The sequence below is a fragment of the Aulonocara sp. 'chitande type north' Nkhata Bay genome, linkage group LG2 (assembly GCF_057382095.1).
Source record: "Aulonocara sp. 'chitande type north' Nkhata Bay isolate Kocher_YH1m ecotype deep benthic linkage group LG2, A_spYH_male_GT1.1, whole genome shotgun sequence".
Classification (NCBI taxonomy): Eukaryota; Metazoa; Chordata; class Actinopteri; order Cichliformes; family Cichlidae; genus Aulonocara; species Aulonocara sp. 'chitande type north' Nkhata Bay.
This window is the reverse complement of record NC_141345.1, coordinates 30,959,248-31,031,336: the sequence shown is the minus strand read 5'-3', so window position 1 is coordinate 31,031,336 and position 72,089 is coordinate 30,959,248. Positions and strand designations below refer to the sequence as shown.

The 72,089-nt window shown below is 38.7% G+C and overlaps 1 protein-coding gene across 1 annotated transcript; it reads right to left on the bottom strand.

The window, feature by feature from the left end:
* Window positions 1-52,982: 52,982 nt before the first annotated feature.
* On the bottom strand, window positions 52,983-56,278 carry LOC147338181 (uncharacterized). Its single transcript, XM_086264148.1, has 6 exons — window positions 56,188-56,278; window positions 55,696-55,797; window positions 54,835-55,578; window positions 54,596-54,738; window positions 54,095-54,210; window positions 52,983-53,741 (listed from the first exon to the last, which is right to left on the bottom strand). The coding sequence occupies exons 1-6, from the start codon at window positions 56,246-56,248 to the stop codon at window positions 53,615-53,617; spliced, it is 1,293 nt and encodes a 430-aa protein (XP_086120274.1). The 5' UTR covers window positions 56,249-56,278; the 3' UTR covers window positions 52,983-53,614.
* Window positions 56,279-72,089: the final 15,811 nt, after the last annotated feature.

Genomic DNA, 72,089 nt, shown 5'->3' with positions numbered 1-72,089 from the left:
AGCAGCAACTGTAACTTGAAAGTGCAATATGAACAGGGTTCTAATGCCTTGAGAAAAACACAAATAATCTACAACATTCACAAGCTGTTCACCTATTTTCTTTCTATCTGTCTCTGTATTCCTCTTCTCTCCCTTTCTGAGCGTGCTCTAGCGATCCTCCAATGCATTTCAGGGAAGATTGCTCTGTCAACCTCTTTAAAGGTGGCGATTCACAGCGTGCCACTTCCTTCCCCTTCACAACCAATATGCAATTATTGCCTAAAGTGGGCTCTATGCTGTAGCAGGTGCTGGAAATAGTGTTTTGCAGGAATGCTATCCAGTCAGACATTAACTTTTTTCCTCTTGCTATTATGGACCCTTTATGTAAATGCAGCATAATATCTATGCAGATATGATGATTGACACAGATTTAAAAGCTTGTGAATTGACATTGTTGATGACCTAAGGAAAATGAACACAAAAAGAGAGCATAGCCTTTCTTCCTCCAATGCCGGTGCAGGGGAAATAATGAATGGGAAAGAAGCAGAAAACTCACTGTTAACTCTGTTTTGGTGCAACACGGGCCCACAACCACCTACACCCAGCATTAATTCAAAGAGAAGATTTTTTTTTTTTTTACATCCAAGTAACACCCCAAAAAGTTTCTGTTCAGAAAAGAAAATTTGTCATTCCTTTAGTTTCTCTCCAAAGTGACGTTTTTCTTTTCTGACTGTGATGCTGAGCTGAATTTGATCTTATCATAACACTTTCTAATAAGAAAACTAGCCATATTAATTTATAACAAAAAAAATCACTATTCCTTCTTCTTCTTATTTTTTATTATTATATTTTCTTAATTGCATTTGTTGCAAAATGGCTGCACTAAATTAAACAAATTTACTAACTAGTAGAGAGAATTAACACTATACAAGAGAAGTTTTTGCATTGTAATAATCAATAAATATCAATTCACATGCATTTAAATCTGTGTCATTCGTCATAAAAGTAATTTTAAACACAGTGATACTGTGCAGCTGGGCTTGCGTAAGCCAGACTTTGAGACGTGCCCTTCATGTTTTTTTGAAACTAAATAGAGTTTATTTCAGTTTGTGAAGCTAGCTTGAGCAAATTAAAAATTGCAAAACAAATGTAAACGTGCTGAGGATGCTGTGCTCTCACAATCAACCGTCCTGGTGTGCAGTGAATTCACTATTCTACTACAACTATGTCTCTCCTGCTCGTCTCTTGCTTTGCCTCTGCAATTTAAGACACACAGATATATATTTTTTCATCTTTATAACTGCTACATACCTCTATACCTGCTACAGTCTGCTGCCTACTCTGTGAGAAAACTTTACATCTGTGCCTGCATACTGCCTACTTTGAACTCTAAGAATAAACAACATCGCAATCATTACAGTTTAGAAAATCTTACATCATTTGAGAAAAAAACTGAACAAGATTACAGACTTGCAGTCCTGAAATATAACAAACATATAAATACAAAAAATACAACAAAACTGAAACTTGAGGAACTGGCTTTAAATAACTTAAAAAAAAAAAAAAATCCTAAACTGGCCTTTAGTGCAGCTTTGCAGTAAACCCACTCACTGAAACAGATTATTTCAGCTCTTCTCCCTCTGAGCTGGTTTCTAATTGGCTGCCTCTTGCAAACAAAATGTTCAAGCTAGAAGTTTAGCGAAATCTGAAGTCTGAACTTTGGGCTAACAGGGATTACTTGGATGACTTCATTATTTGAAATGTAGGAAAGGTTTAATACAAGAATCCATCGTTGTAACACCATATGGCAGAGAATGAGGAAAAGCAGGATAGGTTTGTTTTAAGGAAACGGTACCCTATTTACACACACAGCAGACACAAAGCACATTGACATTTGTCAGCTATAGTATTTGTGTCCAGCTGTATTTATCTCCTTTGAGCTTTGTTCTTACTCTGTGATTTCCAAAAAATGTGGCTCTTCAGCAGCTATTTTTTTTGCTGTGTTCATTAGGTTGTCACCAGGTTTTTCATGTCTGAGGCTCAGTGCTGAGCACGCAGTGGGGTTAATCAGCTTGTTTGCTGAACATAGCTGTATGCTGCAGCTGGAAGCTGAGCGAAGAGACTGACCCCTGCAGTGACTATGGCTTAAAACCAAAACAAACTATGAGATGAAAGTTAATGAAAATTCTTTGTGGGTTTCTCGCCTAAAGTGAGCTCTTTTACAACACACAGCATATTTTCATTACCATTCAGTATTAAAAAGGGATTTAACCTCAGGCCATCTGTGTATGTTCATACACATCTGAATCTCAGACTCGGGATTCTTGCACTTCCATGCGTGCAGGACAGAAAAAAAGAGAAAAAGTGTTTTCAGGGTGCAAGTGATATTTTACTTCAGTAAGTACAATATATTCCTAAGAATCATGTTGAATGTGTACCACGATTGTAGTCCAACGTACAGTACCATCATTTACATGTACCCATCTGGCTGTGCTACAATACGTTTCCTTTGTATACAGTTTAAATGAACAATGCTGTGTTCAGAGATGCAGAGCGTCTGCAGGGGCTTTTCTATCACATGTTTATCTTCTCTTGGACAGTGGCACCAGCCACCGACACTGGCGTTTTGTGTTGTGCATACACAGTGGCTTTGAGACACAACTTATATAAAGATTGCTTCTTGTTAAATTGTGAAAAGCTGCTTCTTGTTAGAGGAGAGAAAAGCTTCCCTCAAGCTGAATTGTAGAGAGCTCACGGAGTGCCCAGATGGCAGAGCCTGTGTGAATGTTGAGCAGTGGAAGTGCTGAAAAATTGCCAAGCAAGCTATGAATTTGAATGATAGATGTTGTTCATCATCAGTTCAACCAGAATACAGACTAAATATCTTCGGTGCAAAAGGAAAACCGCTAATGTCTCAAAAGGACATTCAGGTTTTCATTTGATCCTTTGATAGGAACCGGCACAATAAACATAATTTGAGGCTGGACTTTCAAAAGCTGGCAACATTTAATAAACTTACATAAGTATAAAAAAAATAAAAACTTAATTAGTGTTAGGCCATGATAAACAGATAGCTGATTCATTCCTGTGCCCATCAATGCATATTAAAGCACAGTTTTTTGTTTGTTGACACCAATGGTGCCGTTGAGCAGTGTTGCAATACTGCAATGCTTTTTATTTATTTTTTTCCTTTCTATATTTATATGGAAATATAACATTTCAGTCTACTGTGAATATACTGTACTTTTACACAGTTCTTATAAATACAATGTTTTCATATACATAGCATAACATAAAAATGCTAAACCCACTCTTTTCCCCACTTTAATTTTGATTTCCAGCTCAAATGCTTAAAAAAACCCTCTTATAGTAGCAGGAACACCAGAGAGGTTGTCCATGCATACAAACATGTGATATAAGTAATACAGTACACATTGCTGGAAATGCAGAGGGCAGCTTAAAAATGGATCCTGAGCAGTAAATGGAAGCAGAGTGAGCGAAAGAGCAGATTCCCACAATGATTTTGTTGAATTCCATCTTACATCACACAAATATTCAAGTCTTTCTTTCTTTCTTTCTTTCTTTCTTTCTTTCTTTCTTTCTTTCTTTCTTTAATGTATTTCTTGAAGATATATAGATATTTTAGACCTTTTGCTTAATATAAACAGGCTCATATGAATCCAATGCATCGTCCAATTTTTCTTGAGCTTGTGCAGGTTTTCTTACAGCATAAAAAGCAGCAAAGTGTCTAAAAATTGAAGATACTCAACCAAATAATGTGATCTAAACAGTTCAGAATTTCTTTTAATCTGTTAAATTATTTAATTAGACAAACACAACAGCAGCTGCACTCCGCTGTGACATTATTTCTGAGTAGTGTGCAAATTTTCTTTCCTGGTGTTTTCTCGCTCTTTGCAGATGCAAATGACATTTCCAAGATGAACAATCTAAACAAAGTAATGTGTGTTTTCCAGTTAACACATTCATTTATAAATTTAATTGTGATGTTTATCTCCTTCACATTCAACCTCATTTATATTTGGTTCCCAAAGAATTTTGTGTAATTACCAGGCAACCATCCTTTCTTCCTAGTCTTGAAAAGATTGCCTATTTTAATTGTCGTGGGATTGAGCCATTACATTATATCTATTGTCACTGTGTAAAAGAAATGCACAATATATTTTTGTACAACATATAAAATATTGTATGTCCAAAGTAACCATTAATCTGCCATTGTAGAACTTGAGTGCAAATTTCTTACATTTTACTTTTAGATAAATATTTTAAGTATATTTCCATAATGTTTTCTTTGTTATTAATCTTCCCTCTTCCATTTCACCCTTTCATTTGAATCTGCTATTATGAAATAGCTCACAAATGTGCTAGAAAACATGGAAGTCAGAGTGAGTGAGCAGTCTGCGGAGTGAAAATCCATCGTGTTCCTCAGCACCATCTGGTGAAGTATTCTGGAGACCTGTGGGTGATATGTATGCATGCGTGCATGCGTGCGAGTGTGTGAGTGAATTGTGTGTGTGTCGTACATGTCAAGTGTGAGTCTGTGTGTTTGTGCAGGAAGCGAAACCAGGACATATGGCCTGTGAACCTTATATCAGAACAGGGAAAGCAGGAGGGAGAGAGGATGTGAGCAGTGATGGTGAAGCTGTTAAACCCCCCACATCTAAAAAGTAGGTCTCCATGAGCAATGGAACAACAAGGTGTTCCTCAAATCACACCCTTAATTTCTTCTTTAGATTGGATTAATATGACCTTATAAAGGCCTATTTATCTTTTGAACAAATTGAACAAGTAAATCAAAGCAAGCCCAAATACCATGAATCAAAGCAAACCACAAGCAAGCTGAACATCAAATTCTGTAAGTACAAAAGAAATTTTTCACTGAAAGAAAACTTTATCCATCTTGGACCATCTACATTTGAGAATGATTCATGCATTGAAGGAACTGCACTGAGCTCTCATTCTCTGCCACATAACACCTTCATACTTGGGAATGGCTGCAAGGTCAAAATCAAAGTTTTTATATTCTTCTGTTATGTACAGTGATTTCATCGCAATTTCATCAAGGCATGGCATTTGGGGCTGTGAATCTAAGTTCCCTCTTGGTATCATATATAAGTCAACTAACCTGCTGCCATTGAATGAAATACTGCAACTCCCTGTATATTGCTGCACTCTTTGGCGACTGCAAATACTTCAAAACATAGCCATTAAATTCTACTCCTTTCCTCAAGATTTATTAGCTAACAGTGTAATATAGAGTAGATTTTAAACAACTAATATTCGTTTTTAAACTTCCAGGCATTCACTCACTCCACATCATATCAATTTTATCATCGATGTTCATGTGATACAAAAAGGTTTCCACAGGACTATATGCAGTTCTATGAAAAAGTACACACTTCCATAGGAATTAAGCATGTAACTCAGGTGCTGCTAACGAATTGCACTTGATATATATGTTATAAAAGCAGAGGTTTTGGCAGTTTGATGGTATATGTTAACACAATGGTGCAATTTTCCCATGAGTGAGCATCCCAGCAAATTCCCCTTACTGTGCAAGGATGTGCAATGCTTAAAGAAACTAAAAAACCCCAAACCTACATCTCAGACTCCTCAGTTCTCATGTTACCATGTTAATGACAAAACAGGTTAGTTAAAACTAAACTCAACATATCAGCACAAATACTTCATACTAACTGTTAAGCATGGTGGTGGAGGGGAGCTGATTTGGACCTGGGTGCCTTGCAGTCAATGAATTGACTATGATCGCCTTTGTATATCAGATTAGAGACTGATGAAGTCATAGGAAAAATGACTTCTTCAAGTTATTGCAGCCAAATTTGCTTCTACAAGCTACTGAAGCTACTGGTCTGTGCTTAGTTTTTCACATAGAGTCATGTGTAAGCTCTTTTTCACATGACTATAATAAATGATATTTTGCCTGCAGATCACTGAGGTCATTCTCCCAATAATTCACATCAGTTCCCCCAATAACTGAGAAACCGTTCTCTGTTAATGTGCACAGGCTCTGGAAGAGTCTGCCATCCCACATAAAGTCCCCTCCAACAGTTGACCATTCAGAAGAATATAATTAATCATGTGCTCCTTACTATGTGTTCTAACAAAGCAAAAAGACAACGGCTATAACACTGTTAAACCTAATCTCTGTGTACAGAGTGGAATCTGTGTGCGATGTGAAAGATATGCGACTCAGGTCTGCATTTTGAGGCCAGTCTCTCAAACAGAACCAGAAATCAACTAAGCAAATGTGTTACGTGTCATGTGGAGCACAAAGCCCACAAAGGTGCATTTAATTTGAACCAACGCGCCAGGCAACAAGCAACAACTACTACTAGCAACAAACAAGAATGAGACACGGGGCAGACTGCTCTCTCTAAATCACAGCCCTTTTAAGCCAGCTGCTGTAATTAGCGCTGGAGCCTGACTGGAACACCAGTCCAATCTGCGATGGTGGAAAGCTGAACAAAGTCGAAGGATCCATGATGGAAATCAAAATGTGGAACATACTAATCAGCATACAAAACAGACAGGGTTAAAAGCACAAAAAGGCAAAGGAGCTCTGCCACAGCAAGTGCCATAATACATTATATTTTTACTGCGTATCTGTTCCAGTTTTATGTCAATTTTCTTTTTTTTCTTTTTTCCCCTTTCAGCTGTTTTCCTTTTTAGGTTTTGTATACATTTGGAAAGTGCTCTGGGTCAGCCCCTGTTGTTTTTAAATGTGTATAAGTAAAAACGATTGGACCTGATGTGACTTATTATGAGAATATCAAATTACCATGCCATTGTGTCAGTGTCACTGTTGCCTCTGAGATATGCACCCAGTGTCCTTTAGCTTCTTTGACATTTAGAAGTGTTTCTTGTTTATGTCCAGTAGGGGTGGTAGAGGAATAGGTCACAGCTGGTACTGGTGCCCAGGCTGCTTGGTTTCCAACCCTTTAGTTTCATTTTGCTTTACTTAGTTTTAGGGATCAAAATTAATCGGTTTGCTTTAGGAAAACTTGGATGAAAACACAAACTGCCATAATAATAATAATAATAATAATAATACATTTTATTTATGAGCGCCTTTCAAGTCACCCAAGGACACTTTACAATAGGATAAAACACTTAGTAAAATAATGGCAGAATAAGAACAATAAAACAAAAGCACAAGATAGAGAACCATTGTTTCTTATTTCTGGGGGCAGAGAGTTCCACAGCCTGGGAGCAGATCAGCTGAAAGCTCTGCTTCCCATGGTGGTGAGGCAGAAGGAAGGCACAGCAAGCTGGATAGAAGAAGAAGATCGAAGTGAACGGGCAGAACAGGTAGTGGTTAACAGGTCAGAAAGGTAAGGAGGAGCGAGGTTATGAATGGCCTTGAAGGTGAGCAGAAGAAGTTTGAAAATTATCCGGAATTTCACAGGGAGCCAGTGAAGTTCCTGAAGAACAGGGGTGATGTGCTGGTAGGAGGGGGTTCTGGTGATAATGCGAGCAGCAGAGTTCTGAACCAGTTGAAGCTTATGGAGGGATTTATGGGGGAGACCATGGAGAAGAGAATTGCAGTAGTCAATACGGGAGGTAACAAGACTGTGGACAACAATGGACGTAGACTGGGTGGAAAGAGAAGGAAGCAATCTGTTAATGTTGCGTAGATGGGAGTAGGCAGAACGGGTGAGATTATTGATGTGAGATTTATAGGAAAGTGAACTGTCTAGGATGACACCAAGGCTCTTAACCTGAGGAGAAGGGAAAACTGTGGAGTTATCGAGTAAGAAATGGTTCGCCTTCAGAAGGTTGGATTTGGTGCCAATAAGGAGGATCTCAGTTTTATCCTCATTGAGCTTTAGAAAATTAGAGGTAAACCAGGATTTTAACTCGGATAGACATTTTGAAAGGGAGGAAGGTGGGAGGGAGGAATCAGGTTTGCAAGAGAGATATAACTGGGTGTCATCAGCAAAACAGCGAAACTGAAGATCAAATTTGCAGAAAATGGTACCTAGAGGGAGGATGTATATTATGAAGAGAAGAGGGCCTAAAACTGAGCCTTGAGGTACACCAGAGGTGACGGTGAATAGACGAGAGCGGAATGATCTTAGTTGAATAAACTGGGAACGGTCGAGGAGATATGATTGAAACCAGGCGAGGGGTGTGTCAGAGATGCCGAGAAAGGAAAGTCTGCTTAGAAGTACAGAGTGAGAAATGGTGTCGAAGGCTGAACTCAGATCTAAAAGGACGAGAATGGTGAGAAGACCAGAGTCAGCTCCGATCAGAAGATCGTTAGTGACTTTAAGTAAAGCAGTTTCTGTACTGTGACATGAGCGAAAACCAGATTGAAATTTCTCATAGATATTATTATTAACCAGGTGTAAATGAAGTTGAGCTGCAACCACTTTTTCGAGTATCTTAGAAATGAAGGGTAAATTGGAAATCGGATGGAGGTTGTTAAAGTTGTTAGGATCTAAAGAAGGTTTTTTCAGTATAGGAGAGACTAGATCAGTCTTGAATAAGGAGGGAACGATACCGGTGGTGAGAGAAGAGTGAATGATAGCAGAGATGAGTGGGAGTAAAGAAGAGAGGCAGGATTTCACAAGCCCCGTGGGCATGGGGTCAAGATGACATGTGGCAGGCTTTGATTTACATATGAACTCGGAAATATCGGATAAATCAGGAAGATGAAAAGTGGAAAACGTCTCAAAAAGGAGAAAAGGTTCTGTAGAAGGCATACATACAACATTTGATCTGAGTTGCTGGTGGAAGTTATTGATTTTCGTAGTCCAGAACAGCATCAAGGAGTTGCAGGTTTCAGAGGAATAGAAGTGCGGTGGTAAAGCATTGGGGGGTTGAATTAGTTTGTTGAGAACTGAAAACAGAGTCCTTGCATTACCCTCATAAGAACTGATAATACCAGAGGAGAAGCTTTGTTTGGCCTTGTTGATGGAGTCTTTATACTGAAGTACGTGGTATTTATAGATTTCTGAATCAACAGTTGCCATAACATCACAGTGCAACTAAATAAAGGGAAACCGTGACAAAAAAGGCTTTTAATTCATGCTCATATTGCTGCTAGAAAAGGTCTGTTCACATTTCTTGTTTCATTTGCAAAAATGAAATGTCACTTAATTCAAAATGTCATCAACAAAAGCCCACATTAAAATTACTTGCATTAAATTGACAACTCAAAATAAATCAGCAAAACAGATTCAATGAAAATATCCTTGTTGCATTGTTGCTCTAATGCACCACTTAACTCATGTGAACAGCTGTTTTCAGTAACATTTTAATAAAATTTATCCTAATACATTTGCTTACGAGTAATGTGTTTTATATTGTATAATGGAACTATAATACCAATGAATGGCATTCGTACTTGGATTCATGCTTTTGTCTGTCTGATGACACTTTGTCACATGAGTGCAGAGTGAGAGGTCATCTGAATGTAGGAGTCCTCCGTCACAAGTATTAAAATGGTGATACATAAGAAATGAAGCCAGCATTTTGCCAGCACTCCACCACATCCTAGTGGTATGTGAAGTATGTGGGCTGATTTATAATGCCTCTATTATATGACTGCATCGCAAGAGGCATGAGACGTCAGTGTGACAGTACGAGCAATCGCCATCCTACAATCCGTAACTCAGCAGACTGTGAACAAAAAGGAAAAGATAACAACATAATGACTTTATGACTGAGAAACTGCAGAAAACAAAGCTGGTAAAAGCCTTAAAGGGGAATCTGACAACTAGTTTCAGTTACATCGCACAAATTATGTCAATAAGAGAATGAAAACATTAAAAAAAAAATACACAAATATGCAATTTTCATTACATTTTAGAACCTTGGTGCACATTTGTTTAGCCACATGGCACCAATAGAAAAATATTTTCTTTTTCTTTTTTTTTTTCTAGAGACATTAAATAACCAAAAATATCACTGGATGACATAACCATCATATTTCACATGGCAGTCTGTTTGCTGTGGGCTGCCATTAATCAGTCTACCCTCCATAATTCGAAGAAGGAAGGTCTGTCTGAGAATGTCAAGTATTTCGGTGGGAGAACAGACTCATTGGCAGATAAGACCAGCTGAGGAATGTTTAACTGGCTAATGTAAAGCGACAAAAAGGGGAAAAGGAACGCATGAAACACCATCTTTTTATAAATCAGACCCACCTACACACATGCACAGGCATGCACAGGCATACACAGACACACACACGCACACATGCGATGAAACATGACTTATGGAGCTCTCTGCTGTCACAACAAACAGAGCAGCGGGTGACCCGTGGAGTCAGGAGGCGTTTCTGGAATCAGCTGTCTTAGTGTAAAAACAGTCTCCTGCTGTTTGTACAATTGGGTCATTCCCAAACTCGGCAGGCTGAATGGAAAGACATGCAGAGAGCTGGGAATTTCCAGATGACCATCTCCACCCTCTTTTGAATTTTTTTTAACTTCTAATGGCGAATAATATTATCTATCCAGAATTAATGTGCTACACTTACACATTCCTGATGCACAGACAATTTCTGTACCCAAGCAGATGCTTCCTGCTGCCCTGAGCGGAGCGAGGAGCTGGCAAGAGACACAAATCAATATTTTTTTCTAAAAAATGTATTTAACGGTGCACTTAACAAAAGGACAAATTCTTGTTTATAGAAATGACCTGTCCAAGTAGCTGCAGGCAGGCAGAGAGCTGATAGAAAACACAGCCCGCTGAGCTGCTGGACATTGAGCTGCTTCACTGGAGCAGTTAGTGGGAAATGGTTTGCTCAAGGGCTGCTGGACTTACGTGATCTGATTTTCTTCAGGGAATACAAACCAATGCTTTTAAACCTCTACTGAGTGTTCAGATGATAAATGTAGATGTATATGACCCGTGATAATCATTTATTAATGGAAAAATACATTAATTACAACCATCTGCTACTGCTAATACCAACAACAAATCGAACTAATTTTACAGCCGTCTAGACTGTTGAAATCATCTTTCTGCTCTTGAAATTTTGCCACAGTTTTATATATAGTGCCAATTCACAACAAAATCTATCTCAAAGTGCTTTGTATGATTAGGTGAACAATTTCGTGGAGAGAATGATAACAATCAGGCGATCCTCTGCGAGAAAGCACTTGGAGACTGTGGGAGGCAAGAACTCCCTTTTTAAGAGGAAGAAGTCTCCAGCAGAGTGGCAAGAAAGGTACACTGTTAAATATTGTAGGAACAACAATTAAACCAGTAGTCTGAGAGCAAAGTGCTCTGTTGGGGTGATACTATGAGGTAAGGAGTGACCCCCTTCACATTACCTAATAATATTTTCCACTGTATAAAGATATCACTGTAGCTTTAAGAGATCTTGTTGCTGTGTGATAGTTGGCAGTGTAAACCAGGTCATAGCAACAGTTTTAATGCACCAAACAGGATCATTATGGCTGGTAAAGAGCCTTCCCCTCAGCTCCCCTGCCCTCCCGTAGACATCAAGTCAACTGTGTCATTGGCCTGCTAATGGGAGGGATCACGCTTGGCTGTATAACAAGAGCAGGACAAGCTGTCAGTGGTCCTCTGACAGGTGCAGCTTTCCCAGAATGCCCTGCGGCCATGCCGCAGAGCGCCACCGAAGCCCCTAAATCTCCGGCTGCTCTCTGCTGACGAGCCAAACGCGTCCATCTCCCACAGACAGAAGTAATTAGGTTTTCACCCGAGCCTTACGCAGCAAACTGGGAGAATACTCTGCTGCTGTCTCACTCTCTCTTCCTCGCTCCCACTCTTCCTTTCTTTCACTGCCAATCAAACTAACTCCAGCTTTCTCAATTAACGACATTTTTGTGCATGTTTGTGTTCGTGAAACACAACGAGGAACAGACAGAAAGCCTGAGAAAATGAACGATGCTCAAAACTCCCACAGCTATTAATGATTTGTTATAATAACCACCAAACCATCTCATCCAGTAAACAAGTGTGGGTGTGGAGGCCTTGTCATTCATACAAGCCCGCTGAGCAAACACGTCATCTCACCAACAGCTATTTATTTACATAATACAGTTATATAAGGAATACAAATGCCTAATGCAGGACTGCAAGGGCTAATCAGACCACATGCAATACTCTGGAGTTTCAGTGTGACTGATATCACCACCTTTGCTCCTTGTCAACTAAGTATGTATGTTTTTAAATCCAAAGTATGCTGCAGTTATCTTCTGAGTTATTTTTAAGCACTATTGTGTCTCCTAGAAACTATGTTTATTCATCAGAAGTAAATTTAGCAATCAGTTTTGCTTCCTGAATGTGTGTGTGTGTGTGTGTGTGTGTGTGTGTGTGTGTGTGTGTGTGTGTGTGTATATATATATATATATATATATATATATATATATATATATATATATTAGGGGTGCAACGATATTCGTATCGATATTGAACCGTTCGATACAGTGCTTTCGGTTCGGTATGCATATGTATCGAACAATACAACATTTGTAATTTATTTTATCAACTTTCCTTCTGACGATGCTGTCTGTGTGGAGCGCTCAGTGAATCTGCGTTCGACTACTCCGCCTAGGCTGCACTGTCGAGCGCAGATCCATTGACCGCTCAACACAGACAGCATAGACAGAAGGAAGAGCGCAGGGCACCTCCCCCACCCTCATTCAGATCTGGCGTTTGGAATTATTTTGGTTTTCATGTGACGTATGACCCTGAAGGTAAGCGAGTCATGGACTAAAGTAAAACAGTATGTTGGATGTGCCATGTAATGCTCAATTACATGGGTGGGAACTAGTGTGTTAGCGCAGTTAGCTCGTTAACGTGTTGGCCGTCTAGCCCCATGCACGGAGCGATCGGCGGTAGCTCGTTAACGGAGATTTGCCGTGTTGTGGTGTTAAGGTCATTTCAACGAGATTAACCTGAAAGCACTAGTGGGAACACAACGAATATGACTGCACATTTACGCCGACATCATCCTAGTGCAAAGACAAAAACAACAAGCATGCTACTAACTTTAGCCGAGTCATTTAGACAGCTGTTTAATATGCTGCTGAGAATATAGCCCAGAAGAAGCGGATAGTATAGCTTTTATTTTGGAAAGAGCCATTTCTCTGTAATAAACTCTCTTTTCCAAAGATGAGTGATTCCTCAATCAGATACAGGGCTTGCAATATCGCTAGCCCGACATCCTGGGGCTAGCGATTTTTTTCAGTCGGGCTACCAAAATCTATCTCTTCCCTGCCCGTCGGGCTATTGTAGGAAGAAAAATATATGTCAATGCTTTTGCATTCTTTCAGAAATGTAGCTGGGTAATTATGTCATTGGCATCGGTGAGCCACTGTCAATATGTGACATATTGAAATCGCGTTTGAATTTGCGCTTGTTTTTTTGCTTTCACTTTGCAATCGTGCGAACTGTGTATAGAGAGCGACAGCACTGATCTGTGAGTGATGAAAATTTGTGCACCAATTCCTCTGACATCGTCTTATTAATTGTTAGCTTACTATGCAAACATGACAAGTGAAATCTCCTGCAGCAAGCTTAAACATGTGAGAGGTTGATCGCGCAGAGAATCGCTGAGCTTATGTGAGTGCGTGTGTAAAAGCAGCAGGATATATATTTGACTACGATGACCTGGATGACTGAGAACCTTCACAGACAGATATATATTTTAGTTCTGCTGAGCCAAATAAGACAGGTCAGGGTGAAGAAGTGACAGCCAAAGAAAAGCTTACCACAAAACGGAGAAGTTATGACAAATCAGACTATAAGGCAAAAAGAAAGTGCAGCTTTATGGTTTCATGGACAAAAGAATTTCTGTGGCTGCAATATGATGAGCTAAATAACCAGGGCTGCACATAAGTGGTCCGCAGGTGCGCATTCGCTGTCAAAATAAAAAACACGCACAAAGGTTAGGGTTAAATTTAAAAACTGTACTTTTGAGTTAAAATATATATTTATAATTTTAATAAATGACAAATTAAAAAGGCATGAACATTTTTTTGTATCAAAAAAATATCGAACCGTGACACCAAAGTATCGAACCGAACCGAACCGTGAATTTTGTGTATCGTTGCACCCCTAATATATATATATATATATATATATATATATATATATATATATATATATATATATATATATTAGGGGTGCAACGATATTCGTATCGGTACGCATATGTATCGAACAATACAACATTTGTAATTTCTTTTATCAACTTTCCTTCTGACGATGCTGTCTGTGTTGAGCGCTCAGTGAATCTGCGTTCGACTCCTCCGCCTAGGCTGCACTGTCGAGCGCAGATCCACTGAGCGCTCAACACAGACAGCATAGTCAGGAGGAAGAGCGCAGGGCAAGCTAGCGAGACAGAAGTTAAGCTCTCCTTGCAAGATGGACCTCCCCCACCCTCATTCAGATCTGGCGTTTGGAATTATTTTGGTTTTCATGTGACGTATGACCCTGAAGGTAAGCGAGTCATGGACTAAAGTAAAACAGTATGTTGGATGTGCCATGCAATGCTTAATTACATTGGTGTGAACTAGTGTGTTAGCGCAGTTAGCTCGTTAACGTGTTGGCCGTCTAGCCCCATGCACGGGGCGATCGGCGGTAGCTCGTTAACGGAGATTTGCCGTGTTGTGGCGTTAAGGTCATTTCAACGAGATTAACCTGAAAGCACTAGTGGGAACACAACGAATATGACTGCACATTTACGCCGACATCATCCTAGTGCAAAGACAAAAACAACAAGCATGCTACTAACTTTAGCCGAGTCATTTAGACAGCTGTTAGCACGTGATTCTCCTTATGCTGCTGAGAATATAGCCCAGAAGAAGTGGATAGTATAGCTTTTATTTTGGAAAGAGCCATTTCTCTGTAATAAACTCTCTTTTCCAAAGATGAGTGATTCCTCAATCAGATACAGGGCTTGCAAAATCGCTAGCCCGACGTCCCGGAGCTAGCGATCTTTCCAGTCGGGCTACAAAAATCTCTGCCCTGCCCGTCGGGCTATTGTAGGAAAAATATATGTCAATGCTTTTGCATTCTTTCAGAAATGTAGCTGGGTAATTATGTCATTGGCATCGGTGAGCCACTGTCAATATGTGACATATTGAAATCGCGTTTGAATTTGCGCTTGTTTTTTTGCTTTCACTTTGCAATCATGCGAACTGTGTATAGAGAGCGACAGTACTGATCTGTGAGTGATGATAATTTGTGCACCAATTCCTCTGACATCGTCTTATTAATTGTTAGCTTACTATGCAAACATGACAAGTGAAATCTCCCGCAGCAAGCTTAAACATGTGAGAGGTTGATCGCGCAGAGAATCGCTCAGCTTATGTGAGTCCGTGTGTAAAAGTAGCAGGATATATATTTTAGTTCTGCTGAGCCAAATAAGACAGGTCAGGGTGAAGAAGTGACAGCCAAAGAAAAGCTTACCACAAAACGGAAAAGTTATGACAAATCAGACTATAAGGCAAAAAGAAAGTGCAGCTTTATGGTTTCATGGACAAAAGAATTTCTGTGGCTGCAATATGACGAGCTAAATAACCAGGGCTGCACATAAGTGGTCCGCAGGTGCGCATTCGCTGTCAAAATAAAAAACACGCACAAGGGTTAGGGTTAAATTTAAAAACTGTACTTTTGAGTTAAAATATATATTTATAATTTTAATAAATGACAAATTAAAAAGGCATGAACATTTTTTTGTATCGAAAAAATATCGAACCGTGACACCAAAGTATCGAACCGAACCGAATCGTGAATTTTGTGTATCGTTGCACCCCTAATATATATATATACATATGTGTGTGTGTGTGTGTGTGTGTATAAACAAAAGGTCAAAATCACTTTGATAATTACGCTAAGTTGTATGGAAAACACAGGGAGAATGTGAGGACTTCATATGCAGATTCAAAAACAAAAATACTAAAACAAAACAAAAACTGCTGCCTTAAGTTATACAAATTATACCAAATTATCGGGTCTTATGCTTCACTTCACTCTTGACTAATTTATCCAAGCCTTATGTGTTAAAATTAATTATGCTGTAGCTTCTGTTAACTCGCACTGAATTGCACTTTACCAATGCTCTCTTGAAAAATGTGTCTTTTTCAATTATGTTGATAGCAAATAGTCATAATGGTGACATTATGTCCTTGTCAAAAACTATCTGTTGTTATAAATCAGAAGCATGAGTGGAATAAATGTTAAATGGTTATAGTGCACAAAATTATGTTTATAGCCTTTTTTTTTTTTTGCATGAAATTGGGACAACACATGAGAAACATAACTCACTTATCATAGTTTGTGGATTACCTTGAGTGACAGTCTTCATCTGAGAAGGGAAATGCATCATAATGCTTAAAAAAATTAAAATAATAGAGCCTGCAGTGTCTAAAAAGTGAAGCAAATGTAAAGTCCCTGAAATCTGCATTATTTCTGCTGGGCAGCAAGGGGCAATTCCTCTGTCCAGTGGTATAGAAGTCTTTTAGAAAACAAAACTACATTTTATTTCATTAATAACCCCAGTAAACATTTTCCTAATAGGTTCAACTGTTTTAAGTCTAATTTGACACAGTACTGATACAGCATAATGTTCTCTTTGTGGATTATGGTCCCATTTAGGCTAAAAGAGGCAATAAAGCAGGGCACTGTGTGATAGACGAGTCACTACCGACCTTACCTCGGAACAAAAAGTAACCTCCATCCTCAAATAAAGTGAAAACATAATAGAAAATGTCCTGGTGATTCTATACTTTCACAGTTTCATGATTGACTTGTTTTTGTTGCTTTTTGAGGATAGCGGGTGGAGTTGAGGGGATTGTATACAGGTGTTTGTCTTCATAAGTTATGTCTAATCAATCAATCAATCAATCAATCAATCAATCAATCAATCAATCAGTTTTCCACAGATGGCCTGCAATGTTCTTGAGACACTCAAGCAATAAAGCAGAAATACAATCTGGAAACTCCATGGGCCCACCCACTTCAGTTTTTTATTTGCAAAGTTAAAAATGTGTTAAGTTTGATATTGTTGCCTGCAGACTGCAAATCAATTGTCTTTCTGAATCCACTGCTAAAGTGACATTAAGCCTCCCTAAAATGAAATGAAATCAAGTCTAGCCAGTCATTTCCCATTGTACAAAGACATTTCCTGAGTATAAGTTGAGTATCCTTTGCACTCACATCCTCTAAACATAAAACAGCAGCTTTGTGCATAGCAACTAAAAACAAATTAATTGCTGAAAAGTGACCTCAGAAATATTTCATGTTGATTTTTTTGGACTGCTTCTCTTGACTTTGGTTCATCAAGCACAAAGTTTTGTGCATGGTTTTATTATGGATTAGGGAGAGTCTTTTTGTTGGATACAAGTTTGTGTTTATGTTTCATTTCCTCTTTCTGTTTGTGTGCTTTTATATTTACAGCTTATCTTTGTTTTGCAAATCCATGAACCCACTAGGCTGATGCTACAAAGGAAAGTGTGCTGAGGATGGTCAAGACAGTTCCTGCAAAACAGTTTACGTTCTGACATACTTTCCTAAACACTGGAGAGAGAAAACAAGTGTTCTGTCCCTTTGCTTTTCAGGACCACTCGACATAAGTAGGGCAACGGGAAGTGATACGACATTTTTCAAAAGGATATTTGGAACACACGCACTTATAGGCCAAAAGTAATTCTTTTGGTTCTGCTGCTGAAAAATCTGAAATGATGTATCTAGCTATGTGTATTTTCTAGGCTGGGACTGCACACCAGATTCACAGCGAGTCTGCCACAAAGTGGGAACAAATTTATCTTGGCATTCACTTCCTGGCTACAGCAGAACAAGTCTTCAGTGCATCTTCTATAGCTGTCTGGGCGTTTCTCCATGATGACAAAAACTGATTTTATCTATTCTTAGTCTGTTTTGTGTGTGAGTGTGTCACATATATATAAATATATATTGGTGTAGAGTAAAGAAGAAAACTGTCAGTTGGCTGAGGTGGTTGTCCTTCCAAACTTGTGAAGAAACTTGTTTTTCCTGTCTTAAAACGTTTTATTCACTCAATATTGATGTAATAAGATATTCTGCACACATGGTGTCAGTGGCCAGTGAAAACTTCAGGAAACTTCTCAGGAAGAAAAACATCTTATTTAGATCCATAAACCTAGGAGTTTATCTGGTGGGTTCTGAAAGGTTGTCAAGAGTCCAAGGACAGCAGGAGTTTGTGAAACTGTGCCATGAGCATCTGAGAGAGTGGAGTTAAAAAAGTACCAGAAAAAAACAAAACCAAACATGATGCAAGTACGTTTGGTTTAGTAATATAATAATGATAAATGAACAACATTAAACACACAAAGTAAATGTTGTGGGAAAGCCTGAACATTTGCATAAATGTCTTAGTGCTAAAAAAATCTCCAACCATATAATATTTTGATGTTAACCATTTCTAAATTTAGTCAAATGAACATTATTGTTAATTGCTGGCCATAAATTAGTGCTCACTGGCTTTACTGGGGTAGCGACTAAACACAAGACATGAACACCTTCATTAGGTAAACCTGCTCAATTGTTCATTAATCCAAAATCTAATTAGCCAATCACATGGCTGTAACTTGAAATAACCATCAGGTCGGGGAAGAAAGGTGATTTAACTAAATTGGGCATGGTCTGCTGGACAAGTTGCTCTGAGTGTTTGAAAACTACTTCAGTTTTCAGGAAGGAATCCAGGTATGCAGCAACTGGCTGTTCTCTTAGTGAAAATACCTTGTTGATGCCAGCAATCAGAGGAGAATCCTCAGACTACTTCAAGGTGACAGTAACTCAAATAACCACTTGTTACAACCAAGGTATGCAGGAGAGCATCTCTGAATGCACAATACATTTAACACTGAAGCAGATTGGCTACAGCAGCTTAAGGCCAGGGCATTGGTAAATTGCATTTGTATCAAACAAATCTGCAGCAGCTGTGTGATGCTATCATGTCTATAATCTAAAATCAGAGACTAAAATCTCTGAGGAATGTTTCCAGCACCTTGTTGAATCTATGCCATGAAGAATTACGGGATCTCTGTAGGGAAAAGGGAGCCAAACCTAGTCCTATCAAGGTGCACTTAATAAAGTAGTCAACGCAAGGTTAATTTATTGAGCTAATGACTCAATCAGCTGATTGAAAAAGCAATTACTTTGTTGTTTGTGATTTAAAAAAATAAATTAAAGAAAAATAGCTTTTCAGATTGAATAGCGACAACGTAAACAGCATTTCAGTATTTTTCAATTTTGCATAGAAATGAACCATTGCCTGCACTTCAGGATCATAAATCTTCTTCTATTTTTTTTCTTTTGTAGATAAAAAAATAGATAGTTATTCAAATCTGATGTTAGGAATATCTGATCTGACCATAATCTTACACAAAAATGCCACAGACTTTTTCTCTAACCTTGAAAGGCTGTTGTAGAGGAGAACGATTTCTTCTTTTTTTTTACCGGAGCAGTCATAGAGATGTAAATAATGTGTGGAAAGAAGGTGTGGTTTGCTAGGAACAGGCCAGATCTGCCAGCTGACAGCCTCCATTATAGAGACGGGGCTGCAGACTGGGGTTAACTCATGCAGATCAAGCTGATGTGACGCACCAGCAGCTGCTTTTTCATTCACTGACTGCTCAGTGCAGCAGGGTTTAACCTCAATCTGTGCAGTGCTGAGGCTCAGCATGTATAAAAAGCAGCTATTGGGATTACTGTTTTTGTTGTCATTTTTTTAAACATATGTAAATATATATATTATGTCTTTACAAACTGAGCAGGTATTGATCATTTCTTTGTCCATTATTGGGGCTCATTCACAAATCTATACTGTAAAAGTCTATGCAAATATTTTAAACAAAACTCCAGAAGTCAGCAACGCTTTCTTTATTTGAATTTATTAGTAAATTACTAATACATTTGCAGTTGAAAGTTGAAACCATGGTGTATTAACATTTCTTAAAAGCTTATAATTTCTAAAAGCTTAACATACAAAAAACCCTGGTTTAATATCCCAATTTTTAATGTCTGTTCAGCAACTGAAGTGACTCTCATCTTGGGCTAACGTAGGTTACATTTGTTTTTCTCCTGGTCTGTTATTCTCTTCTGGCCTGGTCTCTGGGGACATGATATTCACCATCTTGGCAATTTTAGCCAACAACATTATTATACCATCATCACTTTCAAGAAATCTCCTCAGAATGTGCTCCTTTCCTGTCTTCCACCTCAGACACTATTCATCTGCTTTGTCCACGATACACCTTTAGGCATATGTATTTCCTTTTTTAGTGGAATTGGAGCATGGCAGCAGGCTGATGGCAAATGGAGGATGATTTTGATCCACTAACACACAGAGAGTGGTGAGAAGAAAATTGGCCTGTGTGCACATTTCATATACTGATGGCGATTTTGCATGCACTTTTAATTTGAGTGCAATGTAAGTATAGCCCAGTTTACCAAAAAGTTGGGACACATGTAAATGATTTTCAGCCTATATTTATTTTGGAAAAACACTTTTCTTTTCTTTTTTAATTTTAATATAAGCTATTTTTGAATTTGATACCAGAAACACTTCACAAAAGTTGTGTCATGGTCCCTGTGCCCCGCTGGTCGATCCTCTATTGGGCAATATGTTTGTGGTTTGTTTGCTCTCTCTCATTCTCTCTCTCGCTGCGGCGACGCTCATTGCGGGCTCCCGCTGCTGGCCCACACACCTGCTCATCACCGCACCGGCCGCTGATCCCAGCTGATTACTGCACTACTTAGATGGCGAGTCTGCACTAGTCTTCGCTGGATCGTGAGCTATCAGCGTCAGTTAAACTTGTGTATCTGCCAACCTGTATTTTGAGAATCTTTTGTAATTATCCCGCTAACCCGATATTTTGTGTTTAGATCGTTTTTTTGGAACCCGATTCTGAGAGGAGTGATTGAGGAGGAACATTTGTACAGAAAGTGTGGAGCACCCTTCTCCCAACCCTGTTTCCCACGGACCCTGGCGACCCGGACCCGTTTCCCCTGCACGGTGTATATAGCCACTTGGTGAATGTGTTCACTGTAAATAAACGCACTGTTCTTCGCTTAAAGGAATACCCTGGCCTGCGCCTGAGTCTCTTTCGGAAACCTTATCAAGTTGTGTGTATCAAAGACTGCGTAGACAAATATTCCAGCAACATATTAGTAATGTTTCTTGGTGCAAAGATCCAAAGACTTTGAGGTTTTCTACAGTACATACAGAAATATTAATACAAAAACTGACATAAATAAATAACATAAGACCAAGAAGCAAAACACACATGAGAAAGGGACAAACCAACAACCTGACAAACTACAAAGGGAGACTGTGATATACAGGATACATAGAAGAGTAGTTAGGGCAGGGTGGAAATAGCTGGGGAAAGTGCAATCATCTCAAGATTGCTGGGAGACACAACTTTGTCTTCTTGTCCTTTTGTTTTCTTGTCCTTCTAGTGAACCTGTTACTAACAATGACCAGTCACAATTATGGAAAAGTGTATCGACTGTAGAGCAGATGAATTTTACAATGGGAGGTGAAACTGTACTATAGAGGAAATATGAAGAGGTTAAACACACAATACAGACAGAAAGCACTATGTACAAAATCCAATGGAAGGGAGTTTCAGTGAATCCAAGTCCCCGATCCTTCCCAAGTCTCCCGAACAGAATCTCTCGGAACACCACTTTCCTAGGCACAGGATGAGGCACATTAGAAACCTTCATAGAGTTAACAGAAACAGACTTACAGAGAGGCGAGGTGAAGACTGCCGCGGTTAGACAATACTCAGGCTGGCTGGAACAACGGGCTAGGGTTTCAGCCGGGAGACATGGAAGACATTATGGATGCAAATATTCCACAACCGTTTTAGATGAACAGAAACCGGGTTGATAAGGGAGTCGATTTCAAAAGGTCCAATGAAGCTTGGAGAGACTTTTAAGCCAGCTGCTTGTTCTGCTCTTTAGTGCATGGCTGATATCCCAAGGATGATTCACAAGGTGAGAGACCAGTAGCTGATGAGGTGTGAGAATTGTGAGCATATTTAGCCCAGCTCTTTACAGCTCTTGGTTCATCTCTCACGAAACATTTGGTTAGTGATGAGTTGGGCTGTCTCCAAGGCAGACAGAAGCTTGGGAAGAGCCATGAATTGAGGTGCTTTGGAGAAGCAGTCAACAATGGTTAGAATGATGGTATTATCTGCAGACTGTGGGAGGCCAGTGATGAAGTCCAAGGAGATATGCTACCAGGGATGAAAGGGCCCCAAAGCTGGAATTTGAAGCATCCACCTCCACAACAAACTGTTGGGTAGTGTCAGGCTGGTACAGTGGTGAGCTGGTCCTTAAGAGTGTTGAAAGCTTTCTGGGCAGCTTCGTTCCACAAGAATGGTACCTTGGAAGAAGTCAAAGTAATGAGTGGAAGAGCAACTTTGCCATAACTTTGAATCCAAAAAATTGGCAAACCCCAGGAAGTGGTGAAAGTGCCTCCTGGAGGTCGGTGTGGGCCAGTCCAAAACCACCTCTTTCCTGGGTCTGCCGTGATGTGTCCTTTCTCCACTATGTGACCTACCAAGGAGATGGCGTTGGTGTGGAATACAAAAAGAGCTTATTTTCTAGGCGACGTGGGAGAACCATTCCGTCGTGTGACTCGTGGTTATAATAAAAATACCATTTTTATTTTGTATTTTTGATATGAGTCAGAATTTTGAGTTCATCATTTTGGCTTGACGTCAGTATTTTTATTTTTTTGTCACAGACAGCTTTTTCTTGTGACTCATGTGAACCCTGCAGCATGGTAATGCACTGTGATGGTGACAAAGGCCTTTTGAATCACCTGGGACGATGTGGGTACAGACAGTCCTAACAACCCCACAGCTTTTAGACTGTGCTGAGTGGAGTGGAGGCAGGTTGACAGGATAGGATAACTTGCTGGTTGTAGCAGAAAAACAAAAGAAATAAATGCAATGTCAATATTTATGTTAAAAAAAGCACTCTTATCCTCATCTATGCTGCGTCAGTTCTTCTGTTTACTCCAAATAAACAACTATTTCTGATTGTGGAGCAGCTGCATTTCAAGTAAAATCAGTCCATGCAAGAGGCTTTTGCCAAAGTTGGGTGTTAGACAGTAAAATACTCTTGAATTAAGACTAAGCTTTGGTAGGCTAATGAGCGTGGTGTGGGTGAGTCATTACTCTTTCATGTCTATTTATGCAGATTGCAATTGGTCTCACCCATCTCTGTGATCCATATTTCAATGCCTTAGATAGTATAATTGCAGGCTATGCTGTTTCTATTTCTGAGGCCTCTTTGGACTGTGAATGCCCAAAGAGAATACAGGAAACTGTGTTTGAACTGCAGGACCTGAGTGAATGGAGAATACAGCTGAACGCAGATCTATGCAAAGCAATGTAAACATGCAGTACATTAAAACCACAGGTGGTAATCAACAACTAAGAGATATGAGCACGAAACTCTGTCTGAGTTTTAACTCCTCAGCATGCAGCAGCACAATTATTTTAAGCCGTACCACCTTGGAATCATTTTCTGCAGCTTTAAGTGTTATATGAGCACATGTGGTGGAGATGGACTCCCACACAGTGGAGTGAACAGACCTCTGTCTTCATACTAAATACAGCTCTGATGGAGAAACAGTATAAACAGTACAGTTTATACAGTAGAGCTCAGCAATTTGTCTGTTGGACATCCATCAGAAATTGTTTCCCTGACTAAACTAATGGTGGTGCAGCCAGGGCTGGTTTCAGCCTGAATTATTAAGGCCAGCTTGTAGAGAGAGAAAAAACCTAGCGAATTTAGAGACATAGCACAATCTCTGGTTCGAGGCCAGAGAAATCTCTGGTCTCTGAGAATCATACACAAGAAAAATAAGTGTACTTCACCATTGTTTCATTACTTACATAATATACACAAGGTTTTTGGATGTTTTTTTTTTTTGTCTTTTCGCAAGCACTGGGTCAGTGTTTGCAGCGTTAGCAATCATTCTGTGCCAGACCTGGAGTGCCTGGGAGAAGATGACGACCAAAGAGGTTATCTCCCTGTTGCTCCGACACTAGCACCTTCACCTCTCCGGGGCAGCGAGCCTCTCCTCGCCTGATCTGTACAGAGGCAGCTACTTCCATAGGCTTTTCTCCTTTTCCTGATTATGCCTCCACATCTCCTCTGCCCTCCGTCCTCCTGCCCGTGATGTGGAAATGAATTTTAGTATGGCATGTTGAGGAATGTATCAGTTCCTAAAATGCATCTAGAGGAGAGGAGAGGCTTAAAATCGGGTCGTATCTTTTCCAGAAGCATTTTTACCTTCAACATATAAAAGTGAGATGACACAATGATGACATGAGGACGGCGCTTGAAACAAGCCATTCTTTTAATTCATAAGTTGATGTCCAACATTTCTGGCCTTCAGCGTTTCTCTGTGTTTGATTTAAAAAAGTTAAAATATCTTGTCACACTGACTGCGAATCAAGGTTGTCATACTTTGTCAAATTCCTACACTTCTCCCTCCTTGTGTTCTTTCTTTGTATCACACGCACACTTTCTTTTCCTCTCCACATTCCGATCAAACACTTGTTTGATAGCACAAGAGGAGAGACAATCACACATCTAGATATTCTTTTTAAACAGCCTGACAAAATAATAGATGCCACAAACGTAGAAGCTTGAAGTCAGATTAAAAAAAAACAACCCACAGCCACGAGATAACCGGAGCTGCTGCAACATGCAACCAATCTCGCTGCACCACCTTTTCATACACCAATTCAAGGCAATGTTGTGACACGCCACAAGCAGATGGTTCTTTTAAGAGGACGATGTGATGGAACAGTAGTCTGTGTGGTGATTAGATCACTTGGATTTCACCTCTGTGTGTTTGTTTTGTCTCCTGCACATGAGATTACATCTGTGAGGAGACACAGTTCTTTATTGTGCAGCCCCAGAGAGAAAGTCTGGGGCCACATGTGAAAGAGCAAAGTACTGTTTAGTTGTAGTAACAAGTGATAAAAGTAGCTGTGCATTATCAACTGTGCAGATCTCGAAACACCTGGCTGCTTGTTACCTGTCGAAGAATCTCTTCTCATAAAAGCATAAAACCCAAAGTGTTTATGAGTCGTTACTAACACCGTGCATTATACCTGAAAGAAACAACAGAAGAAATAAACACATTACACCGTCAAAGCTGAGCCGTGTTTGTGGTGGAAGTTGTAAATGTATTAGCAGTGGATAAAACTGCTTCCATTGCTTATCTGAAGTTTTGCTAAATCAATCTTTTGTCAGCTTTTACATTATTTTAGTGATTCAGTTCATAACATGGTGTCTTGCAAGCAATATAAACTTTGCTCACAAAGTCATCACATGGAACTGCCAACACATGGCTTTGAAAGCTCTGTGTAAAAACTGGTAAATGGGTTTTAAACAGGAGTACAGCATTTTGTGAAAATAGATGCACTGAAATAGTTTCAAAAAGTACTCCTTAAGGCTGGAGCCCAGCCCAGCTGTCATAGAGTGAGAGGCAGGGTAGATCCTGGACAGGTCACCAAACCATTCACACTGTGGCCAAGTTAGAATCACCTAATTAGAATGTCTTTTGATTGCACTGCCAAACTGGAGGACAGAGTTAGAGCGGGTCATCTACTAATTGGAAGGTTGGTGGTTCGATCCCTGCTCCATTCTGCATGCCAAAGATCCCTGAGCAAGCTACTAACTTCAGCCTGTGTGAATGTAAGACAGAAACACATTTAAGTATAGAGAATGAGCGTGTTGTATAAAGCTCTTGGAGTGCTCAGGTAGAGTGGAAAAAGTGCTATGTAAGAACCAGTCTATTTACCATACAGACACAGGACTCCACACAAAAAGCCTCCAACCTGAATCAAAACCCAGGACTTTTTCTGAGCTGGTATTACTAGCTACTTGCATCTAAAATCACTATATAGAATTTAAAAGTACAGTGTTCACAGTCAGTTTGACAGTAACTTTGAAGCTTAAACATAAGTAGCCTGAGGGATGGCTACTATGAGGAAGCCTGGAAGCTTTACCAGCAGGACACATCATCAGTTGTGTGCCTCAGCTTTGCAGGATGTTTCGGCCTTTTATCATAAATTATTCTGCCAATTTTATTTTTCTAAATTCTTGGAATCTAGTCCGTGAAATTTCATCACAGGTTTTATGTGAGACAGATCTTTCAATTTGAACAGGAGCCATTTGAAGAGGCTTTCTGCAACTGCGATCTGTATAATTTGTCTTTAAAAAAAAACCAATCAGCTGTGTGTTTTTAATCTGTAAGAAAACAGCTAACACTTTAGCATGAGAACCAATTTACAGTTAAATTTAGCAAAAAGCATCAATTTAGTCGGCTGGTCCTTTAGTTTGTTTCTAATTTTTCTTCATATACCCACATTAATCCTTTTTACTGCAAACATATCTAGGTTCAAGGTTGTGCGGGGACATTGGGAACAGGTTGCCAGATCATCAAATTGCTAATACAGAGAAAGGGAATTCATGCTCATACCACCCTCTATCTCTAAATGCTTCAGACAGTGGTCCTCCATGTGTCTTTGGTGGAGACACACAAAGAACACACAATCTACACCCAAGAGGTGCAAACCTAGAACCTTGTTATTGTTGTGCTAACCACTGTACCACCATAACAACCCCAAAGCACTCCCTGCCAAGGATGGGTAGTGAACTTTTAGTGGGTACTGACTGATTTACATCTGCACTACTAAGTACCAATTTACACTAAATCTATTGTTGCTAAACTTTGGTACTAGAACATAAGCAAGAAAACAAGGGACATCAACACATCTGATCTGAAAGTTCATTACAACACTTACCGACCTGAAGATTGTACTGTTTTTGAGTGGCTGTAACCCAAATTCCCCTCAAGACCTGCAGTTAGCACACCTGCATATGAACCAAAGGATGGACCAAAGGATGATTACGTTTTTAAAATCCTTAGTGAAACATTGCTAGCTTCCTCAACGTTTTCTTCAGGTAATTAATTAAACGTATTTTTACAGTGGCTTCTCTGAAATTTGAGACAATATGTCCACAATGTTAATACATAACCATAACCGAGAATGACATTACTATTTAGTACTGTAGTATACCAAAACTGACAGTAATGTCAGTTTCACAGACTTTTCCAGACAGCGACAAAAGCTGCTGGTGTGGTGTAGAAAATGTTGTAAATACATAAAAAGTTTTAGTATTGATTCAAATGCGAAATGCACTCAACCCTACTTTGGACCAATCAGACTGTCCATCTGTAATTTTAAGGGCAACAAGCAGTCAAAAGAATGGTGGAGCTTTTAATACAATTTGTGTATATATATATATCTACTTTGAAATTTATTCAGACTGTCAGTGAAACACGTGAAACCCATTTAGGGGGCCAGAGAGGTCAGCAGTTAATTGCAGGTGCAAACAGTTATTAACTCCACTAAATTGACCTGCAAATGAAGTCACAGTGTGTTTTCATTCATGTGGGAGTTATTCCATAAATCCGATACCATCAGCTAGGCTGTCAGACACAGGGAAATTGACATTCAAGCACTTATCCTGTTATTGTCTCCATTCACTGGCACTTTTTGTATTTTGCATTGTGGTCACTCAGCCCCACCCATCCATTAAAGGTTAAAACAAAAGAACGGACCATTATTTACACAAGCGTGGTAATTCAGGCTGAACTCCTACTTTTATATTAGAGCATATTTTTTGAGGACTCTTTGTTCACTGCAGGAAATAAGTCTCTTCTCCTTTTCTGTGTTTAATTCACAATTATACCCAAGACTTTATTCATGCTGACCTTAAGAGTCACTTCTAAAAAAAAAGGGAAAAAGAAAATTTAAAATGTCTCTATTTTAAGAGTCTGCTCCTTGATACATTATAGCCCAATAATTCATTCCCACTAACTAAAATGGCCTTACAGTTGCTGCTTAAGGCAGAATGCACCCAGGTGAGTTTTAGCTATATCCAAGGGGTTGCTCAGCCAGTGGAAAAAGTAGCACATAAAACTTCTCGAGCAGATGTTTGTCACAGAGTTTAATATATTTTTTTATTCCTTCCTTTATGAAAGGACCACATGACCCCCTCAGCAACCAAAAATAATCTCCATATCCATTGAGAGGATTATAATGATATATCTACCAGAATGTGAGACATCTAATGAAGACTGAAAATTTTGTTTAGGTAATACTGACCCTACTCACTGATTATTTTCATCTTGCTTTTGCTGCAGCTGCTGTCAGGACGTTGATTAGTAGTATTTGTAATAAGTATGTTGAGACACGCCCACACAATGCTGGACAGCTTTTCTTGTGGGGGTTTGAAGAGAGCCTGTCTGAGCGTGTATTAACTGTTTTGATGTTTTATGTTTCAGTCCCACTCGAATAAAAATAGCACAGTAACCTTGTTGTATCCAAAAAGAAAAGAAAAAAATGCAGTTACATCATGATTACCATGATGTGTAAACCAATTACAAATAGTTGCCATGACAAATATTTCCAAAAGCAAGGCAAGTGTATAGGTCACCTTCTGGGAGGCAACCTGTCTCCAAACAATTGCGATCCAAGTTGGACTGCAGTCACTTTCTGACAGGAAGAGGTTTGCAAATAATTGTGATCTAATTTACAAATGCAGACACAGTGTCAGTCAATCTGAGCACAACTTTTCTTTGATGCAGCTCTTTGCAATATGGGAATCAGCTGATTGCTGACTGGTTTTATTCTAGTTAAATTTCTAAAATCAATTTGTAGTTCATTCACTGTCTTACAGCAGGACACTGATTTGTGGATTCATTTTTTAATGTATGTTTTAAATCTATGAGGTCCTGGCTGAACTCTGAATGTAAGCAGTTAACGAGAATTTCTGTGTACGTAAACACAACTGATTTGTGATTTTTGCTGATTTATTTATTTATAATCACAGTTAATTGTTGTTTTAAATTGCAAACTGATAGCAGAATCACTCTTGTCTTTTTGCCATATTATTGTCATCTTGATGAACTAAAGTCTGTCTGAAGATGCCAGGTGACTGCACGTCATCACAGACCTGTTTGCCGTTTCTGAACAAGATTGGAAATTCATATCACACTCTCACAATAATATTGGTTTCCAGCCACTGTTTTCCAAAGTGTGACTGTAGCATTGGAGAGTAAGTGTGAACTGCCAAATACCACATCCAACATCTTAATCACACACAGAGCAACACATTCAGCTAAGGTAGGTGAGAGTTCACTCAATTACAACCACGCATGCACTGACCGCATCCCATCAGGCATGCAATCTTCAGCCGTCAGTCACATTCTGTATGCTTAATGACACAAAGCTTCAGAGTAAATCAGCTTAAATGGACCCCGGACAGTTAGGCCAGAAGTAAACGTCTAAACCTAAATTCTCTGTCCAAACAGGGATCCTTTAACAAAGCATGACCACAAACACAATGAACCTTTTCATGGAAGACTCTCTGGCCTGTCATAGCAAGAAAAAGCAGAGGTGGAACTAATAACATTATGTGTCACAGACAGGCAGTGTGAACTGTACCAACACTCTGCAATGACACATAAAGCAGTAGCCAATAATATTGTTAATAAATGCTTTATGATTTTTATTCCTGCTGCATGTTTAAAAGGGCAGTCGTTGGTGAATGGATGTTGTAAAGGTCATAAACACTAACCTCTCCATTTTTAATTATTAGAATATATTTCATACCAAACTTATTTGTGTTAAAGTATTCATTTTTCAAAGTAAAGACTTTTAGCCAAAGGTTAGGGTAACATATATTGGCTAGCTCAGGGTCACCCTTGTTTTTTTCAGACAAAAGCAGGAACCTCCAATCATTCGAGGTTCTGTCTGTTACCTGCTCAAAAGCAAATTTAGCTTTAGTTTTTTTGAACAAAATAGTTTTTTCATGTTTTCTTGATCCTTGTCATCTATTGTTACTTTTTATAAAAACAGCAAAATAACAATAACAATTATATATAAAAATGTAAAAAGTGTACCCTTTATCAAGCAAATATTGTATTCCATAAATTCAGTCAGTATCCCAAAATGGCTTTCCGGTGGACCTACATGAATTTCTTCAGGCCAGTCAGTGGAAATCAGGCTAGTCATAAACACTGACTTCAAAGTATCTGACTAGTCATCAGTGGCCTGGAGCATTTAACACTTTAGTGGTCTTTCATAATTTGTAAAGTACACAGTGCTCCCATACCCAGTTTATGACAACAAAACTATCAATGGTGAATACATGAAACTTTTCATGTATTCACTTGAATTATATTGCCTATTAAAGGGGGGGGGGGGCTTGTTTAAGATTTCTAGAGATAATGTGGTAAAAGTTGAAGATTTACTCATTCAACTACTTTACTCAAGTAAAAATGAAGAAGTTCTGACTGAAAGTATAAAAGTACAAAGTAATCCTTTGGAGGACATTTCTAACAGCTATTTGTGCAAAGCTAACTGGGCCTTGTGGTGGATTAATTTAATATTAATAGATGAGAATATAAACTTTATTTCAAGTTTCAAAATTTGGTGTGACTTTGCATCCACACTAAAACTGAAAAATGAGTACAGTCAGGGGCTAAAGTGGGATTTGGCAACTCGAGGGAACTAAGATGAGTTGTAGTGGTGCACCATGGGGAAAAGATAGTTGAAAAGTTAATTTACTTCAATTTGTTTTGCAGGATGTTTCAAAATTTGAAAAGCATCACATCCTCTCTTTAAAATAAACACTAAGATAATATAAAATGTTACTAAAGACTTACAGGAGCCAGGTGTTCAGGGGTTTAGTTGGACCTAACTTTCGATGGATCTCAGCATATCCAGGCAGCACGATCACCTCTGCTGATGATTCTGTGTGGTTTAAATGTCACTGTTCTTTGTCCCTGTTTACACCAGCTGCCAGACCTGCAAGTACTTCAGCAGAAAGGGGAAGATCTTGATACCAAACAAGGTTTAATGCTGAGCACAACTCTTTCATCAAATGGAATGATGCCGTTGCCTAGGAAACGGGACTGGATTCATGTGTGATATTTGCCAAATGTGCTAGTATGAGTACCTGAAAGGAATGCTCCTATAAATAAATGCCTGCATATATGGCACATTTTTAAAGTCACATGCACAAGTTACAAGATTTTTTTTTTAAAAAAAAAGTCTTGTGATACCTTCCAATAAAACTCTGTTTAAGAACTTTGAAGAAAATTTGGAAAAATAACCAAAAAAAAAAAAAGTTAATATCCTCCCTAACGATACACTGAATGAATGAAGTAACAGTCTTTTTATCTGAGGCTATTATATAACTTGTGTTTACATTCAATATTTTATTTATGAGTCTCTTTGAAATAGCCACAGGATATAATCTGTATTACCACCGTAGCAATAAACATTGTCTTCTGCCTCTGGCAAAACAGAGTTTTTATTTACTGTTATTTGTACTGATTGCCACAAGACATTGCTTCTTTTTTTAAAATTTTGTTTTATCTTTTATATATTACCGAGCCAGTCCTTCTGGAATAACAACACTATATCTTTGAGTGTGCACTATTTTCTTTCAGTGACACAAAACAGGAGCCTCCACCTCCACAGAGTGTGGCTGGAGGGCTTTGTAACCCATTTCCACTTAAAGCTACTTGATTTTGAGCAGCACTTAATGTAGCGAACCCTCCACATGAACACACAAACAGAATGAGTGATGGTATGGGGCATGGATTGGAACTGGGGTAACTCAGCTGCCACATTATTCTGATAGTAAATAGCATCAAAAAAAGATGACAGCACCCATCCCCTTTGGGGTCGCGTCAGGAAGGGCATCTCATATTTAAATATGCAGAGCGATCCACTATGGCGACCCCTTGTGGCAAGGGAGCAGCTGATGGAAGCTTCTTTTTATTTGAGAGTGCTATGAAGGGGTGATCAGTTACTCTTTCGATGCTTTGAATAACGTGTTTTAACAGGGCAGTGGATTAGAGATTCATATGTGTGCATTAAAGCTGAGCAAGCGTTGGGAGAGCTGCATAATATTTATCCCAGTGGGATCGATAGGAGAGTTCATCTAGCATGCTTCATGTGGTAAGGGAAACTGAAGATCATGCAGGAAACCTATGCAAGCTTGGGGGCGACAACACACAAATTCTCATAAGTAGATCTGAACCCTGATTCCTATTGCTGCCAGGAAATTCGGCATGAAGACTGGAAGCAAAATGTAATAATATCTCCAAAGCTCACTGATTATCATGTATTGCTTGAGTTTACCAAAAGCTCAAAGCAATCATCATCAGTTCAGAGAGGGGCGTCACTAAACAAGATTCAAAATGCAGTCTGTTGAGTATTAGAGACGCTCGTACTGGTGAATCTTTTATGGAAATGAGAGTGGAATTAATCTTCTTTTAAATTTCTGAGACAAAACTGGACCTTTAATTAGAACTTCATGCTTCATTATTAAACTTTTCTTAGTCTGACCAGCACTAGCCACTACTTTAGAAATTAAAATTAATTAATGATGTGAGTATTTTTAAATTTTAATTACCACACAGAGGTTTTTCCACCTGACAAGCAAATATCTGCGATAAAAGAGTTCTAATGGGTGTTTTCAGGTGTAAGAAGGTGACAGACAGCAAAAGAGCTAACATCCAATTATCCTAGTAATGACAGATACGTTTTTGAAACCAACACTTCACATGTTTGCTGTCAGTTAATCAGTCAGCAAATATTAACAAACTAATAATGTTAAGAATATGTAGGAAAGTACAGTTTTCCTTCCAAGATCTCTGAAATCCATTTATTATTATAAGCAAATTCAAAACTATGTGCTTCAGCAGACAGACTTGTTCACTTCCCATGATTCACTCTTCACCAACTGATTAAACTGGACAGGTACTTAAGCATTAGACATGAAGCAGAGAATATACATTTTCCACAGCGCAGTTATCTCAGACAGGACCTGCCTGCTGCAAATCAGCAGACTGAATGGACTCGGGCAGTTTTAACTGAGTTGTTTAGTGTCTTCAGACCAGCGATTTAATCCTGGTGTTGGTTTCAAAGGCTTCGGTGGATGCCGAGCACGCTGATTCCACCTTCCACTTTCAGAAAAGGAGAAACTCAAGTGAGCTTTAATTACAAGTGATTATCATTCATAGACTGGTGAGTCCCTGGAGATCAGGGTTATTGAATCTGTACTCCAAAGCAAAGGTGAATTTTAAATGGACTGCATTAGTTCTAAATAAAGAAAAAAACATAATCAGTGGCTGGAATCCAAGTAGATTGTACTGTTGGATTTTTGTGTTTAAGTTGAGTTTTAAAATGAAAATACATTTTTTATTTGTGTTTTCTGTTCACATATCATAATTTGTCTGATCAGAGAGAAACCATCATTTTCTTATAATGAATAACTCAATCCAAGACAAATAATCCTGTGTAGGTTGGGAAATAACACATTTGAGACTGTCGCACTTTTGTTTTTCTTTTGACTCTTATGTTATTTCAGTAGTTCATTATTTCTGCATTGAGAGATGGAGAAAAATGTGCATTTTATTATCTTTATTATTGGGATGTGCTGAGATGACAGAGCTGCATTTAAGAATGAGAAAAGCGTTTAAACACTCACTCATTTATGCTCATTTATGTTGAGGAGAAATCAGCTCCACAAAGCCATCATCTTATTTTGAATCTTTCTTTCTTCTCGGTAGTCACGCAGAAAAGCCATTTATTGCATAAAACACTATCTGAAATAACCTTTTAATTGACAATTTTCTGAGATAAGCATCACAATCTGGTTTCACACATTTGGAGAATTAAGAAGCGAATATGATTGTGTCAATAAAACGTGGATTTTACACTGAACGTCAACAGTTGTTTGCTGGTTTTGCATTGCAAAACTGTGACACTGATCAACATCAGGAGATAATCAGCGGTAACCACAAGCTACTGGAGTACAGATAACAGACACTGAGTGCCAGTCACATCATACTGGAAAAAGACCAGGACAGAGTGGTCAGCAGCACCTGGACTTTTTGTGCCAGATGAAAAGAGCTCACCTCATTGGGATTCCACTTTCTCACAGCAGTACATTGCGCAAGAGTGCTGCCTGACCATACAAATTACATCATACATGACCCCTTCCACCCTCACCCTGCTGGTGAGATCTGCAGCATCCACAGCAAAACAGCCAAAATATGCAACAGCTTCTAAAATATACTAAATCTAAAATACTGAAGGATTTTTTTATGTTGGCACGATGCATGTCTGAGTGAACGCATTGTGATGTCTAATTTTGAGGTCTATTTTTTCTTTTTAATTAATTAATTAATTTATTTATTTTATTTTATTTTATGGGATAAATCTAACTGATCTGCAAATGAAAATCACAGGCATAAGTGTAAAAGTATCAGCTCTGCAGGACTCAAACTGCTGTCTCTTATGTAAGCAAAAAGCACCTGATTCCTAGTGTTGACGTACACTCACAAGCCATTTTATTGGATGCACCTGTAATGTTCATTAACATGGTTATCTAATCAGCCAATCACCCGCCAGCAATTCAGTGCATTTAGACCTGCAGACAAGGTTGGGACAGCCTGCCAAAGTTCAAACCAAGAAAGAAGTGCATTCAAATGGCTTCCAGTGTGGTTTGGATAATAAACTACAAATACTGACAAACTAATAAATTAAAAATACAATTGTTTCTTAATGTCTAGTTTTGTCTATTATGTCTGTGTCTATTTTTGCTTCAACGTAAAACATTTTCACCCTGATGGCAGGCTTTTTCTTTCAGGTAAGTATCAGTTCCTGTCCCAAGAGAGTGAGACGAGCAGATAAAACAGCTCACACATGTAAAATCAGCACCTCACATCCATAACGAAACAACCTGTGTTCAGTAAAACCAACGCACGAAGCATACAGAGTACGAGGCAGAGACAGCTTATGAATAAATTATTCAGCTAGCTTTTTTTTTTCACTTCAGTCCTACTGACAACCACCCTTTGATGTAGCTTTACATCTGCTTTAGCTATATGATTTGATATAAGGCTTTTGAAGTAGGTTTAAATTTGTGTTTTTCCTATGACTGATGGTCAGCCAACCTGCATCTGTATTTTGAGTGACAGCCTAATGGATATTTACAATGTACAGATAATATTTTTAAGCTGTACTTTCCATGGTTACACCACTAATTACACTCTTGGAAGGAACACACATACCCATAATTGAGCTTGACATGAACAAGGTGCTCTCAGGCTTTAATAATGTAGCAGTATTGCACCTGAATAATGGGGCCGTTAATTTGAAGCACAGTGATCCTTCAGTCTCTCCAACATTCCCTTTGGTTCTCCATCTCTGGATGCTTAAAGCCTTTGGGGTGTTAGTGTTCTTAATAATGGTTCAATGGTGTAGCTGAGCATTGATCCAGCTGACACATCTGTCAACAGTTGACAACTTCCCACTATGTTTCCTGTTATTTATTTATTTTGGGGAGTAAGATGCGATATGCTCTATATGTGTCTGACTCTGTGAGCGGCTTCATTCACACTGCATCTAAAAATGTCTCCTTCAAATGACGCAGATGTGCGCTCTATAATCAGTGTATATGAACCAAATCCCAGCTGTTGAGAAAGTGTGTTTCACGCAGATGGGTGACAAATTAAAAGAAATGTTAATGCTCTGCTTTAAGTCTGCATTTTGACAGCTTGGCAACACATTGATATTCTTCGAGGGTAAAGTGTTGGCCCAACATCTGAGTTGGACTTGATGTGTTAATTTTTGGTTTGTTGTCACCTGTCTATATATTTGAATTCCTCCATCAGACTCAGAATGATGGACGAGTTTTATCACAATCATTTGATGCAGTGGGTTAAACAGTTGAATACTTCCAATGAAATTAATATTCTTGCTTGAAATGCCTGTCCCACAAAACCATTCAGAAAGTTTAATCATGTTTGTTATTGCAATAATCCAGGAATGAAATATGCAATCAGTGAAATCAACATTTTCCAATTTTGGAGATGTGACAAAAAACTTTCCCTGTTATGTTAATGAAAACTGCATTTACTTTTTCAAAATCATTTTTATTTCTACACAATGGACGTTTCTTTTGGGTCTTTAATTTGTTGTTTTTCCACAGAAAAAGAAGTCTCTTAGTTCTCAGCCATTCTCAGTCCACCATTATTATTGTTCCAAATTAAAAAGACGAGGTATGCGGTACGTATCCAGTCCTTTTATTACTCTCTCTTCTCTCTCTCGTCTTTCTGTTATAGACACCTAATTGGTCGTGGTGTCAGGTTTGCTCACCCTCCTCCATGATACCTGCCTGGTGGGCATACTTCTGGATTAACAGCAGACGGAGGTCAGCACATAATCACCCTGATGAATATGGAGGAGGGCCTTTGAGGGTTTACATGGGAGGACTGCCAAAAATGATAACGACCCCTCCTAAAGTATCTCCTCAGGGACCCATACGCTCTCATCTCAAGGTTGTAACTAAAACAGAGGAAGTGCCTATGGGGGAGGGTGGCTCGGGAGTTCTTTGCTTCTTCGGTTGTGAGCTAAAGTGATTTACACAAATAGTCTCGTGTAGTCTGATGTATGTGACATCATCTACAAATGAAATCTTAAATGAATTTTGGGAGGGAACTGAAATGTCATGCACAGAACGTTTTTGCAGACACAAATTCTAGTCATGTTGAATTCTGATATCTTTGGTACTTTAATGGAGGCTTAACACCACTTTGTGTGTTTTCCTCTTGCAGCAGCAGCAACCTGTTTCACCCATCACAACTCTGAAGGTTAATTGATGCAATTTTTATTATTATTCCGTTCTTTCCGCTTTGTCAATATTAAAAGGAACAAATCACAAGAGCAGACATGTTGAAGTAATCTAATAGTTTTCTGAAGCAGTCAGTCACAGCTTTTGGCTTTAAAAGTGATATTGCAAAACATTTATTTGCAGGTTGCCTCTTCTATGCTTGGAAAAATCTGTCAAAATCCATTTTCATTCATTTCTGTCTTCATCTTGCAATCCTTTTCTTTGTTCACTGTGATTGTGTCATTTCCCCTTTCAGACTTAAGACTGTACAACCTAAAGTCAGGTCATTCCCTCTTTTAAATATAGCACAAACCCTTCTAACATCCAGTTGTTGTAATGAAACTGGGTACAGTTGCTGCAGTCTTGATACCTAGAGAGCACCTATAATATGAGTTCTTACTAATGTGGCCAGCCCAAAGAGTAGCAATTTGACATATTTGTCTTATTCCATATCAGGTTTTTCCATTTATTTCTCTGCGAAAAATTTTATTTTATTATTTATTATCTCTTTCAGTAACCACCCATGCTTGTAGCTACACTGAAACTGTCATATTTCTAGTCACACAGATGTGATGCACTTTAATCACCGTGAAAAGTAAAAGGCTGTACTCTGTCATGTCGAGAAAAAACGGGCATCTGAACTCCTCCAAACTAAATTGGTCCAAGTTTTGATGAAATGTGCAACATTGCTGCAGTTTTGGAAACAGAATGTTGGCAGCGAATCTGAATCCGCAAACAGGCGGAGGAAAAAAAATGACTTTCCTATTTTCCTGTTTTCAATTTCAAATTTTTTTTATTGATTTATTTATTGGCATTTGTACAGCCAAACACCCCCTATAAACCTAGAAATTAAAATTAGTTGCAGTCTCGATTTATTTTTTGCATTTCTGGCAGGAAGACCAACAAACGTTGGAATGGCTGTTTGAGTCTCGATTTTTAGATATTAAAGTTTAAAAACTTTCTAAAGTTTGCAAAAGTTTTGATTTTCTGTTTATGAATTTTGTCTCGGATACATAAAGCCACAATAAGTCACTGGCCACTTTATTAGGCACACTTGCTGGTACCAGGTTGCACCCACTTTTTAGTTCAAAACTGCCAGAAATCTTTGTGGTTTTAATTCAACAAGATGCTGGACACAATCCTCTGAGATTTTGGTCCATATTGAGACGATCACATCACAATAACAATGCAGATTTTTTTAGCTGCTCATCCATGTTGCAAATCTCCCATTCTGCCACGTCCCAAAGATGCTCTACTGGATTGAGATCTGGTGATTGTGAAGGCCATATGAGTACAGTGACCTCACTGTCATGTCGGGACAGGTTTGAGATGATGCGAGCTGTGTGATATGGTGTGTTGTCCTGCTATAAGCAGCAATTAAAAGACGTGTACACTGTGTTATAAAGGAATGGATTCGGTCAGTAGCATTTGCAAGGAAGGCTGAGTTGGTACAGATGGGCCACACCATTACATCATCCCCAGCCTGACCTGTAGATAGAAAGTCAAATAGACCTTGTTGTTAATTGTAGTCTCAGTTTCTTGTTCTTTGCTGACAGATTAGCATTTGGTGTGGTCTTCTGCACATCTGCTTCAAGGCTCAACATGTTTGGATACTCTTCTGCATACCTCTGTTGTAACGAGTGATTATTTGAGTTGATGCTGCCAGCAGCACGACATCATTCTGCGTCACAGTGCTGGGTCTTTAGCAGTAATGTCCAAATTTATCGATTTTCTAGTGGGTTTATGTTTTCTATTTGATTCTTAGCTTGTTAACTGATCACTTTTTCATATTTATCTGTTTAGTTGTTGATTCTCATTTCCTGTTTTATCTTTGGTAATTCTGCATGTTATCTCATATTGTGTCCTGTGTGTTAGTTTTACTTCCTCCCCTGACCAATTGGATTGGTTGTCTATGCTTGTGCTTGTCTGCCCCAGCTCCCTCCACTTGGTACCTTGTTGTATATGCAGTTTTTTGTTTCATCATACTCTTTCTCTGTTTGTTTCCTGAACTACTGACTTTGTTACTCTTTATTTTGGGAGGGTTTGTGTTTGGTTTGGGTTTGTGTTTTGGGATTTTAATCAGTCACATAAATAGCTTACCTTCTGTTATTGAACTGTTTTTTGTTTCCTGTTCTCATGCTGTCCTACCATGGAAGCACAGCGTAGAGGTCTCTTTTTTTCCTCTTGTACTTTCCCATTGTTGTGTATATTTCAGTGTTTTTATGTAATGCTACCGATCTCCAACTTGTATCCCCATGTAATGTCTGTGTTGTGTCTGTAAGGTCGGGGGGGGGGTCTCATTTCACTGCAGGGCAACCTGCATGTGGCGAATAAAGCTTTGATTGCTTGATTGAACTCTGCCTCTTAATTTTTCTGCTTTTGAGCCCTCACTTCAACACTCACTCTTTGTTGCCCATTAAGACAGTCTGATGCTTGATTTGAACTTCAGCAGGTGTCTTGACCATGTCCGCATCCCTAAAGCAACTGGATAGTGTAGTGGTAATACTACACACCTTTGGAGTAGGAGTTGCAAGTTTAATTACCGTCTGGTATCTAGTAAGGGTCTTGGCTAGACCCCCCCCCCCCCGCTAAAAAACCAAGCCATGGAATGGTGCGGCTACATCTGCAGCCTGTCTGCAGCTCGGACACAAGCATTTCACTACAAGTTGTACTCTGTGTGATTGTGTACGTGACAAATAAATCTTGTTTGATGTTAAAGACATGTAGCTAGGTGAGTAGCTCAGTTGCTGACCAGGTATACCTAATGAACTGGCCAGTAAGTATATTTAGTATGCTACTTTCTTTCTCTAATTTCAATCTGCCCTAAAAGTTTTCAACTTTTTCATCCATTTTTTGTGTCTGGAAAATCACACTTTTATGTTCACTATTCTATGTTATTAAAACTCCTTATCTGTTGTTACCCACAATAAATGCTACGCGGGTTCGGTTTAACAAGCCAAGCTTTTCTATGTAAATCTGGATCTCAATTAGTGTGAGCTTTCTTTCAGTGAGGCACAGTTTACAATATTCTGTGTCCTGTCCCAGGCACATTAAGTCATAGGTTTGTCATTCATTAATGATAATGATCATGTAAGCGCTGATTAGTGTGTTACACTGCAAACTATCAGAGCTATGTCATGGAAACGGCAAGAGCAGCTGTTGTTAACTAAACTGGAATCAAAACTAAACAATAAATAACAAACCACTGTAACAAACTCATGAATATGGTTACTAACTTCATAATCACGATAATGGCAATCATGATACATTGATGACTGTTTTGTTTTTGCATTGAGGCGTGCATTCGTTTGTCTTTTCTCCTGGTGATTCATAAGCAATCAATGCAGAAAATAAATGGTTCTTCATTAATGAATTCATGCTGGTTCATGTACACTGACTGTAAAATGTACACTTATTGATGAAAAGTGCTTCACTCAACTCATTAAAACACTAGAGATAGTTAAGTTAAAATCCTTCTCCATATTTATTACCCAGCTCAGTAAAGGCAAATGTTAGAGAGTCACAGAGGAATAATGTTTCACAATCAATGGGCTCAAGGCTGCTGTTGACATCATTAAAATTTAACAGTGCGTTTTGCATTCATCCCAAGAAGCATTTCTTTTCTTATGAGTAAAAGTATAAATCTTGCTAATCTTAGTTCATCATATTTATAGCATTGACATTATGCCGCAAAAAGTCATGAGCCATCAACCTGCAATACTACACAGTAAAGCTGTTCCTTTTGCCAAAATCATCTGCATTAATATGGATTTCTCATAAAACATCAAACTAAAGGCCACTACACCAGCTTTTTCCTTCATTTCCTTACTTTCACTTAAAAAGAAGGATTAAATTATAGATGGCAGCAGAACTGAGTATAATAAAATATTTATAGTTAAATATGTGAATACACCGCGCAGTTGAGCGAGATTCCTCCGACTGTCTTCTAGGTGGTCCTGGCCTATGCTTACAGACAACTGGCTGGCATGGGAGCACCATCAGCTATAATAGCTCTAACCTCTATAATCTGACTCACTCTTGTCACTTTTTATCAACTGTCTTTAGTGTTTGTCTTTACTGTCTTGTGTGTACTCTCTCTTTGTCACATACCTTGAGTCAGTATGCAATAAATGGGTGGGATTTGCTTAAATTAAAGATAAGAAAGCTAGCAAGTGAACACCTGGACCAGTTTATAGCTTGTAAAGCCCAGGTGAGGGGCATCAGCCAGCATCTCTCCCATATCATGCAATTATCAGCAAGCGCAGGCAAGGGCCGCTTCCAACACAGCACGAGGGGCATCGCAGATGGCTGAAAGTAATAAAAAAATAAGAAGCAAAAATGAAAACAAGTTATGCTTTGGGGAAATTAGACCTGTAGCATACGTGGTTTCTAAATGCACTATTTTCAAGAGCCCTGACATCACTCTAGTTTTATTTGGCTCTATATAAATAATTAAATTTTATCATAATACAGCAAAATTGGACTGAAAAGTTGTGCTCCATCTGCTTGTAAGAAGCATCAAAGCCCCGCCATCTAAAATTCTGTTAAATACTTGATACTGATAGAATAAAGGAACACTTTGGTCTATTTTAAGAGTTAGTTCATCCCCCTTTTTCCCCAGTAGCAGCTCCAGCAGCACCAGCACCACCCAATCCCTGGCCATCAAGCTGTCCCTTCAGTCTCTGATTGAAGTTTGTGCCCATGTATCTTTAAGAAAAAAAAATCATCAACCATGAAAATGTAAATACTTTTAGGTTTCACAGCATGAACTCATGCCCAGTTCCCCTACCTCACTGTGTTGTATGAACAACCAGACAAATATTAACTGGGGAATACTGCACAGTTTGCAGACTAGATAGCTAATTAGTTGCTCGGCTGAAGCACATTAAACAGCATGTAAACACAGATACAAATGTCACTTGAGTCCAGTTTGTCTCTCATTCTCTGCTGTGTAGGCACTGTGGCAGCCTGCCAGCTGCTGTCCATCAAAGACAGGCAGGCACACCTGTATAACCCACTGAAATGAAGAGACATTTCAGATTTTTTCAAACCCCCGTTCTTTCTTTCTGCGATTATAAAAAAAAAGCAATACATTTTAAAGACACTTAGAAAGAACCTTTGATTGTTAAAAGGGATAAATGTGATTCAAGTTTAAGTTTAAGAAAGAAACTTTTACAAATAGATAAGGATCGACAGCCCATCATATCATCGAGGCAAATCATTGTGTTATCGTACACAGATAGCAGAAGAAGAGATGTCAAAAAGTCCTCTCCTCTCTTTTCTGAAGTGTCTGCTTCTCATTAGCTCATGAATTATAGAGCCTAATTAATATGGGCAGTGTAGGGTGTGACAGGCTGAAGGACGGCGTCTCTCAGCCGCAGTCATTTCCCCTTATCTCCATCAGACACTCAGCAGCTTCACTCTCCTCTTTCACAGCCTCTTTTTAGTTTCGATGGGAGATGCATATGACAGCATGATAACGGTCACTGGGGTCGCAACTTGCTGCATTAAAAAAAATTAAAAAACATAATCAGCTCTCGGTGTGATGCCATTTGCCGTTACTTTCCATCATGTGAGTGTGTTTTTATTTTTGTGATATTACTAACAAGATAGCGTTCATTATTCATTCAGGAGTTGAGGAGATTAGGAAATTCAGTCCAGCTGCTAAAAATAGACCCGTGTTTTCTGTCAGTTGAATTCTGATCTCTTTCCTGAGTGTATGAGTTCAGTTACAGTCTGAGATTCTCCAAGTTGTCAAGAGACATATTGGAGCATGACAGATCAAGGAAGCAGATAAAAAATAAAAATAAAAAAGGCAGTAGGGGAGGTTAAATGCCTTGTTAACTAGTCATGTGTCCACCCTCAGATAAAACCAATTCCCAGATCAGCGCTTTGTTGTGTTGAGGCTCTCATCTCTTTAACATGTTGCAGTGCTGTGTCCCCTGTTTTTGATCAGATCAGCAATGAAACAAGTGATTAAATTGCTGTTTTAATGCTCTGAAACATTTTATTCCTACTAGTATTACTACTTTAAGCTAAGAAACATCAATAGTACACATTATTGAGTCTTGTTTTATACACGGTATATTTACTTATCTGTAAATCTGTCCATAATTATAACATCTGTATAACTATGTTTTTAATTACATGATCAACACTTTAGTTGAAACAGTCTTCCATTTTCACTCCACTGTTTTAGCCCATCAACAACTCTACAAAACAAAACAACAGAAATTTTTCAATTCAATTCAATTCAATTCAATTTTATTTATATAGCGCCAAATCACAACAAAAGTCGCCTCAAGGCGCTTCATAGATACAGAGAAAAACCCAACAATCATATGACCCCCTATGAGCAAGCACTTTGGCGACAGTGGGAAGGAAAAACTCCCTTTTAACAGGAAGAAACCTCCGGCAGAACCAGGCTCAGGGAGGGGCGGCCATCTGCTGCGACCGGTTGGGGTGAGAGAAGGAAGACAGGATAAAGACATGCTGTGGAAGAGAGACAGAGGTTAATAACAGATATGATTCAATGCAGAGAGGTCTATTAATACATAGTGAGTGAGAAAGGTGACTGGAAAGGAAAAACTCAATGCATCATGGGAATCCCCCGGCAGCCTACATCTATTGCAGCATAACAAAGGGAGGATTCAGGGTCACCTGGTCCAGCCCTAACTATATGCTTTAGAAAAAAGGAAAGTTTTAAGCCTAATCTTAAAAGTAGAGATAGTGTCTGTCTCCCGAATCCAAACTGGAAGCTGGTTCCACAGAAGAGGGGCCTGAAAACTGAAGGCTCTCCCTCCCATTCTACTTTTAAATACTCTAGGAACAACAAGTAGGCCTGCAGAGCGAGAGCGGAGCGCTCTAATAGGGTGATATGGCACTACAAGGTCATTAAGATAAGATGGGGCCTGATTATTTAAGACCTTGTATGTGAGGAGCAGGATTTTGAATTCAATTCTGGGGGCAGTGTGGTGTCAAACTGGGTTAATGGCTTTACAATAGAGAAGTGGTTAAAATTTGGAGAAAGTCTATGAAAATACTTCTCCTTTTTAGCATTTGTCAGCAATAGGTTACACAGTCAATTAAACGAATGGTTATAAAAAAAAAAAAAAAAAAAGTTACTGCAAGCAGATCCGAGTTATAAAGATTATAAAAGAAGAATATGGTGAGCTTAGTTTTGGCCATTGGCCTGTTGGCTGCTGCCAGTTTGGGGCTTTTTTAATTACCTTATATGAATGAAAGGGTGGAGTGCTAATTTACTAGCTAATGCTAGTTATCTTGGGCAACGAGCTACATCATAAGCTTTGCAGGGACAACACAAGACACATAGCAGCTAATTTATGGTTAGTAATGGATAAGTAATGGATACTGAAACACTAGAATTTCACTCACTGAAGCCGACGCAGTTCTTGGATTGTCTGTACTACACAGCAACCCACAGTATTAGTCAGATGAGCTGTTAGAAATACTCCAAAAGGAACATGCATAAACAAACTGACATCCAGTGTTATGATTCACAGCAGTGCAGGTAAGGCCCTGCAGACACTGACAGGCTACTACTGTTTGTGTCCAGACACCAGGTGGATGAGTTATGAAAAAAAATCACCACATTCAGTGTTGTTATGAAGAGGAGATATTCTTCTTAGCATCAAACTGGTTTTAGTAGCAGGCTGTAAATATTTCTGTTTTTGCTGTTGAAGTTAGACACTGGAGTTTACTGTTTTTTCGATAGAATAAAACCCACCTTTAACAGTACTGTTGTCCTTTTCTATCTTTTGACTGCTTCGCTCTATTAAGGATTTAATCACACTTTATGTGTCCAGTATTAAAGCTGCCTAAGTGATTAAAATCACAGTTTCCACCATTACAACTCTCCCGTAGTTTGTCATGTTACTGTTTATTCACTGTTTATGAATGTTAAAAACATATTGAAATCAACTGAAAAAAACAATCATCTTCTCAGTGTCTTCATTTGTGCACATAACTGTGAGCTGAATCACAATTATTATTATCTTCAATAGTAATTTTACTATAATCCCTTTCGCACTCATTTTAACAACAAGCAACAGCGGGATGAATAGCATCAGTAACAGATAACAGTCTTACAGATTATACCACTGTTTAGTAACATGAGCTAATCTTTACACAATCAAGATGACCGAACTCTAAATTCATCTTAGGGCCATCATGTAGATGATGGATTTGTATTTTTGCTTGCACATATTACACTCTATACTTGATGCTATGATATGTGGCATTTTCGCTCCTCTGATTTTTACTGCTGCACTGCTTTTTTCATGTGTTTAAAATGTCACACTTTTTTTTTCTCTTTTAATGGAAATGGATCCCTGAAGCCGCTGGGAAAATGAGGAATTTGAACTTTAAAAAATGGAAATGGAATCACACCTGTTGATATTCATTCTTATCTGAAGTGTCTCACCATTATAGCTTGAAGGAGCCATTAAAGCAGACTCATGTTGTCAGCTTAAGTTAATGCTATATGTAACACAAACATGAGATAACTGCACTGTAAAGGGCCGTAAAACAACAGGTAGCAGATTTTTGTTTCCAAAAAAAATGGAAGTCTAATACTAAATCCTAAAGCTGATAAGGAGGTCCGGTTTAGTTTCTGTTAGCATTTAATGTCTTTTGCCAAAAAGGATAAAAAAGGAATACATTTCTTTAGTTAAAAATAAATAAATAATATAAAATATCAGAGAGCACACTGGCTCATGCTTTCTGGCATTGTCCCTTATTGACCAATTTCTGGTTCAAAATATTTGATTGGTACTCTAAAGCTTATTGGATCTCCATTTCACCCAATCCAGAAATTGCAGATTTTGGCTGCGTACGTTCCAGAACTATCCCTGCGACTGTGCAGGTGCCAATTGATCTCGGAATGATGATTGCGAAAAGACTTATCCTAAAGGAATGGAAGTCCGCTGTTCCTCCCACCTTCAGTGTCTGGCTCAATGACATGTTATCAGTCATTCAAATGGAAAAAGTTTGATACCTACAAACATCTGCAGCAAATGTTTTCTCAAAATCCTGGACTCCGTTTTGTAATTACCTTGAGAAAGCTCACGTTATATGAGCATGTACCATGGTACTGCAATTTCTCTGTTTATTAAATTAATTCATTATGGATAGTGGTAGTTTCTAATTTTCTAATGTTTCTTTGTTTTTTTTGTCTTTCTCTATTGATTATTATTATTATTATTGTGCTATTTCTTATAATTATTAGATAAATAAAAAATTTTTCCAAGGTGCTGCAGGCATAAGCCAAAAAGTTAGCATTGTTACACCAACTGATGTCCTAAAACAGAAAAAAGACCTTAAGGGATTTTTATTAGCAAATCAATTTGTCTTAAAGTCTTTCTTTTTTTTTTTGCTTTGACGGCACACTCCACATTAGTGTTTTTAATGGCCAAGAACCTTTGGCTCAATAAAGTCTGTAATAAAGTTATTCATCCACATAAGCAAATCCAAACAGCAGACTTAAAGGTGGAATTTGGTCACAAAATTACTTGTCTACCACATGAAGCCACCGCACCACTCTTTGTTCATTTTGGCAGGAATTTCAGTTGTACATGCAGTCTGTAGGCTCAACTAACAAAAATGCTAATGGGCAGTTGAAGATCACATTTCAAGATCTTGGGGTGGAAGTATAAAACAATGACCTTGGCATTTTTTAATAGTGGAAAAATCCATGGATATATCAAGAGCGCTGGATGTGGCATTATCTGCAACAGGAAAATCGCTTCAGGCCCAAAAGGCAGTTTGGTTTTACTAAGCTTTTCTCTTTGCAAAACCTTATATGAGCCTAGATTTGAATAATGTTTTAGTTCTTCAGTGTCAGCATGTGATGCAAAGCCTATAACCAGAGTGAGAACTCATGAGTAGGTGCATGAAGGGACACAAATGTACATGTGCAATGGTCTGCAAACCCAGATGATGTGAGTGCTGTATTCAGTTCCCTCTAATGCATTTACTGAAAAATGCTTTTTCCCTGCATCATCACAAGAAGGGCATTGAGATAGAGCAGCAGCAATTCTAAGTGGTGGCTCTGTATCAGGTCTCTTGATACATTTGGGCAGTGTTGGGAAGGTTACTTTTAAAATGTATTCCACTACAGATTACAGAATACATGCCCCAAAATGTATTTTGTAACGTATTCCGTTACGTTACTCAATGAGAGTAATGTATTCTGAATACTTTGGATTACATGATATATTATGCTTTTTACAACTACATGAACGTACTATTGCTGTGTGATTTATTATGATTAGTGAAGGTCTGCGGCTCTGAACCGTAGTAAAGGGACCTCTGGCTAATATGTCATGTTCCGTGTCGGGCTCGTAGCCGAAAAATAGCTTTACTTTGTTGTCAGGGTCAAGTTTTAGAGAGAGGATTTGAAAGGCTGCTCCAACAGGAACTTCTTGTTCCTGAGGAAAACACGAACACGGTGTACAGTCGAGTCTTAATAGCTTACTTACAACTGGGCTCATCAGGCACTCTTCTTGGCTGCAGTGGTTATTATTATATTTACATGCTTCCAGCTCCCGTTTCTGCTCGATGATAACTCATACTTTTCCACTCTCCTTTTTCTCCCTCCTCACGCTCACAGACACATAACAGGTATGGCAATCCATTCTCTTTTTTTTTTTTTCTTTTTTTTTTTTTGCCTGTCCCGTTTGGCTCTTTTGCCATCAGAATTATTGTCTAAAGGCGAAGAAAGATGCCCAACGGATTTACTTTACCAAATTGACCATCCCAGCCTTGCCGTAATGGTCCATTTGATTCACCTTTTATTGTCTATTTTATTTTCACTTGCTGAATACAGGACAGGCTTGACTGGGGGAAAGAAAGAGGGAAAGAAAAACAGCTGAGAAGAGGGACGGGGGAGAAGGGCAAAAAACAAAAACCAACAGAATAAGCAGAGAGGGCATGAAGCAGGTATGGAGGAGATCAAAACTCCAGACATCCAGAGGCCCCCAGAACACAAGAGACCAAGGAAGACCAACAGAGGGGCAGCCGCGCCACTGTCCCGGAAAGAGCTGAGGAGAGTCCCAGATGAGGGCTCACTCAGCAGCCGCGGAGCAGAAGCCAGGGGGGGGGGGTTGCAGTGACGCGCCCGTGAGCTCCGCCGGCAGCCAGCTGTGCCTGAGTGACCGAGCCCCAGGCCGAGAGGCCGGGGGCACCCCACCTCCGAAGTGGCCCGAGCGAGCCCCAGGCTCCAGGCCCCGATAAGCGGCCGCCAAGGAGTGAGCCGGTATGTACCTGGACACCCATCCCCGGACACAAAGAACCACCAACGCACCGATGTCTGAGGAAGTCCGCCACTGGCAGGGGAAGTGGTGGTAGGGGGAGATAGGCCTCCAAACCTTGGAGGGCCTGAGATGTCCCCAGAGAGTTGGCGTCTGATACCCAACCTGACATATAGACACAGACATACAGGCACACACAGATACAAACATCCATTCCCACCCTCATGCTCTCATATGCACTTACTCCACACTCAACCAACGTGGAGACAGACATAAAGAGACGCTGTACACACAATCACACTCCCCAAGCGTACTCTACGAACCGGGCCTAGGTGCCCTTGCCCCGGAGGGGGGAACTGCACCCAGACCCAGTTACCCTTTTCCCTGCGGTGGGGAGAAGCAGACCGCCCCGACTCCGCAGCAGCAGGGAGGCCCCACATTCCAGACCCCAGTCGGACGGCCAACTCCTCCTCCTAGCCCCCCGCTCCAGCAGGCCGCAGAGAACGGGGGTGAGAGAACACTCCAAACCGCAATCCATTCTCCCTGCAGCACGGACAACACTGCCCATGAGGCTACATTCTTTAGGGCTGCCTGTAACATTCTGCCTATCCAGTCGTTAAGTCTGACGTCACTAGCCGTGTCTGGGCCTAAACTCCGCTGCAGGTCCATATATCAAACGATCACTATGGCATTACTGAGAGTTGAAAAACTGTCTAAAGTCTTTCATCTTTAATAAAATGATCAGCGTTCTGCTCTATCAGGTGTAACAATTGAGTTTAACATCCAGGCATCCATGAAAACAGAATTTATGACATTTAACGGAGTTAGAAGTTAGCAGGAAGTTAGCTTGCTAGCTTCTATCTAAATACAATATAGCATGTCCTGACTGCGGGGTTTTGGAAACAAATTAAAACGTACAGCTCTGTTATCACTTCCAACATAAATGAAGACAGAAAACTAAACAGCAGTGACGTTTGCAGGGTTACTGAAGTTTGGCTAGCTGGTATATAATGATGTGCTACGTGATCGCTAGCGACACAGCTATGTTAGCATAATATAAACAAGCTAACTTTATTTCCACTCAATAAAAGTTAACGTGAGTGTTCTCGGTGGTCAGGAACAAATGCAATCGCATGGCAGGATGCTGTAAAAGGACCAAACTTCAGCCAGGAGAACAACTGAGATAATCCATCCACAATACGAGGTTAGTTAGATCCTAAGGTTTTAAACACTGAGCTTAAGTAAATGATTAGCGGTAATAAAAGCAGAGGGAGGTTAACAGTGACACTGACTGTTTTAGGAGCTTTTTGAGATTAAATAGAAGAAAATACAAAACATTAAACATGTTAACACCACAAAAACCATATTAAACGCAGACTACTTTAGGCCTGGAAGTAGGATTCGTCATGTCATTACTTAACGACCGGATTAGCTTAGCACAACAACAACAACAACAACAAAAAGGCGCTCTCTCACCCAGGGAACACACAGAGAGAGAGCGTCACCCTGTAACCATGGAAACCGTAACGCTGCCGCCTGGAACAACAGAAAATAGCTGTCAAACAAAACCCAAACAGTCCTGACCCGCGACAATAGGAAACAGGAAAATACAGCTGTGTAATCCATTTATTTCAACAATGTAACTGTATTCTAAATACCACCTTTTTAAATGACAACTGTAACGGAATACAGTTACTCATATTTTGTATTTTAAATACGTAACGGCGGTACATGTATTCCGTTACTCCCCAACACTGCATTTGGGCATTCTACAGTACTTAAGGGCCATCGTAGTGTCCTGACACAATCATGGTGCATCATACATAATGCTGCTGTTTTTGCTATCTTTTACTGACCTTGTAAAGGTTTAGTTCAGTTTCGTTTTATTACATTCATTTGTCATGGTCTATGCACAGAAAGTCTTACTCTCATTATCCTCATTTTACAATCTTAAGTGTAGCTATTAGCTAATTTCAGGCATGCATACAAAATACATTTCCACAGCATATGAAATGATTTTTAATACGATTTTTGTTATTGTGCTTGGCTAATTTTGTGGCAAATCAACCTGATAAATAATACATTCGTAAAGTGCAATTGCCAAATAGTGCCTTTTCCAACAGCAGGGGACAGAAGCATGCACCTGGTGATAGGCCGCCTCCCGCCAGATGGACTGTGAAATTTTCTTGTGATCAATTTAAACCTCAGCAAGAGGCTGCAACTACCAATTTCTCCTAGTCGTAAGGAGGTTGTTGTTAGTCTGAATTTCTTTAAACCTACATTCTCCATCCTATAGTTTTCCAGTCCTATAGAAGTCACAGGGGAAAATGTCTTTATGTCTTGACCTCTGTTAACCCACTTGCCTGCCATGTTTATGTCCTCAGTCACTCATTTGGATCATATTGAATGAATGGAAGAATTTTTAGATCTTTGTCATTGAGGAAGCAGTTTCGGACTCAGACCCGCTCCTCATGTTGCATCTAGGGTTTTTATAAACCTAACAAAAATCTTTTAAATGCTAATCTTGAGGCTTTGAAATAAAATGTAAGAAACAACAGGTGACATGACAGTAGCTACATCCATTTTTTATACAGCAGAGGTAGAGTGGAGAGTCGTATACAAACAGGTGTAGTAGCTAACATGACTCGCTAATTTGCTGCCATAGAGACCTGACGTTTTATGGTAAGTGTTAAGTAGTGCAGATAATGCACCAGAGTGAAAGTCTCCAACTTAGTCAGCAATATGTTGCTAGTTTTTCCCAGACACTACCACACTATACAGGCTGTATGCCCTGTTTGGTAGAATGTTACCCGTTTTACAGGCTAGAGGTTAAAAGTATGAACTGCACAAAAGTGGGCTCACTTTATAATGTTGTCGGATGCACTTGGAAAAGTAGCCTCATCCTTCTAAATACATTAGATCTTTAGACTAATGCACACGCATCAGCCTCTTAACTATTTAAAAGCCCTTTTTTCTGTGAGTTTAACCAGACCAACATGTCTGGAAGAGGCTTCTTTGATCTTTATTTTTAGTCACATGGCCAAAAGCGTAACCGCACCACTCGGCTACATCCCGGGGGGGAGCCAGATCTCACCACTCCACCACAGACGGTTTGGATCAGACTCATCTCTGGGGGGGAATGAAAAGGCTTAGTCCAATTAATGGTTGAGATGCCCCCTTCAAGAGCAGCTGCACTACATGTAGCCACCACCACACCCAAAATGAGCCACATGCCAAAGTGTGGTGTCTCAGCGTGCTAAATATATCTGCAAATTGTGCTGTTCGTATTAATATACTCTTTTCTCTGATGTTGTGTTATGCAACAAGTAGCCTGTAGCTGTAGAGAGCATTGTCAGCATTTGGCATCATTATGTGTCAGTGAATCGTCGTCTGTTCAGGTTATACCAGGGCAACATACGGGGGTGGACACAGTAAAAGCTACAGCACAGCAATAACAGCTACCCTTTCCTCCACAGTGTTTTGTTTCTGTTACACTAATTTATTTTTGTTTCACTTTTTAGAATGTAAGGCATTTATTTGAGTTCCATGAAGTGCTACCCTCCCTCTCCCCAACAATGTTTAATTTAAAATTTATGCCAGATGTCTTGTGAGGTCTTTTTTTTTTAACTGAAGTTTCTTGAACATTTGAAAATGGAGTAGGGTGGGGGGTGTATTTCTTAAAAAAATGGAACCTAACTATTTAAAACAATGACAAACCACCAAAGTTCTCTACTTTTCCATGAAATTACAACAAAACAAAGACCAAAAAAGCCACATTTGTTTTAGGAGTTTTACAGTTTGACAGTTTAAATATTCACTGGAGTTTATAAGCATCATCTCAGTGGTCTGACTGTTCTTGAACAAGGAAATATAAGTCTAAAATTTATGTAAAGCATTCTTGGTTCTAGGTTTCGACCATAATGTTTCCCTCACAATGTGGACATATTGTACACATAGTTAACCATGCAAAGCCATTTCCATGTCATCTTTAACCTGCTTATTAATTATTGTATCTGAACCTCAGTGATGTATTTTTTTTACGCAACACACAAAAACTTTCTTTTATGTTGTTACTTATGTTATATGAAGACTAATTTTGTTAGTGAATGTACTGTAAGCATTCAAAAGATAGATGATGGCAAAAACAAATCATTTTTTCCACATTTTTATTGCCAGTCATTTACCTCTTATACAACATAGTGATGTCTGTAATGGGAAAACATTTAATCATTATTTATAACATTAAACACATAACATGTATCGCAACAACATGTAAGTCTGCTTTTAATGATGATTTTTATGTAAATTAAGTAAAAAATCAACAATGTAAAATAGTGTATGACTTCTTTTCTGGCCCTGAACTCCAAGTTCACTTAATATGTAAATGTTTAACAACAATTCAAGAAAAAAAAAGTTATTCTAATACCAGCTGTATGTAATTTAATCACACAGAACAACAGCTATGCCGAAACAGAGAAGAAAAAAAATTAAGTAATTTTTACTTCCCCGCTAAATAGATAAAGTCCTAAAATCATCTATCTTATTATATGTCACAGTTCTAATTATTTGTGATGTTGGCTCTAGATAAATAAAAAAGGAAGTGAAATTGATGATCAGAGTTTACTTCTTAAAAAGCCATGCACCATGCAGTTTAAACATTGCCTGTATGTGTCCTTCCACAGTTAAAAGTTCAGTTAACTGATGACTGTAAATTGGCCGTAAGTCTACATGGTTGTCTGTCTCCCTGTTAGCGCTATGATATTCTGCCAGCTTGTCAACTGTGATAGCTTGTAGGGCCCCAGTGACCAGAGTCAGGAAAGCAAATATGAATGTGGATAGATGGAAGATTTGGCTGATGGAAAATAAAATGCAGTGGACGAAATGTAAAAATACCTCTCACCACTGACTTCTTTTGTGGCCCTCAAGTCCAAAACTCTTGCCTTCCATTTGTAAATTAAATTGTAATTAATTTGTAATTTATTCATTTTGAAAATTTTAAAACAATAATGATAATAGTCTGAAAATGTCAATTATCTTAAATGCTATTAATTTACATTTTAAATTACATTTTGACTAAGATGTGACACAGAAAATATGCAGTATTTAGCCAAAATAAACAAGAATGTGTTTTTTCATATTAACCAGTCCAAAACTCTTTTTTTTTTTTATCAGTTCTGGGCAAAAACAAAACTCTTTGGAACAGATGAATATGGTAAGTTAAAATCATCAGGATTTGGCTTCAAAGACAATACTTAGGGTAATTAATTGCTCATTTTCTCCAATATTAGAAGCATTTTGTGTCAGAGTGATGCTGAAAAACTATTCCATGGATTTGTTACTTCCAGGCTGGATTATTGCTATTTTTCTTTACCCTACAAAATAAAGGACATAGAGGCTACTGTCATTGTGATTTGGTGCCATATAAATAAAACTGAATTGAAATGAACTTGTGTGGGTGTTTTTTATGATGACAGAGCCAAAAATCTGGAATATTGTCTATTAATAAACTTAAGAACCCCAGTCCAAACCTTTAGTTAACACTGTAAGTCATGTTGATCTTATTTCTCACAAATATAATTTTGTGCTGCGAAACAGCCATCGTCATTCCATGATCCTTTATCAGTTGAAACATATTCTCCACAGTCCTGGCTTTTGAAGTCATTAGGCTGCCCAGGCTGCCAGTATCTGATGAATAAGGTAAGAGAGAGAAATCATTTTCTCCACTTTGTCGCTATAAGAAACAAATTCACTCCTACATTGTGATTGTTTGGTGCCTCAGTCTGTCTTTTTAATTTAACTCTCATTTGCAAAAGTAGAAATAATACTGTGCACTTCTGCATTCATCCTTTCCTTACATTTCCTGTTGCTGAATTGTTGGATAGATATTAAAGTTTTTGGCAGAGTTCAGTTCAACAACAGAATACAAGACTGATCTTTGTACAGTCAAGTTGTACATAAAAGTTTGATAAATGAACCTTACATTTAGAAAATGTGTAAAGTTAGATCCTTTTTGTTCAGGTTTGTGTATTTAAACTCACTCTATGGTAATAGGGGTCCCATCCACCCAGGTCCAAACCCCCTCTGTAAGTGTGTCAGTGAGGCCAATCCAAGCATTTTGCCTCTCGCTCTTGTCCAGTAATTCGTTGACAAAAAGCTGTTAGAGTCGCACAAACAAAAGACTGATGACATTACTGTTAGGGGGTGATCTTGATCTAAATTGGAATATATAATAAATGGACTGGTACAGACAATTTCTACACATTTCAGTTTTGTAAAAAAAAAATTTGAATGACCCGTAGAGCCACGATGACAGTCATTTGTCTTTGGGATAGAGACTCATGTCTCCAACAAGATGGATTATAACAGCATTAATGATCCTTTAATTTTTTGTTTTAGTTCCATCACCTAATGGAGTTCTTGCAACACTGCAGTCATCTTTAACTGTACATGCAAACCTTAGCAACCCAGTACAAAGATGGAAAAAATTCTTGCAATCATTGGCAACGTTTAGCGATTCTAATTCTGCCTTTGTTTATTACCTGTTCCTCAGCGCTGTCTATGACAAGTAGATCTGCACCTTCAGCGATGCAGGCTTTTCTGCTTTCTGTCCAGTTTTTCTTCAAGGTTGAGACAAAATAACAGCTTATGTCAAACCTTCTCCAGTGGGCCTGACAAGGAATGCCTGCAAATTCATCACATGGAAAAAATATCCAAAAGATGAAGAATACCACAATGGAGATAATTTTAGTAAATTTAAGCTGTAACATAGGAAGCATACCGCTTAGTTTAGTGGTCATCCTTTTGACTTTCGATTGTAACTCTTCTCTAGCTGTAGTCAAGCGACTGTAGTTGGTTTGTAATTGTTCCTTTTCCTTCCTCAAAGTATTATACCTGGTTTGAAGTTGCTCTTTGTCTTTCCGCAGGGTGTTATAGCTCTGGTCAGTTTGATGTTTGTTTCTATTCAGACTATTGTAGCTTCTTTGTAACTGGTCTTTCTCCCTCTTTAACACAGTGTAATTACCTTCTAGCTGGACTTCTTTTACTCTCAGTGCAGTAAAAAGAACGCTTAATGCATCCTTTTCTCTTTGGAGGTTATTGTAGCTGGTTTGTAGCTGCTCTGCAGTTGCTGTCAGATTATTGTGATTAGTCTGTAAGCCCTCAAGCTTCCTCTGCATGTGAGTGTAGTTTGTCTCGAATTGATCTCTCTCTTGTTTTAAGTTGATGCAATTTGTTTGTAGCCGGTCCTTCTCATTTTTCACATTGCTGAAATTGGCCTCCAGCTCATCTCGTTTAGTAATCAAATAACTGTAATAGTGCTGCAGCTCATCTTTGTCTTTTGTGAGGTTGCTCAGTATGATCTTTAACTGTCTAGTCTCCTTACTCAAAGCATCATAACTGATCTTCAGTCTGTCCCTCTCTGCAGTCAGGTTGTCATTATCATTTTGGAGTTTCTCCTTATTTTGAGTGAGTGTATTGTGATATGGCTGTGTTTGGTCTTCTGATTTAGGATGGATGATCTCATCTGTGAAATTTAAAAAATAAAAATAATATTTTGCCGGATTCAATTGATTATCATGAACTGGATGTAAAAGCAACAAAAAAGGGGTTTATTTTTATTGAATAAAACTAAACAACTTACAGAATATAAATTGACTTATGTTACTGCACAACAGGACAGCACACAGTAATCCGAGGCTCACAGTGACACCTCTGAGGATCTGGTTTCTTCTGCGAAAATTCACTGTTTTGTAAATAAGAAAACAGACATTTTTCAAATTAAACTACAAACAAATATATCATTAGACAAGTAAAATTGGTTAAAAAAAGTCTTTAGAGACTTTAACTTAAGTTTTAGAATTTTTGAATCCATTTAAAAATCTTTAAAACATGCTTTACCGTGTAATTATGTATTACTGAGCATAGACCAGCATGATATTGGTCCTTTTATGAATTAAACAAGAAATTTATTATTCAATAAGGTGTTCGCAAACCAAAGGTGTCTTAAGCAATGAAATACACACACACAAAAGTGTGACGTTATTCAGTTTGAAATTTAAGCTGAAAAACAGGTTTGCATTTTATTTTGTCTACCCACTAGTTCTGTCTGCGGGTTTTGGGGGTGATACTGTACCTTGAGTGATGAGATTGCCGTCCATATATAATAAGGTGTCATCAATTTCCATTGTGTCCATTAATGTTCTGGATTTTTTTCTGTTCAGGTAAGACCTTTGTAGGTTTGGAAATGAAAAACAGTCCTTAAGTTTTCCAGAAGTGCTGATTTTACACTAAACTATACTAACATTCATAAACATTTTTTAATGTTCTAGAGAAAGTTCACATTCAATTATCTAAACATTAAATAGTTTTTAAACCTGCACTTACCTCGCACTTAGCTAAATACGCACAATAACAGTGAATTCAAAAAAGATTCTGCCACTGACCAATAAAAAATGAATGTTAACTCAGTATTATTTATTGTAGTGAAAAAGGGATGTCCCACATCATCAAGCACTTGACATAAACTGATTGGTTGAAAACGAAACTATGCAAAATCCACTGGATGTCTACATTCCCACATTCAAAGTACTTCCCACTCAGACTTAATAGAAATAGCTAAGGTTAAATACCACGAAGTAGTGACTGGGATTTTTTTCTCTTTGACTGACCTGATCGTTTTCAGACTTCCACCTTCTGTGATTTCTGTTCCCTTTTCCCACAGATTAAGTTCTCACAGAGGTTAAATAACTGAGAGTGTGAATGTGCTGAGAAACAAGAAATAAATAGAAATGGAAAACTGCTCACATATTCTGTCCACATTTCCCATCAATATTATGTGACAGAGACATATATACAGGAACTCAGGGCAAAGTTGTACATATTTGTAAGTAAGAGATCAAAGAAAACTGTATGGTAAATTCTGGATTAGCTTGCTAGGTTTTTTAGCTAGCTTGCTAGTATTACAGTAATAAGTAGATATTTTATTATATATACATAGTATTTTCCCTCTCCTAGTTTAACATTAGTACAGTGGCTAATTACACCTAAAAGTTAAGTTGGTTTACAAATTTAAAAACAAATTTTTTAAATCAAATTTGTGCTAGTTTAATTCTATCAAGCACAGAATTAAATCAAAAACCATTGTTTTAATAAATTCACATTTTAAAAATGTCATTTTAGTCAGAGAGCTTTGCATAAGTGTTGATTACCTTTACAGAAATTTTAAAAAATATTATTGTAATTACGTGTACTCAGCAGCAGTGGCAGCACAAACCTTACATTGGGTGGTCTATGTTCTGGACAAAGACCACTGATGCTGTGCCTGGAATCTGCTGCAGCCACTCTTCTAGTTTCAGGATTACAGCTCCTAATGCCTAATGGTCCTATTACCACTGGGACTACTTTGGACTTTACTTTCCACATCTGCACTATTTTCCATTACTCCTTCTTCCTGATGTTGCTTTCCACTTACATTACCACATCATCCTATCTTTGTAATGTATTTGCGGCTTGCGTGGGTGGAACTGCTGATTCTGGACTTGCAAGATTCTGTTTACTCACCTGCAAGATTTGCCTGCTTTGCTCCATGGAGATCACCGTTCACAGCCAGACTAAATTCTGCTTGTCTGTACGGTCAGCAGCCTGACTCTGGTAAACACCTCACTTAGGTTTCTTAGCTGCCCGTCACCACTACCTCCAAGCTAACCTAACAGCTTGTCAGAATCAGAAAAGCAGATGAATGAAAAACAGCCTTCAATACACCACTCAGCCACTACTAATATCTGGTTATGCCATTCATAGCAAACGCTGTTTAAAGGTGTCATAAACAATGTCTTAAGAGCTTTCCCTGCCTGTCTCATTCTCTATTTTTTATTCTTCTCTAAGGACCTCAAGGAGCACTCCATAAATGCACGGCAGATACTGTTAAGAATTTGGGGGAATTAACTGTTCGCGAAGGTTGAAAAATGTGAATTTCATTCTAAATCTGTCACATTTTTGGCAACATTGGTGAGAATTGGCAGGTGAAGACAGATCATTCCATGATTCCACATCAGATGAAACATATTGGTTTTGGAATTCATTGGGCTGTCCAGGCTGTACCAGTGCCTGATCAACAAGGTAAGAAAGAAACCATCTTCTCCTCTTTAAGAAAACCTTCTGACCTCTGATTGGTTTTGTAACTTTTGGTTTGTCTTTTTTCATTTAAGCTTTATTTGCAATAGTAGAAACAGTACGAGTTCTGCTATCATCCACCCCCATCACCACCTCTGCATGTTTTTAAATGCATCAAACAGGACATGAATTTTAATGCAGTGTCAGGGCTCTGTGTGCGGGCAGGCAGAGATGAGGATCCAAATGCAGGACTCAAACACAGAATTGAAACTCAAAAAACCTCAGCTTTATTGCTGGCAGAAAAACAAACATGGAGTGAGGATGGAACACTGAGACCAAGGACACACAGACATAATTCTGAGGGTACGACGCGACACTGAGCATGGGAAAACACAGGGCTTATATACACAGGGTAGTAACGGGGGAATCGGCAACAGGAGGGAGACACAGCTGGGAGAGATCAGGGCTAATGAGACGGGGGAGCTAAGCTGCACACACTAACATAAGACAAAGACTTTCACAATAAAACAGGAAACATGAATTACAAAACAAGCATGCAGACTTTACACTGAGAGACAGACAGAATGACACATGGAATCTGAACTAAACTAAACGTGAGATATAACTGAGAACAAATCCTTAAGCACGGATAAACAGAAACAATAATAATCATCATCATCACTACGAGAAGAAAACAATCCATGAAGCAGAAATAAACCAAAACATAATAAACTCAAAATACTGGGTCCAACGGACCCAGAACCGTGACATGCAGTGAAAGTCTCTGTGGATGCAGTTGTGTAAGCTCTGAATTTGAAAGTGTATTCAATCACTTCTAGATCTGGTTCAACAAGATTTCCTGTTGCTGAATTTTTGGATCAATATTAAATAGATTTAGGCAGTTTAGTTTTACACAGGGTCTCTATCATCAAAATATAAGACTGATCCTTTGTGTCCTTATTTTCCACCTTCAAGCAGTTTTAATTTAGGATGAATCATGGTTAATTTTATGTTAATAAAGAATTGAAAAAATAAAAAATCATATGGAACAGTAAAGACAAGTTCTGTAAATTACACTCTATTATATTTAGGAAATCTGTAAAGTTATAGCAGCGGTGATGACATGAGAACCTTTTTCTTTGTATTTGTACAAAATACAAACAAATACAAAATTTAAACTTTTTCAATTCAAATGGTGACTGCGTCCCATTGACCACTGTAAGACTGTCAGTGAGGCCAGTCCAGGCATTTTGCCTTTGACACCTGTCCAGTAATCCACTGACAAACAGCTGTTAGAGTTGCACAAATAGAAGTCCAGTTGATATATTTACTAAGACTTATATAAAAATTGAAACATTTAACAGTGGGAGAAAGAGGGCACGGCAATTAGCCATTGTAGAAGGTCCTGAGTTTGGGACCAGGGCTCTTCGCTGTGGAGTTTGTATGTTCTCCCTGTTTTTGCACGTGTTCTCTGTGTACTCTGGCTTCCTTCTGCAATCAAGACACATGCAATTGTTGTGGTTAGAACTAGTGATTATAAATTGCCCATAGATTTGAATCTGAATGGTTGTCTGTCTCTCTGTTTTTAGTCTTGTGTCAGACTGGTGACCTGTTGAGGGTGTACCCTGCCTCTCTTGAGTCCAGCCATCAGGTCAGAAAGGGAACATGGCAGTTCAGGGGGGCAGCAAAGGGGAAACAACTCAACAGTAGACACAGAGTTGGATCTGGTCAGATGGTCAATGGCAGAGATGGAGCAACTCTGGGTCCTGACCGGGTGGCCAGTGATCGAGACACAGCAGCTCCGATAAGAAATTGATGGCTGAGGAAATGAGACTCCCTCGGATGCAAAATGAACAGCCAGCGGCTCAGCCTCACAAGGGACTAGCTTGAAGGCCAGTGATGGATTCACTCATGAGGCCAAGGAGGCAGCCAGTGATGACTGACTGGGCACCTTAGGAAGCTTGAAGGAGAGTGATGGAAGTGAATGAGACCCTCTGGAGGTTCCAAAGGAAGCTGACTCTTAGTGGGCTAACGTTGGCTAAAGCCACAGGACACCTCTGGTTTGGCTAAAGGCTGGCATCGGGGCAGGTGACTGGACACTTCTGGTGGCTTGACGGGGGGATGACAACTGTAGTGGAGGCAGGACCCTCTCTGAAGACTGGCAACAAAGGAGATGGAACTCCTCTGGCTCAGGTCTCTCAGGTAGTGAGGGATTTATGGTGTCCAATTCTGCTGCTTCCTGCTATCCCAAATTCAGTGGTGTCAAAATGACTACAATAAACTTGAACTTAATGTTTGTATGTCTGATAACTTACACAATCTTTCTCCAAAAGATCTGAGCACAAAGAGAAAAAGATAAGGTTTCTTCAAAGGTAAGTGGAGAAATGCAATGCAGAAAAGACTGACGCATGCATGATCATCCACACGTAAAGCATACTGTATATACACACGCAGGATAGGAGAGAGACGAGGCAGAGAGTACAGAGAAATTGCAGGTTCACATAGCGAGGACAATGACAACATCCATTGTTTATTTATAGTCACTGTGTGGTACTGGAGCCTTTTTTTGATGTAGGATCATAAATGCCAGCACAAAATTTAACTACAATCGATCTAAAGTGAGTGACTTCCTCCTACACCAACTTGAGCACTTTAGCAAAAAAAGATATTTGTATTAAAATGCATACTGGTAATTAAACAGGAACAAAACTTTTTCTTTGTGACTTTTTTGACTTTGTGTTCTTATAAAATTCACAAGCAATACTTTGAAATTAGACTTAATTTGCATGCTTTTTGACCTCCTAGAGTTTTGAATTTCTTTCATTATCACAGCACATTTCTCATCCAAAGACCCTGATGCACAAGTTCTTACTGAACAAGTCCCAAGTTTAATCTGAGAACAATGTCAATGCTTCATTAAAAACAAGCCATTTGCAGGCGATCTGCATTCCTCAAAATTTTGTGCAGCTTCAGCCCAGATACAGCTCCGGTGGCAGCTGTTACAAACTGCTAGAAAAAAAGATTTGGAGAAACGTGACCACAAAAATAAAAAGTGCCATTTGTCAAAATTTTTAAAATGACAGAGACGGCTGTCAAGCTGACATGTGCCAGGAGTCCCAGCAGCTGATGTTTTGATTTTTCTCACTGCTGCATTAGACATTGTCGGGAAAAGACAGGCTGTCAGGCCAGCTGTGCTGTTTTTATGTATTGATCCCTCTCTCCATGTGGAACACTTAGCTCCGTCTCTTTACTGTTGTAGGAAACAGAGTGCTGAGTATTTCTCTGGCTCAGACTGAACTGATTGAACGCCTTCGCAGAAAAGCACTGAGTGCTGAATTAATACTTTGCTGAGGTTATCTTCAGGACTGTAGGTACATTCAGTAGATTGCGGATACATCACTTGCAATAACAAAATTATATGTATATTATAATCATAATATTCATATAATAACTTAAATGCTTCTTTTATAATTATCAGATGGATTATATGTAGTTTTTTCCTGTTTTATCCCATAAAAGAAGCTTTTATTTATTTTTTAAACTATTTTTCTTATTCCATTTACATTCTTTAAATTGTTTGGTAAGCTGCCCAAGTTTGCATTAATCTACACTGATCTGACAACCAGATGGATCTCATGAGGAAATGTCCCAATATGCCATCAGCTCCCACCCCGTATGCAATCCCAAGACAAATCTGGGAAGTTAAAAGATGAATGAAGGCACAGGAAGGTTGGCAAAATTAGTTATGTTTAATCTTCCAGAATCTATTATTTCCAATCTCCAAAATCCAATTAAAACCGGCTGCTGGATTTGGTGGCTCTTTCCTTTGTGAACTCAACAATTAATTACCCTGAGCCTGATTCTGTCAGAAGTTTCTTCCTGTTAAGAAAAAGTTTTCACTCTCAACGAGAGTGATCAAATGATTTTCATAGGTAATGACTGTTGCTTTGAAGTGATGCTATATGAAGGCAGTTGTACTGCTCTGCATCTACTGCGGTCTGTAGATTCTGTAGTCAATAACAAAAATATTAATTGAATTTGTTCAAAATCATGACTGTTTATAAATGTTTAGATATTTCTATGGTGTTTGGAGGACCATCAACATATCAAGATATATCAACTAACACAAAATCAGAAATCCATGCCTTTAATCCATGCTGCACTATGAACCAACTCAAGAAAAAAAAGATTCATTACTTCAGCGATAAATTTTTACCTGGTCAAACTACACTCATATTTAAACTCCTTGTAAAGAATTTTGGCTAAGACAGCAAAATCGTTGATGCATTTAGATTACAAACAAATCAAAAACACCACCATGTACCAAAACACCCATAAAACACTGCCACATAAAAGCTCGGGGCCTATATGCTTGCAAACAGCAGCAGTGCAGCAGTCTGAAAGAGTAGGCAGCCAAGACCATATAGATCTTGGCAAACTGACAAATTAACTGTTCCCCATTGAGTGTGCTTTACAATCATTCATGATCATAATTCTTAATCATATCATTTACTCTACAAATTGAAATATTTTAACAGCCTCAATGAACTATAGCCTCGTGTCAGATCATTGCAGAACATTGCAAAAAAGAAATCAAAAGCAGAGCTTTTCTTATTGAAGAAGTCACTTGGATGAGTGACTAAACGTTTCTCCCACAAGAAACGCTACGTCCAGATGAACAGATTCAACTTTTGGAGAGCTTTTCTTATGTTATAATTTATACTCAAGGAGAGGTTCTAATATACACTGACCGGTAGCATTAATGTTTAACAGCAAACACTCAGCCGTGATTGATGGGGATGAATATGCGGCTATTGTAGCAGTTGTTAATCATCCATCATTTTTAAAAATGTGCTTTATATGATTTAGCAGGTAAATCACAAAGCAAAAATAGAACATATGCATTTGGGAAAGTTAGATTAAACCTTAGCAACGAAAAGAGAAACATATTTTTAAAAGTATAACTTAAATGATTAATTGATTTTTAAAATAGTTGTGGTTGTGCTTGGCTCCAGGAAAAGCTGTAAAAAATGAAATGAAAGTAATAAAACAGAAAAGGGATGTGAAATACGCCTATGATTCTTCCCAGCCTTTTTTCCCTACACGGAATTCTTTTTTTAGAGATAGAAAAATTTCTTTCATCTTATCTTTCTTAAAGGCTCATGTAAAACATCGTGCAAAAGCTTTGCATAAAGATTTTTATGAATGATCAGCCAAGGATACTGTAAGATTGTGCCTTTTTTGAAGTCAAGACATCACTAAGAATTTAGATGTGATCAATACTGTGAAAAACATCTTTATCTGTTTTATGTAATATTTTCTTGTGTTATGCAGCTGTGTGCAGATAAACTCTGTCAACCTTGGGTAGCCTCATCTGTAGTGTCACATGTATGATTTGGTTTAATCAAGTTTACATGTTTGATTTTTCTCATGTGAACTTGCTTAATTTCGACTTCCTTTTATTCGACGTTTCAATCGGGTAACTTTTGTCCTGAACCCTGATGGACTACATAGTACGTAGTAGGGACCAATCATTGTGCTTTAAAGCATAACCAGTAAAAGGCGAAAGAACTGTTGTCGACAGCAGTCACTGTACCCTCCAGTCAAACACCTCTAACTGTTTTTCAGTTACTTCAATATCTGAGTCAGAAGTTAATGAGATGGGCTTTGTTCTTCCAATCCTTTAACTTGGGGGTTGTCTCATTAAGAGAAAGAGAAAGAAAAACATAGTGGCAGATACATTGACACGTGGCCCTTGTATATAAGTTATGCCTAGCTACAGTTGCACATCTATTATATTCCAATATTTCTGCTTTTTGTATTTTTGAAGCCTATATTATGCTTTCCAAATAGTCCACTGGGGTCCGACGGTGTCTTAGTGATGTAAAGTTTGTTATCATTTGCTGACTGGAAGGTCCGTGCAGACCTGCCTGTTGTTTTGTGTCCAACTGGACTTGTCAGCAAAGAACTCTCACCAAATACTGGTCTAACTGGCAAACTTTAAACACACTTCAAAGTATAACATAAGCCAATGGGTCTCCAGCTGTTCATGCCCAAAACAGAGTATAATAAAGGTTTAAAAAATGCATCCACAGGATCCAACGTTGCCGGATCATTGAGACTGGGAAGTAGGGAAGTACTGGGATGTGTATTTTATGATACAAAGGATATTTGTTGTAAATGTAAATGTGATATTTATAAATAATATTGGGTTGAGAATGTTGATTACAAAAATTGGACTGTGTTCAGATTGAAAAATGATTTGCTTTGTATCTTTATGTTCTGGGTTATGAGGTGGGTCTCCGCTCTCAAGGAGAGGTGTGATCGTCCATTGGCCTCTAGATCCACATTTTGTGCCTTTTTATATCAGAGTTTTTTATTTGGAATAAAGTTTGGGTTGACTGCTCACCCACAAATATAGGCATCAACAGTCAGCCTCTCTCTTTTCAGGTCACTTTGACTGAACTTAATTTTTTAATTTACTTAAAGAGCACACGTCCACACATCTAAATGTTACACACATGACATTTAAACTGGTTACACATTTAGCTTTTGACTCTTAGATAACTTCATTTATTGTTATGTGCGGTCTCCGTGTTTTGTCTTTCCCTTTAAGCCTGGATTTATTGAATTCCTGTGCTAAGGTGTCACAAACATGACTGAAAAATGCAGCTAATATTCTAAAAATTTACATGAAAGTGTGTAAAAACAATATAATAAACTAAACTATGTACACAAAGTTCCCCATTATTTCCTGTACTAGAATAGTTGCTACAGCTCAAAACAGTCATTCCAAAAGCAGAACTAAAAGGGAAACTGGTGTGGCAGTAGTTAATGAGAGTTTCACACAGTGGATGTCAGCACTTCCTGTCTTAGATTATTTAAGGCTAAGGTGCTGATTTAAACACATTTACTGGATTTTTTTTTTTTTTTTTTTTTTTGCCCATTATAAGATAAGACACATTATCCTGGAAATATAATAAACGAAAAATAGATTAGCACAAGCATTTGCATACATAACACTGTGTATATGTACGTGTTATGGGGACATATGGTACGTTGCACACAGAAACGTAATCAAAATATAAGATTAGAGGATATCTTGAGCAGAGCAACATGCAGCCAACAGATTTTGCTGACTTTAATCTAAGTTGTTAGCTTTTTTCAGTAATGATTCAACCCAAAAGGTAATTAATAATTAATCAATAATAATTAATGCATGTCTACTGATTACGTACTTTTATATTCATGCAAATATTTACAGCGGGTAAAATAAGTATTGAACACCGTTTTCTAAGTAAATATATTTATAAAGGTGCTATTAACATGAAATTCTTAAACCATAGACATCCATAAATTATGTGTAATAATGAGAAATGACACAGCGAAAAGGTTTTTGAGCACGCTTTCTGAAATATTACTTTAGATCAAGAAAGATGAATGAGGGTCCCTGAGTACTTGGACGGTTACAGTTACATTTTTCATTTATTTGGTATCTGAAAAAGTGGAGCAACATATAAAACAGCATTCTTAAACAGAAAATACAATACTTTCGTTAAAAGTAAAAATAAAATAAAAAAATAAAAAACGTACCACCGTCCAAATACCCAAGTACCTGAGTAATTATTAGAAATCTACTGATGAAAATAATGAAAGATGAAGTTTGTATTTAATGCAGGTATGTTTTAGATCTGTTAGTTTGTGAACTTGGGGGGAATCTCTCACATTTGACAAATGAAAGAAGTCGAGTGGAACCCGAGAAGGAAGAAAAGTGCACTGTTAGATGGCTGAACAATAACCTTGGCTCACATCGCCTCTGGGCATAAAGACCTGGCATACAACTCCTAAAAAAAGTCATAGTAGAGGCAGAGATAGGGGTGTTTTTTCTGTCTTCCTTCACCTCCAGGTGTTCACTGCACTTCAGGGAGCAGCTGAGAGTCTGATTCAGCGGTCACGTTGCTGCTCTGTTAGATGCTCCTTGCTTCGGGTCTCTGGGACCACACTGGCTTGTTTACCACATTCCTCTGGCAGCCAGGTCGAGTTTGACTGACACCTGTGGCCAGTGAGTCACAGGTACAGGCCCAGTCTCAACCCTTCCCAAATACCCACCAGCTATCAGCAGCCAGCCGCACTCACAAAGACAGATTCTGAAGGCAGTAAGTTTATCCGACATTTAACTATTCAGCCTCCCATTCCTCCCATCGATCTTTGTTCCTTCCTTACTTCACCTTCATTATCTCTTCGTTGGACTTCCTCCCCCTTTGAAAGAGTTTTTCACTCTTTTCCTATCGTTGCAAACATAGAAAAACTCACTGAGTTTTCAAAGTTTGAGGTCAGCAGGTATTAATAGCATTTTCTAAATCATTTGTCATAGCTGGAAAAGCGCAGATGTTACTACTGACTCACCAAAATAACTTTTTGCTGAGGCTTGAATTCAAATAGGGTAAAAGCCATGACCTGAAAGCCTGTACTGCTGCCATTTATAAACTACAAACACAGCGTTTACAATAATATTTTGTTAAGAAAAATAAAAAGAACATGCATAATATTCCCAGTCTCTCATTTTCCTCTTCGGACAATTAATCATTTATAGTAATACAAACAGTTTAGCATGTTAAAATTAAATCCCCATTCTGCTTAGCACCACTTTCTCAGCTGTGCCATTTAACTTCAATATTTAATGTGAAATAATGTCAGAATGAAAAGCAGAAAATGCTGTGGACTGAATGATGGACTGTAAGTTCTAACTGTGAATGATGCGTGACGGTCATCTGAGGGTTGATGTGTTCACACAAGAGTGAGGCGGCTCCATCATCTGTAAAGCCAACAAACCATGCACGTAATTTCTTCAGAAATCTCTTCATAGTGAGGCTTTCCAAGTGAAGGACGCTGCATATAGCAGACTGATGCATAACTGCAATTCAAAAAGTTGAAATAGGATGGTGCTTGCCATTTTTGCAGGTAACGGACACTTTTTGTAGATCATTAAGAAATAACATTAGTCATGGGTAAGCTAAGAAAATACAAAATACAGATTTTAAATGATCATGAAAAAAACAATGAAAGCCTACAATGTGAAAAAGTAAATAAACCCAGTAACTTTTGTTGTGCCACCCTTGGTCACAGGATCTGCAATCAGTCATTTTTGATAACTGGCAATGAGTGTTTCAGATTGCTGTGGATTCATTTTAGCCCACTCTTCTGTGTAGAATTGTTTTAATTCAGCCACATTGGAGGTTGTCTGAGCATGTGTAAGTCTAAGGAGCTTGGAAAGAAAGCGTGCATTTTGGGCCATGTGTATTTAAATTTGTGATCGGTGGGACTGATGTTAACGTGGTCATGTTACCGTGATTCTATTGGCTCAAATGATTAATGCAAATCGGCCAATAGAAGCTGAAGTTAATGCCCCTTTAGAATTTAAAGTCACAGAGATTGATTTCACTGTGCAAAAACAAGACCCATTATGCATCCATGTGGGTAGTTTTTCAAAACAACTATTCAAAAACAAGCATTTTTAGACATGTAAATAAAATTAAATCTTTTATGCTGCTCTAGACCTAAGAAATTTCATTGGGTTATATGCTATGAAATACAAAAAAAAAGTTAGCCAAGGAAAAAAATCTTATTTCCATGTTCCATCCTCGGATACTTTGAAAAAGTAGCATCTTTCGTAACATTTATTGCAGTAATATTTATATTGACGAAGTCTCAAAAGTTTTAGTGTTATTTTAAACCCAAGGTTGTTTATATAGAGTTTGTAATTGCAGAGACATACTCATTTTGGGCAGGTCATTTTCGAGCAGGAACAGGTCCAGACTTTGACTAGCCCATTTCAAAACATGACTTTTATTTAATTTTTAGCCATGCTGAAGTAATGAATCTCAGGTGGTTGGTGTGTTTGAAGGAGGAACATGTGGCCCAGTTTAGCCACACACCTGATTATGACCAATTATCAAATTGCTTCTTTTTCAGCTGCTGCTAGTTTGATGTGTGAAGACAAGATAACAAATGCCATAAAGTGGCTTACGATGTTGTTGCAGAAGAAACATCACCGAAGAAAATAGCCAGTAATAAGTGTAATATACACAGAGTCCTTTGGGGTGTTCTTAGTGGAGGCGAATCCTTTAGGCTACTTCAGTAAACATACCACTGTCACGATGTGAAAACACTGCATTCTGAGTTAGTTATGCACTTACACGAGAACACAACCCGAGGATTTTTAGTCACACACAAGCTGAGGGAGGCGAGGACTCACAAGTCAGCATCACTTAGTCAACACTCATCTGTCCACCACCCGCATTATCCTGAGGGAGAGATGAGGTGGAGGTGGAGTGGGGGGATTTGGTTGAATGATGCAGGTGACCTGTCTTCCCACATGCAGAAGCCTCAGGGAGATCCAATAAAAATCTCCCACTCATCAACAAGGCCACTGTTCCCAAGAATCCGATCGTGTTTTTGTGTAAACACCCTGAAAGCAGCTCCTTTAATTATATGGAAAAAAGCCAGAGATTAGTGCGCTGACAGTTACCTCAATGGAGCTAATTGTGAGTCATTTCTCAGAACAGAAGTGCTGTAAATGACTACTTTGGCTTGTGCCCCAAGTATGTTCATTAAAAGGCGCTCTGAACTGGTTTTACTAATGGAGGAATAATCTGGCAGTGATATTGGTCTCAAAGAATAACAGCATTCTCTTACACTGTAAAGAAAAGGAAAACCTGAATCTACTGAATATGTCAAACTCAAAATTGTTTGTTTGAGTGGGAATATTAAAGCTTTATTAGATTAGAAATGTGTTAATGATTACAACATTTTAAGAGACAGACCTGAAGTTCTATGAATAATGTAATCGCAGGCACTTTTTAAGAATAAAAGCAACAGAACAAATGTATTTTTATTTCATTTCTGTGGCCTTGAGATAGCATACACAAAGTAAAGCACACTTCAACATCAGACAGTGTCATAGAAAAGAGCAAACAAAAAGTAAAGAAATACATTACTTGCTACTTTTAAAGAAAGGACATGTATTACATCACTTGATTGCATCCTGCAGAAAGTAATGAACTACTCTATAATTCATAAATATCACTTCTACATCATGGGCTGAAATACACTGTCAGATAATTAGCAGTTAAAGATATAAACCTTAGGTTACTTGCCCACACACTGATACGATCCCACAAAATTTTTCTTTCAATGTTTAAGTATGACAGCATCGCCAAGCGCAAAGCTGAAAACCAGTCCAAAGAGCACTTCACAGAGATCAACGTGGCAATTCTACTGTAGAAACAGTCACGGATAGAAATGGAGGTTCATATGCCAGAAGTCTGACTGCTTCTGTTATCTGTTGAAGGCTTGGTCTGGCTGCTTGGCTGGGGTTAGTATACATTTAGTTTAACATCATTCTGGGTTCTTTGCTGGTGGCTTTGTGTTAGCTTGTCACCTTTGTAGATGCTTGGAAAGAGTCAATGGTCTGTTTCTGGAATTGGATAGCTTTTCCTGGCCTGAGCATAGTTTGTCCTTCTTAAAATATATATGGTCAAGTAGCTGACTTTGGCCACATCTGCATCCTCATCGCCCCGGACCTCTCTGCAGCCTTCGTCACCATTTCTCACACCATGTTTCTCTGCAGTCTAACCAACTATCTTGGTCTCACCGATACAGTACTCTCCTGGTTTCAGTCATACCACTCCAACAGAACATAGTTTGACACCATGGGACACTCCCAATCCACCTCTGCTCCAGTTAACCATGGTGTTCCCCACGGTCACCATCATAATGCTCCCCCTTAGCAATGGCGTGTCCAGCGGGGTGGCCTGGGGGGGCACAGGCCACCCCCCCAACCAGACTGGCCACCCCAGGTGCCACCCCAAAGGCAAAACAATAAAATTCAATCAAATATCAAATGTCCGATTATGTTTTCACGGTGACGCTCAGATATCCGAGTGTAAGTGAATGCAGCATCGGCTTCTGCGCTATGTGCATCACGTTAGCAAAGGTAGGAGAGCCAAGCACGAAAGACGTCACTGCAGGAAACAATTTTTCGGTGAAAGAAAATGAGGACAGAATAAATGTCCCGGTAAGTAATATTAAGTTTGTTGAGTTTAGTAAACTTCGGCGAAATTAGAATACCAAGGAAAAAATAACACTTAAAGAATTATTGCAGCCGTGGAATATTTCAGACAGTATGCTACAGAGGGGAGCTAACATAAGAGTTATGAGTTATAAGATGTAATCTAAGTCGTAACATTGCTGTATGGAGCTGCAGATTTGGTTGCAGGTTAACATAGCTGGACTGGCCATCGGGCTTATTTGACTTATTTTTTATTTATTTTTGTAAGGGCATGAACAATGAGAGGTGGTGGATTGGCCAGATGCAGGTCGATGTGTAGAAATAACTCCGTTGTTTGGTGGTGGCTATGGCGGGGCTTCCACAGAGGCAGCAGGTGGATGAGGGAAGGGGAGGCAGGAGGAGAGACCCGAAGCAGCCACCAGTCCGAGTGTCAGGTGAACTGAACTTCAGGTAAGAAGTTATGACCTGCAGTCTATCTGGGTCAGATATGAACTAAGTTTAGGTGGAGTTTATTTTCGTTGTGCTGACTTTTTACTGTCAGTTGCAATAACTCATACTGCGTTCTAGCCAGCTTGGAGTTTTTATACAGCTGTTCGGTTGCTATGATGTTACTGATAGTGAACTTTATTTTATTCATAAGGTTAGTTAGTAGAGTTGCCAACGGCTCCTTAAAAAAATGGAATGGTCCCTCAATCAGAGAAAATATTACACGTTTCGTATTGAGCTGAGAAGAGACGCAGTTTGTCCCGAACTTCAGCTAGAATGGAAAAAGACACAAAGCTGGATTTATTCTGTCTTTACGCTGCACAGCTGCCTCTTCTCTCCCCCTCCCTCTCCTGTTGCTACTTCAATCATGAAACTGATCGATGATCAGCTGATCGGCTTTTCTCTCTTGTTTGTTTATCGCCCACTTTGCGCCAGAAAGACGAAACCAGCAGATGTCACGCTAAACAACAGCAGCACGTTTAAGCTTGATCGGCTGTTGTTAGAATTTATTTAATATTAATTTCTAGTATCAGCTGATGTTTGCTGGAGCCACAGCTGTAAAGCTGCTGGTCATGATGTCGGTTTGGATATCTGGTGAGAGGGAAACGTGAAGACCACCCACCAGGATCCTTTTTTATGTAGCTGACAGCTGGTAACTGTGCAGGGGCGGGTCTAGCAAAGTTTTGCCAGGGGGCCAGGTAGGGCATTAACAGGGAAAGGGGGCACAAAGAAATACTTTTCTTTCCTATTCTCATTTAAAATATCTAGCTTTTATTAAATAATTATCTAAATCTTACAACCAAAGTTTTTATCTGACGTAAAATGTATAGAAATCATACATATACCAAAAAGACTGTACATCACTGTCACAACAGGGTTTGTTTTCATTCAAAGGCTTTATGGCTTTAATACCTGGTGGGTCGGTCTGTAGTCAAAATGCCCGATTTTCTGTCCCAGTCCAGCCCTGCAGGTTATACTGGCAGTGTCACCATGCCAGCTGAATGTATTTCATCATCAGCCAGTGTTGTTCTTTATCAATATTACCAAAGTTTACCATAAGGCAGCATAGAAAGTATTTACTTGCTTTCAGGTTTTATTCAAATATTAGTCTTTTCAGTTGTTTCTCCACTTTTTTCCTGTTTCAAAATCAAACACCAGTTTGTGAGAAGATTATCTTCTTTTTTTAACAGGCAGAGAAAGTTTTGCATTGGAATGGCTAATTTGTCAATTGTTTGCTACAAATGTTCGTATTTTAATATTCAAAAATGTTTTTGCCCAAAACATATGTGCAGTATATGTCAGTAAAAATACTATGCAAATATTGCTGTCCTTGAATGCTGAGTAAACACTGACAAAGCACTGATTGT

Excerpts from the sequence above, each read along its gene's own strand:
- LOC147338181 (XM_086264148.1), bottom strand. The coding sequence starts at position 56,248 with ATGGACACAATGGAAATTGATGACACCTTATTATATATGGACGGCAAT. Across the intron at positions 55,579-55,695 it reads CATAAGTCAATTTATATTCT|ATGAGATCATCCATCCTAAA; the intron begins GTAAGTTGTTTA and ends TAAATTTCACAG. Across the intron at positions 54,211-54,595 it reads TAGACAGCGCTGAGGAACAG|CTTTTTGTCAACGAATTACT; the intron begins GTAATAAACAAA and ends CGACTCTAACAG.